Genomic DNA, 66,032 nt, shown 5'->3' on the forward strand with positions numbered 1-66,032 from the left:
TTATGCAATGGAAGATAGGTCTATTTCTAAAATTACTGTAGCGATAATAAAAGTGTGAATACCGGAGGGACATTAGACCAATGTGGGATGTAGAAAGCTATGTATTACTCTACCAAGACGAGTGGAGCCGCGGGCGTAATGTGAACTATCGCGATGCGGTATTACGAACGCAAGAGATTTTAAAATATACTTCAAGGAGACCTTCAAACGGTAATATCATTCACTACATAATAAAGGAACGGAAATTACGCGAAACACTTAAAACGTGTCATCTTTGAAACAATATTTTTATAGTTAAAACGAATTTTTGGTCCTCTATTTCGAGTCAATTACTATACACGTATAAAACTGTCTTATAAAAGAGTTTAAGTACAGTATCTGACTCTAAAAATGCCTCAAGCTTAACTCCTCCAGTGCTTTTTAATTGGTTATTTAACAACGCAAAGCCACTGGGGTAGCTCGGGTGGTAGGTGCATTTGCCTGCTTACCTGAAGCTGCGATTGGGCATACGTTCGATACCCTCTGGAGCTGATTACCTAAGTGAGTTTTTCCCGAACTTTTCCCCAATTGTAGGACGAATACCAGGTAATATTATGACGAATGCTCGGCCTCATTTCGCTAAACACATATTGTTATCACCAATTCCATCGTCGCTAAATAACCTAATCAGTCACATAGCTTCCTTAAACAACTAAATAAAATAATAAATACCGCCGTTATCAAGCATTTGTGACCAATTTAGGAATAAGCATTATATAACGAGGCCACATTCTTGAAAACAGCACGCATCTCTTATAATCCCATCCTTACAGTCAAATAATAAACTCAACATTTCGCACAAGATTTCACCATTTATGAATATTCATTTCTCTTAATTAATAGTTTTGGAAAGAAAATTAATTTAAACATGGACGTAATCCCTAACATGCAGCAGCGTAGAGTACCTTCATACTGCGGTAAAACGAAATTTTTAATGATCTAAAATACATGGACGTTTCAGTACAATTACAACGTGCATTTTTACTGTTCTGCATCACAGACGTTCTTTGTGTTCATCTTAAGTAGAAAGTATTAGAAATGCCAGGTGCAAGAGCGTACATCGCAGTATATAAGCCACTCATTGCGACACAGCTGGCAGAAGCATCTCTGTGCCTCATCTACTCACACACACGGCGACATGAAGCTTCTCGTAAGTACAAACGCTCTGATATTCAGGAGTGAACTTATTTAGTATTAAAAAGAAAATTCGTAAAACAATGTTCTAAATTACTTATAAAATAAAAGTAAACTTAAAATATGATAAGTGAATTCAAATGAAAATTTCAATATCCATTAATATTAAAATATTTCAGCTTGCATTTTAGGATTCCAACAACCGTGAAATAATTCTGGGTATGGAAGCTTATATTACGGAATTATGAAGCCGCGATAAAAGAGTGATTTCGTTTAACACAAAACTTTTTGGAGCATTATGATAAAATAGTTTTAAATATTTAGTCTTGTAAGCGATGTTAAAGAATATTTAAATTCCTTAAATAACATGTACTAATGTTACACTTAACAATAAACAGTTCAGATGTAAGAATTTATTGTGTTTGAAAGTAATTCGGAAATGGAAGATTATACAATCTAATACGAATTGATAATTTTCTATTTTATATTCTACAGTTGTTAAAATATACACCCTAATTTAGAAGTAAATTTTTAGGTGTTGAATATATGCTGAAACTTTACATCTCCAACGATTTGGAACTACACACAGGTTTCATGTTCAGGGCAAACTGTTACAACCTGAAGGGTTACTGTCTCTAATTTGCTCAAGTCACTTGCAGTATTCTAGCATAGGCTAGGTAACTCTCCAGGTCTACGAATTTGCCATGAAGTTTGAACCTGTATCTAGTTCCGAAACGTTGGAGATAAGTTCCAGAATACGGTGGAATACCTAAACGTCTGCTTCAGAACATAATCATCGTGAAAGCCTAACACCTCATACATTTTAATTGTCTCTAGAAATCTATTGTCCTCGTGGTAGCGGCGTCCTTAGTTCTGGCAGATGACCAGAAGGAGGACAAGAAGACAGAAAAGAGAGGACTCCACGACCTGGGGTACGGAGGCGGAGATTTCGGACACGGAGGTGGACTATCCTTGGGAGGTCACGAAGGTGGTCTGTCGCTGGGAGGTCATGAAGGAGGCCATGACAGTGGTCTGTCACTGGGAGGTCACGGAGGAGGTCTGTCATCTGGTGGTCATGGAGGTGGTCTGTCATCGGGTGGTCACGGAGGCCTGTCACTAGGAGGACACGGTGGGGACCTGTCACTGGGAGGCCATGAAGACATCAGCTTTGAAGGAGGTCACTCTTTCGGAGGTGGCAGTTTTGGAGGTAGTGAATCTCAACACGAATCTCACGTCAAAGCCACCATCATCACCAAGAAAGTTGAAGTTCCCGTCCCTCAACCTTACAAAGTCGAAGTTGAAAAGAAAGTTCCATACACTGTCAAAGTACCTTATACAGTAACTGTAAAGAAACCCTACCCTGTTCCCGTACCAAAACCCTACCCTGTGTATGTAGAGAAAAAAGTTCCTTACACTGTGGAGAAGAAAGTTCCTTACCCAGTGAAGGTTCCTGTGAAGGTCCCTTACCCTGTTCCTCATACAGTTCATGTACCGAAGCCCTACCCAGTTAAGGTTCTCGTACCCCAACCTTATGAAGTGAAGGTGCCAATTGTGGTGGAGAAGAAAGTGCCTGTGTTCATCAAGAGTCATAAAGGATATCATTAGGTTTCGTGGAAGAGACTGGGCGAGTGGGTTTTGTGAGAATACAGTTGTATAAAATTGTTAATATTTTTCTTGTTATTCATGTAAAGATATTAGATATAATAAATAATAAATATCAACTAATCAAATTGATTGGTATACAAGTCTACAATATTTTGTTCGAAATGTTCTGAAATACGCATGATAAAGTAAATTCATGGAGTTTAGATTACAAATTTAGTTGATCATGTTAATTTCTTAAGTTGTGTACTATTGACGACACTTTTAAGATTAGCGACCGTTAAGAACTGAATAATAAAGGGAGAATCGAAAGAAGGTTTTGAGTTATACCCAACTCCACCGAAAGTAAATTCAACAGAACTTCAGACTTAGCTGTAAAATTTTTTGTATGTTTTCATCATGTGGATATTTCTTTGATTTAGTAAAATCCTAACAAAAGTAAATGAAATTATTTTCTCAAATAAGTTGAAGTAAATATTAAATGCACATCAAACAACCTACAGAAAACCATTCAATAAAATAGTTATACACATGCATGTATTTATGTAGCGTCTGTGGCTGCAGCTAGCTCATTCGGCCGGGTTCCATCTTCGATCAGATACAATTTGTAGCAGACAAAAATTTTGCAGACAGTTTTTCTCGAGGTATTCTCGTTTCCCTCTTTCATTCCCCCCAACACTCTCCACTTCCCCCCCCTCATTTCATCGATCATCTATAATATTTAAAAAAAGGCTGTGGGGATGTCTGCGTATAGTATGTATTTCCTAAGCTGATCTATGTTCTAAGGCAGGGCCGGGAAACTGAAAGCTCTGTGAAGCAGCAGAGTACAGATCTTGCTCATGAAATATTACCACCAGCTCTCCAATACAAAACAGCAGTGCAGAGACGAAATATAAATTACAGATACCTATCGCTCATAGATATAAGAGCAACAATATTCACTCTGTCAACAATTAACAGACTTAAATAGGATTAAAATATACATATTTCCAATAATTATAACACTCGTGTTTGCAAAAATAAACTTACACAATCATTAGTACATTTAACTTTTAAAAAAAGTAGATAAGTAGTATGAATATCATAATGATGTTCAACTATATTCATGGACACACGATTTACTTTTTATATAAGTACCATCAGGCTTTCTCCTGGTGACATACAGTAATTCATCACTATGCAACAAAATAGAAAACACTACGAATATTTTACTCGTAAAAACTTTAAATTATGATTTATTTAACGACGCTCAAAACTGCAGAGGCTATATCAGCGTTGCTGGTGTGCCTGAATTTTGTCCCGCAGGAGTTCTCTTACATGTCAATAAATCTACTGACATGAATCTGTCGCAATTAAACACACTTAAATACCATCGACCTGGGCCGGGATCGAACCCGCAACCTCGAGCATAAAAGGCCAGCGCTATACCGACAACGCTACCGAGGCCGACTATTCGTGAACATCCGTGGTAATTGGTACTATCTTATTTAACGACGCTTTTCAACACCTGGTTATGTAGCATCAAAATTCAACTTTGGGTGACAATTCAACATTAATTTTACCGAAAGAAACCTATTGTACCTCGAGGGTTCTTTAACATGCCGCAAATCACATTATTTCCATCAAAAGTTCATTATTATTATTATTATTATTATTATTATTATTATTATTTTAGTTTTTCATTTTCATTAAGATAAGGTGACAACGCTAAAATTAATTCAATTTCTCTTTAGGTAAAATATATTTAATTTGTTTCGCACCTCCTAAGAATATGCGAAACATCGCCTCGCAGTAAATAGTGTCGTAATTTGAAAATTGTGATTCGTAAAGATATGCTCTTTCCTAGTAAAACACTGCTGTAAAATATTTTAATAAATAGGTACGAAAGCCTTTAAAACATTCACTATTTTATTACTTTAATTTCATACCTACAACTAGCAAAACAGCGTTGTAAATAATTTACGAAAATAGTATGTCATTTTCGACATACGACAGTATTTTACTGGGAGTGCGAAATGTACGTTTCATCCAAATATTTACAATTATGTACTAAATAGTATGGCAAATGTATGTTGGCATCCTAAAAATATGCTGTCTCCATATTTTTCATACTTATTGACTTCAATGTCACTTCTTTCATATTCCATCGGTTTCTCAGATCTTCACTTCGGAGATGGTCTCTCAGTGTGATGCCTGATGTTAATCGTGTAAATCTCTCTTCCGAGGAGTTAATTCTGCTTTTATCATTTTCGCGCAGTAACCAACATTCCATTAAAAATTCCATAAAACAGTGGCCATAAAATAGAGCTGGTTTCGTTATTATCTTATAGAATTTCAGTTGGATTTCCTTTCTCATTTGTTTTCTAAAATTCCTTCGTAATATCTCAGTCTGTTCTATTTGATCAAATTTTTCTGGACATTAATTTGATAATTAAATAATGAGATATGACTTCCTATACAAATAAAAGCAGTAATTTGTTGTATCACTTTATTGTTCAAGACAATTAAAAATATATGAAACATTTGGTACATTTGCGAGATTTCTAGTCTCTTTTCTTTTCAAGAAGTTTTTTTTTTCAATATCTGGCACGATGAATCTCTTCATGTTCAAAGTGCTACCGTAGTGCAGTCAAATGTATGAATTCATATCTGACAACGTGACAGAGCCAACACCGGATTGACGCTCACTAGAGTCTATACCGCTCACTGCTCTTATTTGCTCCAGTTACCCGACCGTGTTCAAAGGGCTTGGGGATTCGGAATGTGGGTTCGTGATCTTCAGTAATCGATGGAACCTTACCTGGAGGGCCCAAGAAGAATGTTCCGCCTGTCAGCGTCGGATTCACGAATGCCACCTGGGTCATCCTTCGGACAATCACCGCAAATAGGGAGTACAATGAGTCTAAATGGCGAAAGTGCAGGATGTATCCCGTATCCAGCCCTCGTGAAATCAATCAATGAATTAATCAGTCAATGTATTCCTCTATGGTTGCATGTGTATATGCTTAACCATGATTTTATCTATTGAACATTTCTAAAACACATTAATTATAATTTCTTTCGAACATAGTAAAGCAGCAATTTCATAGGTATTTGCCTAATATTATTCTTACAATTTTGTTCACTACGTTATTTGTTCTGATCCACTAAATACACATAACACATCCACGAGATCCGTCAGTTAACATTTAGCCTTCGCCGTACTTTTTGCTTGAAAGTAACATAGGCTATACTCTTTATAACTAACTTTCTAGAATAGTAGAGGTCCTGAATATAGTTTCATCCCGAAAAGTACTGAATTTGGGTATTGGTGTAGGCTTCCGCGTCCGGTGCCAATGGGTTGTTGGTGTCCGGGTTTCTACCGCGTCTTCTCGGATACCAAAAACGCAGTCAACTTTGGGTTCCAGCGTTGTTTAACTGCGGTACACATACGTCAATGATGTCAAAGCAAGCGCATTTTTCTGACCTTGACGTCGTGCGCGGGCAGAAAGCGCTAAGTATGGAAAGAGGAAGGGTTATGTATATGAATAAGCAACCTGTTGGATTAAGAAAACAGTGTTGCACAAACTTCAAACGGAACGTGAAATTTTATGTCGTTATTTTTATATGGCTCCTTTCTGTTTAACATTATCTACAGAAGTACTAACACTGATTTCTTAATATTGCGCATGTTTTAGATCTTAATAACATAATAGAGAGTTAAGAAGGAATAGTCACTTAAATTCCATAGTAGTATAATATTATACTGTATTAAGTGAGTGAAACACATCATTCATAAAGAAAGTGATATTCCAAAGAAAGAGATTGAGTATCACATGATAAGTTGGAATTTATATTGATGGTATCTTTAGCCTTACAAAAGTAATCAATAAACTAATCAAAACAATATTACAGTACAAAGCAAAGTTACCTAGGTACTGTATATGTTTTAAGTGTAACTAATATTACATAACAAAACTCTTATCGCATTATGCTTTTAAGGTGATATTTGTGAGCAACTTTCTATCATCAGAATATTAAATTATTTTCTCGAAATCTGCTGAAGGTATAGAGCTGACATTTTTACTACGCATGGACACGTATCTTTTGCTTATGATGTAACAGTAATTGCTTTGTTAATTCATTTCCTTACAAACAATTTCCATGCAATATTTTCAAAATTTTCAATACTATCTTCAGTAATACGTATTTACGGTATAGGAGATCTATTTCAAGAAAGATTACTAATATTTCTAAACAGAATATATCTGACTGCCACTTTACCGGAAGAATGGAAAAATAGTGTAATTATTCCCATATATAAAACAGGAGATAAACAGAATGTTGAAAACTATAGAGGGATTAGTATCCTCAACACATGTTATAAGATATTTAGTAGGATTTTAAATGAAAAATTAAAAAAACATGCTGAAACTTTCCTTCTGGAGTGTCAAAATGGCTTTAGAAAAGGCAGATCATGTGTAGATCCATTATTTAGTATCAAACTATTGTTGGAAAAAAGAAGAGAATTTAATTTAGAAACCCATATAGCTTTTATTGATTTTGTGAAAGCTTTTGATAAAGTCCGAAGAGACCTTTTATTCGACATATTACAAGAAAAAAATATTCCAAATTTGCTATTCCAAAATATAATAGAAATCTACACAGACAGCAAAATAAGTGTCAAAATAAATAACTGTATATCCGAAAGAAAATTAGTTAATAATGGAGTTCGACAAGGTTGTCCACTATCACCAACTTTATTTAATATTTATATAAATGAAATTATTTTAAAATGGAACCAAATCTACACATCAGGAATCAAAATAACCAGTGCTCTAACATTAAATACCTTACTCTATGCCGATGATCAAGTCATAATTTCCAATTCAGAGGATAATTTACAAAGAGGATTGTATACATTAAATAAAATATTAAAAGATTTTGGGATGGAAATTTCAGCACAAAAATCAAAAGTAATGGCATTTTTAGGACAAGACCCAGTGAGAAGTAAGATAATACACAATAACCAATGCCTCGAACAAGTGCAAAATTTCAATTATCTGGGTTGTGAAATATCTTATCAAAACGAAAACGATGTGAACAAGAAAATTACCAAATTTACACAAATTCTAGGAATAATAAACAATACATTAAAAGCTAAATTAGTACAAAAATCTACAAGAATAAAAATATATAATACACTAGCATTACCCACCCTTCTATACGGAAGCGAGATTTGGACATTAAAGAAAAAAGACATGGACAGAATCAAAGCAACGGAAATTAAATTTTTCAGGAGGACAGCAGGATATACTCTTTTAGACCGAAAAAGGAATGAAGAAATTTTAGAACAATTAGAAGTAGAGTCAGTAGAAGAAAAAATCAGCAGATACAAATTCAATTGGCTAGATCATGTAAGAAGAATGGAAAATTCAAGAATCCCAAAAATTATAATGCAATATAAACCTAGAGGACATCGTCGACCAGGAAGACCGTTAAGAAGACTGCTAGATGGGACCGAAACAGGTCTACAGAGGCCTAATTCGTGAAGGATGATGATGATGATGATGATGATGATGATGATAGATTTACGAAAACATTCTGTAAGGCTACTAAATAAATAGGCCTATACCTGAAAATTTCACTTTTCTATACGAAAAGTTGAGAAAATATCTCTTTTGAATAAAAAAAATCAAACTTGTGAAAAATGAGCACTAAAATTAAAACTTACATTCTTATAATGCACTTATACTTCTCAGGCAAATCCAAAAGTTAACATGGATATAGTTTTAATACGTTCTCTTCCCTTTATCTATTGAATCAGTGCTGGCCATCCCTGAATATAGCTCGACCAAGCGGCATATACCACCTGTTTCGTCTGTCTCTTTCCTTTCCGCTGTAAAGCGCTCAGGCTTTCCTTCGCTCTAAAACGCGCGCTTGCTCCTGTGGGCATCAATTGACATGCCTGACATACGTTATAGCCTGTTTCTAATTCAAATGGTTTATGGCAAAATTTAGTAGGCACATTCTCATATACATTCTCAACGCTTCTTTATCGAAGAGTGTCAGAAGAAATACTGCCCATTTTTTGTTCATGGCCCTTGCTTCACGGAAACTTATCTCTGACCATTCAGTTTCACGCATATCTCTTGCTTCTCTTGTCGTACATTTTTCACGCATGTCCCTTGCTTCGCGGACACTTGTGAACTTGTCTCTGATCGCTGATCGTTCATTTTACACTCATATCCCTTGCTTTGAGGACACATGTTTCTGATTGTTCATTTTTCATGCATGTCCCTTTCTTCGCGGACACTTTTCTCTGATCGTTCATTTTTCACACATGTTCGTTGTTTCGCGGACACTAAACTTGTTCATTTTTTTCAACATGTCCATTGGCTCGCGGACATTTGTCTCTGATAGTTCAATTTTCAAGATGTCCACTGTTTCGCAGATACTTGTGTATGACTATTCATTTTCTCCGGATGTTCATTGGTTCGCGGACTCTTGCCTCTGATCATTTTTCACCCGTGTCCATTGCTTCGCAGACAATTGTCCCTAGCCTTTTTTTACACGCATGTTCCTTGGTTTCTGGTCACTTGTCTCCAACCGTTCATTTTTCGTCCATGTCGCGGATACTTGTTCCTGACCGTTTATTTCTTGCCACTCTCAAAAAAGCTGAAAGTTAGAATTTAAAAAACAGTTATATTACCGATTGTTCTGTATGGTTGTAAAACTTAGACCCTTACTTTGAGAGAGGAACAGAGGTTAAGGATATTAGAGAATAAGGTGCTTATGAAATGATTTGGGGCTAAAAAGGATGAAGTGACAGAAGAATGGAGAAAGTTACACAACGCAGAACTGCGTTAGGAACATTAAATCCAGACGTTTGAGATGGGCAGGGCATGTAGCACGTATGGGCGAATCCAGAAGTGCATACACAGTGTTAGTTAGGAGGCCGGAGAGAAAAATAGCTTTAGATAGCCCGAGACGTACATGCGAGGATAGTATTAAAAAGGATTTGAGGGAGGTGAGATATGGTGGTAGAGACTGGATTAATCTTTCTCATGATAGGAACCGATGGCGGGCTTATGTGAGGGCGGCAATGAACCTTGGGCTTCTCTAAAAGTCATAAGAAAGAAAGTAATGTGCCTAGCTTCACGGACACTTGCCTATGAACGTTTATTTTTCACCCACACCCCTGTTTCGCGGACAGCTGAATCTTGCAGTTTATTTTTAGTCCACGTCCCTTGCTTCATGAACACTCTTCTTCCTGACCGTTTATTTTTGCCAATATCTCTTGCTTCGCGAACTCTTATCTCTGATCATATAATTTTCACCCATTTCTCTTCTCTCGCTTGCATCTCACCGTTTATTTCTCCTCCATGTCTCTTGCTTCGTGGACACTGTCTCTGACCGAACATTTTCGTCCATGCCCTAGCTTGCGAAAATTTATCTGTCTTCTTTGAAACAGGGAAGTTCTGTATGCACGAATCAAAGAACCTGAAAACCCAGTTTTAGCTTCGTTACGAAAAGATTAAAGATTTATTTCTAGGTTTACAGGATCTTTAAAACTAGCAGAAAGGAAAGGAAATTGATTATGTAACAGTAATATATGTAATGGTGTTATTTTCATTGAAATGCTTATAACTAATGTAACTTGGTTTTAAGCCAATGTTTCGCTTAACAAAATACCAAACATTTAAGTATGAACTATAAATTAAGCCTTCATTTTTAACTCATATTACGCAATTACTTTTGTATAGTGTGTCCATAAACAATGCAAATGATCAGCAGGAATAGAAATTAAACCAAGAGAATAGTCTACTCTGCACCATAAAACAATTTTTCTGCATATACACAATAGAAAGCATAGGAATGTTACACGGAAGTCTGCACAGTGCACTATATATACTGATCATTGAATCTTAGTAGGCAGACGCATCTCTGTGCCTCATCCAACAGTACACTCGGCAACATGAAGTTTCTCGTAAGTAAGCTCCTAAAACATCTAAGTCTTATAGCTAATATTTAAACCACTAGATGCAAAAAAGACAAATTCAATTCCAAAACATTCAGATCAGTTAACTCAAACATAGCCTACATATTTGAACCAATGCAATATATACGTATGTCTTCAAAATTCAATCTAAAAAGTTTTATATTTTATCCCTCACTTTGCAACGAAACTTCATTAGAAAGTAAGATACATTAAGTTAAGAGAGGTAAATATAAATTGTTTAATATATGTAAATGAGAACAGTCAAATTATTCGTTAATTTTTTCGAATCTATTTCACTTCTATACAATTTAATCGAATCATTGAATTACTCTGATGTTCCATGTGTTACATTAATGTCAATACAAACAAATATGTTTCATACAGATCTGCACCATCCTATTGATAGCGGCGTCCTTAGTTCTGGCTGAAGACCAGAAGAAGGACAAGAACACAGAAAAGAGAGGACTCCACGACCTGGGTTATGGTGGAGGAGACTTTGGACATGAAAGTGGTGTGTCTTTCGGAGGTCACGGTCTGTCACTGGGAGGTCACGGAGAAGGATTGTCTCTGGAAGGAGGTCATTCTTTCGGAGGAAGCAGTTTCGGTGGCAGTGAATCCCACCACCAAGCTCAAATCAAGTCTATCACCATTACCAAGGAAGTCAAAGTACCTGTTCCTCACCCTTATCCAGTTCACGTCGAAAAGAAAGTGCCAGTTCCTGTCAAAGTCTCTGTCCCCGTACACGTAGAGAAGCCGTATCCAGTCCCTGTGCCCAAATCCTATCCCGTGTACGTGGAGAAGAAAATTCCCTACCCCGTAGAGAAGACAGTTCCGTATCCTGTGAAAGTTCCTGTGAAGGTTCCCGTCCCTGTACCACACACCGTCTATGTTCCTAAGCCCTATCCAGTGAAGGTTCCCGTTTCTCAACCCTATCCAGTGAAGGTGCCGGTGGTGATAGAGAAGAAAGTACCAGTGTTCATCAAGGGACATGAAGGAGGTTTCAGCGGAGGTTTGAATGGTCACAGCTTTGGTCATGATCTCGCAGGTCAGGGAGGATTTGGTCATAGTATTCACCACTGATTTTTTCTGACAAAGTGAACATGCTCAGATGTTACAACGTATTTAACATATCTAGTCTTGTTTCCTCTCATTATTTTTGCTATTGTATTTGACATTCATCATTCCGACGGAGATTCCATAGACGTTTCTGTACATTAATTTCAACGTAAGTAGGTAGTGAAGTTTCTTATTGTTTCGTTTGAGATTTGAAGTAATGTTGAATAAATGCTGAATCTAAAATAATCATATTCTCATCATTTATGACACCCTTATAACTTCCTTCATAATCCACATCCTTATACTACGTGCTTATTTGTCCTCTCTGTGAATGGGGCAGCATCTGAGAAAGCCTAATCGATAAACTATTTTATATATTGAAAGGAAAGTGTCATTTTGACGTTGCGACATCCGTGTTACGTCATCGCACGTATAGCTATGAAGATACATGATAATGAAGCTAAAAGAGTTCGAAGTACAGACTTAGAGAGCACCTACTCTATGTGGGACAGCACAAGAAACGAAATATTGTAGCAGCACTAATTAATGAAGTAATATTTCCAATAAAATTGTGCAGTTATGAAACTAATATAACCTACATAGGGATTTAACACAAAATAAAACAATTTATTATATTATATACTGCACTTAATTTTATTCACTTTCTGAAACAAATTCTAACACAAAGACGTATTTATGTACTTATTTAAATATTATTTATTTATTTATTTACTTATTTACTTACTTACTTATTTACTTACTTACTTATTTATTTATTTATTTATTTATTTATTTATTTATTTATTTATTTATTTATTTATTTATTATGGTGAAGTTAAGGCCAAAAGACCTTCTCCACCACACCAAATACAAAAAAAAAACAATGGAGAGAGAAAAAGTAAATAAGAGAAAGGAATGCGAATACAAATACAAAAATACAAATGCAAAATAGAGGAGGAAAAAATACAAGTATAGAGATAAAATCACAGTAAGTATACATAAAACAATTTTAGACAAATAATTATAATATCGCACAGCGTGAGTGACCTATTTAAATCATATTTACCTACTTTTAGACATTTTACTAGAACTCGTTCTTTCCCATCAAATCCTTGAAAGTCCGCATGGCGTTTCAACTCGTAATGTCGTTTTATATTGTACTTTCTCATAAAGAGGTACTGTTTGCATACTAAGCATTGTATATAATTTGCTACAATCTTACATAACATGTTAAATGTTATGGTTTATTTAACGACGCTCGCAACTGCAGAGTTATATCAGCGTCGCCGGATGTGCCGCCATTTTGTCCCACAGGAGTTCTTTTACATGCCAGTAAATCTTCTGACATGAGCTTGTCGCATTTAAGCACACTTAAATGCCATCGATCTGGCCCGGGATCGAACCCGCAACCTTGGGCATAGAACAGCGCTATACCAACTCGCGAACCAGGTCTACTTTTCATAACATATTTTCACATTCCACATATATTAAAAATCTACGCAATGTAGGGAATTCAGCGCGGATTATGTCTATAGATTTAGATGCAGCCATTTCTTGGACTTCACGTTCTTACGCAAGAATTCTTACGTCTCCGCCGGCCAAAGCACTGTCAACGTATTGCGAATCTCACCGGACCGGTGGACATCAATGACGTCACGCCGCAACGAAATAGGAACAAAACAGCTGGAAGGTTCAATGGCCATCATGGCAGCTGTACAAGTTGTTGCAAGATTTTGCGAAATTTCCATAATGTCATCTCGTTCAAAGAAAAGAGAGCATAAACAATTTATTTCTTGAACCAGTAGAAATAAGTGGTCCGTTGACATGTTAGTTCATAAGCCATTAACATTTTTTTACGTTGTGCTCATTACAAACAATACAGCCATGTCACAACAGTGCACGATGTCATTCTTCTGTTAATTCCCGCCTTATACAAGAAGCAATCAGATGGCGGCTGATGGACACTGCCACCACTTCTGCAAGCTGATGGATTTTTTTTATTTTTATTGGGTTATTTTACGACGATGTATCAACATCTAGGTTATTTAGCGTATGAATGAAATGAAGGTGATAATGCCAGTGAAATGAGTCCGGGGTCCAGCACCGAAAGTTATCCAGCATTTGCTCATCGAGGGAAGACTCCAGAAAAAACCTCAACCAGGTAAGTTGCCCCGACCGGGATTCGAACCCGGGCCACCTGGTTTCGCGGCCAGACGCGCTGACCGTTACTCCACAGGTGTGGACAAGCTGGTGGAACCGGTGCGACACCGGTGGAGCATCAGTGACATCATCATTGAAATTCGGAATTCGGAACACCGTGATGCCATGAGATTGCTCAGCGCTGATTCAGAATAAGCTCTGTGCTAGCAGCTCGGGACAGGAGAGGCCCTGGACTCGAGCGCTCCTTCGAAGAGACTCTAGTTTGAGGTACAGGATTAATGAATGTTTTGAGATATAATTATGACCAATTAATTTGACATTGGGAGAAAATTCAGATCCCTTCGATACAAACATAAAATTCTATTGGCGAAACGAAAACACATATTATGCACTTTAAAAACTAAACAAAATCAAGTAGAAGTCACCAACCCAATATTGAAAAATTCACAAAAACATATTTAACTTAAATCAACTATCGCAAATGTATGATATCTGCACTATCCCAGCATGAAATATCAGAATAGCAAAAGATTATGATGATTATGATGATATGATGATGATTATGATGATGATGATGATGTTTAATACGGCGCTTCAGCGTCTATGGCTAACAGAAAAATAATACCAACGGCATTTTCCTAATGGAATCTCCAACTGTTATCCGTGTTCATCGTCTTTCATGTATAATACTGCACATGTAACACACATGAAATATGCTTGCATACATCCAGTACAGTGTGCAGTTGTTTTACTCATTAAAAAGCAAGCTCCGTTGTCAAACTGATAATATCATGTAGTGATTAAGGAAACCATTTTCGCACGTGAGCTTACAGTTGAAATTAATAGTTTTAATCTAATTCTGTTATCAGAAAAAATGTTCAATTTATAATTTCTGCATAAAATTATGTAATTCCCGTCTATATTTATTTACAAAAAGTGGACAACGAGCTGCATCCTTGTGTTATACTTCTTTATTCGAAATCTCCCTGATTCTACTATTTCCAATGTAATTTACTAATAATAAATATACAGAGTTATTAAAAACTCTGGCGCCATAGACAAGCTCTGTTAATAGTGAAGATAGTGCAAAGTGGAAACAGGTGAAAGTTGCTGGAAATAATGTACTTTTCGACATAGAATGCACCGTTGAGGCTGTACACTGATAAAAGCATCAATGAGAATGGAAAATTTCCTGTTGCCACATGTTCAGTACAATGACAGCCAGCTTTTCGCCGTGTGACACTGAATCACGTGCATAATACACATACTCACGAGCACATATATTATATATATATATATATATATATAATGTATCACTGATTTTGTGTATGTTAAGTTTCGCGGCTTTTTAACATCTCATAGTGGCAAAGAAACAGGAATTTTTAGAAATTTAATTCTTGTATGGACTTTTCCCTGAAATTCTATCCTACTGGTAATACTGATAATTATTGTCATTAATTCATAATTTAGTCAGCACAGGACGATGATTGTGATAATGTAAATATCCTATTTAATGACAAACTTCGCTATGTGGCAACTGAGCATTTGTCGGTTCTCGAGGTTCGTGCCAGTATACAGCCTCAACGGGGCATTCATTCATTCATTCATAGTGTTCTGCCCAAGGGCAGGTCTTTCACTGTAAACCCAGCATTCTCCAGTTTTACCTATTTTCTGTTTTTCTCTTTGTATGTGCATATGCTCCATATATCTTAATGTTGTCTATCGTTTGATATCTTCTTCCGCCACGAACTCTTCTCCCATTCATCATCCCTTCCAGTGCATCCTTCAGTATGCAGTTTCTTCTCGGCCACTGACCTAACCAATTTCTTTTTTTTTTTCTCCTCCTAATTAATTTGAACATAATTCTTTCTTCACCTACTCTTTCCAATGCAGCTTTATTTCTTATTCTGTCCATTTCACACGATCTATTCTTCTCCATGTCTACATTTCAAATGCTTCTAGTCGCTTCTCTTCAATTCGTCGTAATTTCCATATCTCTTTCTCCTTACAATGCTAAACTCCATACTAAGTACTTCACTAGTCTCTTCCTTAGTTCTCTTTTCCAGAGCCTGCACAAGATGTTCCCCTTACTATTAAAAGTTTCCTTTGCTATTGCTACCCTCTTCTCGACTTCCTGGCAGCAACTTATGTAACTGTTTACAGTACACCCCAGGTATTTGAAGTTGTCCACTTGTTCTACTGCCTCATTTAGAATTCGCAAGTTTACCTTCTTTTTTATCTTTCTATGATTATGGTCTTCGTCTTGTTTGCATTTAACTTCATTTCATACTGCTCACAGCTGTCATTTAGCTACACTAGCATGTCCCCGAGTGTCATCTCCTCTTCTGATAACAACGCCATATCATCAGCAAATTCTTATGTAGTTTATTCTTCTTCTTCCTCTTATCACTCCTCCCATGTTCTGAAAACAGTTCTTCACTAAATCCTTCAAGTATATGTTGAACAAATTAGGTGATAAAGGGCATCCTTGACGTACTGCTCTCCATATTTCACTTCCTTTAGACTTTTCTTCTCCTATCCTGATTTTAACTCGTTGTATCATTTAAACATTACTGAACAGCTTCGTCTCTTTCCAATCCACACCAATTTTCATTTGGATTCCTATCAGTTTATTCCAATCTACTCTATGAAACACCTTTTCTGGGTCCACAAATACTACATACACTTCTTTCCTCTTCTCTGGGTATCTTTCGCCGATTGTTCGTAGCAGTTCAATTGCATCTCTCGTACCTTTTTCCTTCTTGAAACCAAAATGCTCTTTATCCAAACTTCCTTCCATGTAAGAATATAAACGTCGATTCAGTAATCGCAGGAGAAACTTCACCGAGAGTGATATCAGGCTTATAGTCCTGAACTCCTTACATTTCTTGGCATTATTTTTCTTCGATATTGTAAGCAACACTGTCTGCGTAAAATATTCAGGCCATTCGTCTCTCTCACATATTTCGTTGCATAATGATAGAATAACGTTGAAAATTTAAGCATATTAGATTGTTGTTGTTGTTTAGTGAACTGTCCAAAGACAGGTTTGAACATCACAAATGACACCAATAACGCATCACCCATGAGGCAACTAAGGCAGAAGATAATAGGGTAGGATGGGCAGTTCTTTTCGTCCTCCATTCCATACATCGCTGACTAGTCAGACTTAGATGCATACAAACAACTGTTCTTCCTCTGGCACTAATCGTCAAGTGAGATGTACTGCCTGATAAAAGATGTACATATCAGCCAGAACCTCAATCAGAGGTAACATTGGATTGAAACATACATTTTTGGAATAACTCTCCCCTCTTTACATTTTTCGCTATCTGCACTAATAACGGAGTTTCTACATGGCATCGAACTTTTGAATTAGGCCTACCTCTGTTTAGTCAATTGTCCGAAGGCAGGGCTGAACCTCACAAATGATACCAATAAAGCACCTCTTATGGTGCACCTAAGGCAGGAAGTACTGGATAAGGTGGTCAGTTCCTTTCCCCTGAATTATCTTGTATATGATTTATACAGTACGTAATATAGTTTTATAGTTGAACGTATTAGCATCATAGTCTCAAGTTACATAGACTAGACGCTTGTCTTATCTCAGCATGCTTCCTAGAACACGACAAGTATATTTTTACATTCTAAAAGTAAAATATGGCATCAATAATGCACCTTATGCAATTATAATGCTTTGAAATTAATGTATTTAGAAGGAAAATAATTCAAACTGGGAGTTAGATTGAACTTATATCTATCAGCAGGATACCAAGAATAAGAATGTAAAGTGATCTATGCTAGTTATACTACAATTAATACGCAAATTTCATCAGTTCTGCATCACAGACGTTCTTTGTGCTCATCTTGTGTAGAAAGCATTAGATGTGCTAGGTGCAAGACCGTACATTACAGTATATAAACCCTTCACTGCATTCTAGCTGACAGACGCATCTCTGCACCTCAAGTACTCATACACACGGAGACATGAAGCTTCTCGTAAGTACAAATCCAATCGGCACATTATTCAAGTACCATATTGAGTATAAGAAGAAATGTCAATAATAGGCGTATTAAGTGTAATAAATTGCTGAAGAGATTAGAGTAAAATCATTTTGCAGCTAGAGATCGAATTTAAAATTACGAATTTCAACATCAATTTATATAAAAACAATACACTATTACGTTAGCCAGTATAGTATTTCAAAAACATTTGGGGAATAGATAGAGGACCTAAAAACAATAAAAATTGCATGTAAATAGGTAGTAATTTTGTTTTTTTTTTTTAATTAAAGATAGGTTTTAATTCAGACATATTTAATTATTACAACTTTAGTTTTATATTACAAAGTCCATGCGTAATTATCCTACAGATAGTGTCACCATGATTTCTAGAGACAGTAAAAATTATTGAATAAAATGGGCTAAAATCCTTGATTAAAAAGGATAAAAATTCGTGAGTGAAAACGAAAATTTCTTGAGTAAACCTGAAATTTTCACCCTGTTTTATCAAATTATTATGTTGCTTAAGATAATTGACAATTATAATTATATATTCAAAGTTTTTCGTTGACAATAATCTAACATACTTAACATTATTTAACATTCAAAGTTCTATGCAGACAACAGTTCTAAGTTTGTCATTGTAAGGTTTGTTCTTCTATTTGTTAGCACACACGAGAATTGTGAAAAAAAAAAGTTCACAGTCAACATTAGAAACTGGAACCCATTTAGCTTGGAGTGCTCCGTCCACAAAATCACTGTGATCTTCACGTAGCGACAGCAAACCTTCTCGAACTGAAAGTCCAGGACTATTTTTAACTATGTTCTTCAGTTCACTGTATGCATGTACTGCTACATCAGGTGATAGATTCTTTAAGGTTGGCATCTGATCTAAGAGAGGTTTCAAATTGCTTTCAGTTACATCAATGCTTAAAAAATTCTGTTAGTAAAACAGTTCTGATACCGGTTGAAGAAGTTTACTACACAAGAAACGACATATATCGATCGACGATCAATACTCTTATACTTCTCCGATAGCGTCTGCCACTTATCAAACAGTTTACGAACCATTTCAACTCACACCATCTAGCGCCAACATTCCAGACTTTGTGCATCTTTCAAACAGAACTTCTAAAATTTTCAAATTTAGACAATGTATTTATTAATTGCCGAAAAATTGCGTCTTTTTGCGAATAACGACAGAAAATATGCTAAATTCACAAGTCATAGGATTTTTGCGATTTTTCGCGAGTTGAAACGTGTAATTATGATATTTTTATGTGAACCATGTTTTAAACTATGTTTATTTGGTTCTTAGGTTTTTCGCGATTTCGCAAGTCACGAATTTTGACTCTCTTTAATGATTTCTAATACAAACTTCTAAGCTGCATCAAGGATTATCTTAATCCTTTCCTCATTCCAGCTATGTGTTGTATCTGCTCACAGCATTCTTCAAAATGCTGACGAAGAATTTCAATGTTCTCAATAAGTCTTGAATACAAAATTGCTTATCAATTTCTCCATAAGTAAAAATCCAATGAATTGAAGTCAGGAGAAGGAGCAGGCCACCGTATGTTGTTCATGCATGACTGGGCACCACCACATTTTTAGCTTTCCACTAGAACGATTGGAAGTCAGCGTTTCCCTAATAAATAGATAGGTCGCGGGGGACCATCATCCTGGATTGTTCGTTCGCCTGACTTCAGTTCATTGGACTTTTACTTATGAGGACATTTAAAAGTAATTGTGTGCTGAAAGTTTACTGAGAACATTGAAATTCTTCGCCGGCGTGTTGAAGAAAGGGTGTTATCAGATAAACCATACACATGGAATATGGTACAGGATATGACAGTCCATAATTATTCGGAGTTTAGATGGCTGTATTACAACTCATTATTTCCATTTTGAACACTCTCTGTAGACTTATAGTCTACATGGACTTGGTAAACGAAGATGTAAAAATGCCTTGTAAATAAGTACCTATATACTCGTATGTGTAAACGGTAACTAAAAATAAAATGATATTGACTAAATACTATTTAACTTTATGCATGTGTTTAGGTCCTCTATCCATTCCCCAAAGGTTTCCACCATATTAGTTACAACCCTACATTTCGGCAAGGATAGTAAGGCTTAATTTGGTTTTTATAATATGCTCACAGAAATAAAAGATAAATCAATTACAAAATAATGCTGCCATTTATTCGTCAGTAAACTTGGTAAGTTAATATAATGGAAATATGCAGCCATTCTGTACATCTCCTTTAAGATTCCCAAATATAGGTCTTACACAACTAAGGATGTTTTTGGATACTTGCGGTATTATTTCCCGATACATAAACGTAGTGTTTAAATTATTGAAATAATATGTACCAATTTCGTATACAAAACACGCGGTAGCGTCACAGCGAGGACATTACGTTCCAAGTCGATATTTCGTGCATTCAGTTCCCGAGGGTGGTCAGTAGAGATGAACAAAACTAACTGCCGTTCTCACTCGATGTGTTCGCTGCATTTGTCTTTCGAGTCTCGGCTCGTCATTCCAGCTGCGCTTCGAGTCTCTCTCGTCATTCTCGAAATAGCATTTGGTCGGCGTGGAAAGATTTCGTAACTTTGAATAACATACATCATTGAAATAAATGACATAAATGTTTAAATGAGACAAAAAGACAAAACAGAAGAGTATCTTGGTTATCAACATTTTCTGGTTTTATTATATAATATTACCTACGGTTAGGCCTATATAAACAGAAAAAAATTCTCAAATAAATTTGAATTTCTAAGAAACATAGAACATGACATTAATATCATTTTACTTGAGATTACATAATTGATCTTAAACATATGAAAAGAAAATTCCTATCCTTTTAATAAGGGCCTAGTAATTAAATAAAGACTGTGGAACGGATTATTATACACTTAAAGGTAGAGATATTTCAAGTAGGCTACTTGATTGTTTATACATATATAACAGTTGCCAAAGTAGATAAAAGTTCAGTCAGGTATAAACAAATGTGGTGATTAAAGGCTGCTTTACTTCGGGAGATGATCAATATCGCGTCGGGAAGACTCGAAAGTCTTTACGTCAAGGACGCTTTGCGGGCGCTGTTAGTCTCGCTTTCTTGATCGTTGTTCATCTCCAGTGATCATGAATTTTTTCCAGTATTCTAATCCTTCTGGCCGTGCTATGGTTGTAGGATTCACTCTGTCTGTAACAGTAAAGAGTATCCGGAGTATTTGTTTGGAGATAAAGGTGGTAACCATATAGGACTGGCATCTTTTCTGCTACTAATGTCTATTTTCTGAACACATGAGTTTTAACTTCCCAGTATTCTGAGAGTGTACGTGGTCAGTAAAAGATGTAACTGTAGTGTTACGTAACAAATATAATTACAGTCAGTTCTCTATATCAAATCTCATCTTTGGGAAAATAAATTTAAAATTGTAAAACCAAAAGTAACTTGAAAAAACAATATTTATACCCAAAAATTACTGCTTTTCATCATTTTTAATTGGGTGAATAATTGAACTTACGTTTTAATTATTAACAGAAGTGTATCGTGCTGCTGATGGTGTCATCCTTAGTTCTGGCAGATAGCCAGAAGGAGGACAAGAAAACTGAAAAAAGAGGACTATACCACTTGGGATATGGGGGCGGAGACTTCGGACACGGAGGTGGTCAATCGTCGGGTGGTCACGGAAGCGATCTGTCATCGGGTGGCCATGGAAGTCTATCACTAGCAGCTCACGGAGGAAGCCTGTCTTCTGGTGGTCATGGAGGTCTGTCATTTGGTGGCCACGGAGGTGGTCTGTCATCTGGCAGCCATGGAGGTCTATCACTAGGAGGTCACGGTGGAAGTCTCTCATCTGGTGGCCATGGAGAGCTGTCACTGGAAAGTCACGGAGGAGGTTTGTCATCTAGTGGTCATGGAAGTCTATCACTAGGAGGTCACGGAGGAAGTCTGTCATCTGGTGGTCAAGGAGGTCTGTCACTGGGAAGTCACGGAGGAAGTCTGTCATCTGGTGGCCACGGAAAAGGCTTGTCATCTGGTGGCCATGGAGGTCTATCACTAGGCCACGGAGGTAGTCTGTCATCCAGTGGCCAAGGAAAGGGCCTGTCATTTGTTGGCCATGGAGGTCTATCACTAGGAGGTCACGGAGGAAGTCTGTCATCTGGTGGTCAAGGAGGTCTGTCACTGGGAAGTCACGGAGGAAGTCTGTCATCTGGTGGCCACGGAAAAGGCCTGTCATCTGGTGGCCATGGAAGTCTATCACTAGGAGGTCACGGAGGAAGTCTGTCATCTGGTGGCCACGAAAAAGGCCTGTCATCTGGTGGCCATGGAAGTCTATCACTAGGAGGTCACGGAGGAAGTCTGTCATCTGGTGGCCACGGAAAAGGCTTGTCATCTGGTGGCCATGGAGGTCTATCACTAGGAGGTCACGGAGGAAGTCTGTCATCTGATGGTCAAGGAGGTCTGTCACTGGGAAGTCACGGAGGAAGTCTGTCATCCGGTGGCCACGGAAAAGGTCTGTCATCTGGTGACCATGGAAGTCTATCACTAGGAGGTCACGGAGGAAGTCTGTCATCTGGTGGTCAAGGAGGTCTGTCACTGGGAAGTCACGGAGGAAGTCTGTCATCTGGTGGCCATGGAAACCGTCTGTCATCTGGAGGTCATGGAGGTCTATCACTAGGTCACGGAGGAAGTCTGTCATCTGGTGTTCAAGGAGGTCTGTCACTGGGAAGTCACGGAGGAAGTCTGTTATCTGTTGGCCACGGACAAGGTCTGTCATCTGGTGGCCATGGAGGTCTATCACTAGGAGGTCACGGAGGAAGTCTGTCATCTGGTGGTCAAGAAGGTCTGTCACTGGGAAGTCACGGAGGAAGTCTGTCATCTGGTGGCCATGGAAATGGTCTGTCATCTGGTGGCCACGGAAAAGGTCTGTCAATTGGTGGTCATGGAGATTTGTCACTGGGAAGTCACAAAGGAGGTCTGTTATCAGGTGGGTATGGAGGTTTGTCACTGGGAAGTCAAGGAGGAAGTCTGTCGTCTGGTGGCCACGGAGGTGGTCTGTCATCTAGTGGCCATGGAAGTCTATCATCAGGTGGTTACGGAGGAAGTCTGTCATCTGGTGGTCATGGAGGTCTGTCCCTAGGAAGTCAATTATTTGGTCTGTCATCTGGTGGCCACGGAGGTGGTCTGTTATCTAGTGGCCATGGAAGTCTATCATCAGGAGTTTACGGAGGAAGTCTGTCATCTGGTGGTCATGGAGGTCTGTCGCTGGGAAGCCACGGAGGTGGTCTAGATGGTCTGTCATCTAGTGGCCATGGAAGTCTATCATCAGGAGGTTACGGAGGAAGTCTGTCATCTGGTGGTCATGGAGGTCTGTCACTCGGAAGTCACGGAGGTGGTCTGTCATCTGGTGGCCACGGAGGTAGTCTGTCACTTAGTGGCCATGGAGGTCTATCACTTGGAGGTCACGGTGGAAGTCTGTCATTTGATGGCCATGGAAGTATGTCACTGGGAGGTCACGGAAAGCTGTTGTCTGGTGGCAACGCAGATGGTCTGTCGTCTGGTGGCCATGGAGGTAGACTGTCATTTGGTGGCCACGGAGATCTATCACTAGGAGGTCACGGAGGAGGACTGTCAAATGATGGCCAAGGAGGTAGTTTGTCATCGGGAGGCCATGGAGTTCTGTCACCAGGTCACGGAGGAGTTCAGTTATTGGGTGGTCATGGAAGTGTGTCACTAGGAGGTTATGGAGATGTGTCGTCGGGTGGCCATGAAGGTTTATCACTCGGAAGTCACGGAGGAAGTCTGTCATCAGGTGGCCATGGAGGTTTGTCACTAGGCGTTCACGGAGGTAGTCTGTCGCTGGGTGGACACGGTGGGGGCCTGTCATTGGAAGGTCATCAACACAATCTTGGAGGTCACTCTTTCGGTAGCGGCAGTTTTGGAGGCGGCGGCGCACAACACGAGTCACATGTAAAAGCCACTATTATCACCAAGACAGTTGAAGTTCCCATCCCTCAACCTTATAAAGTAGAAGTCGAGAAGAAAGTTCCAGTTCCTGTTAAAGTTCCTTACACAGTACCAGTAAAGAAGCCCTATCCAGTATCGGTACCAAAACCCTATCCTGTTTATATAGAGAAGAAGATTCCTTACACTGTGGAGAAAAAAGTTCCTTATCCAGTGAAGGTTCCAGTGAAGGTTCCCTATCCCGTCCCTCATCCAGTACACGTTCCGAAGCCCTTCCCTGTTAAAGTACCTATACCACAACCTTATGAAGTGAAGGTTCCAGTTGTGGTGGAGAAGAAAGTCCCGGTGTTTATTAAAGGCCATGAAGGAAGCGGTGAAGGTCACGGTCAGGAAGGTTCTAGCCAGGGACATCAAGAAGAATATGACTTCGGTGGACATCATTAGATTTATTGAACATTTGTAATTATTATTATATGAGCATGTAGTTGTGTAACATTGTTATAATATATCCTATTTTTTTTTTCATTTAATATGTTATATAATAAAATATCAATAAATTCTTTTGTTTTTACATAAACCACAATATTTGTATTTATTTCATTCGTGAATTGACGATGTATTTAATATGTAAACATATATAAAAATTTAGGGAGTAATAATGGACAAATGGAAAGAACTAGACTTCGAACCTCATCTATCTGTATCGTTTTCAAAACATAACATAAATTAAACTATAGGAAGAACTGTTGAAGTGCGAACTAGCTTGCGGTTTTTATGCTATCATCGAGCGAGGCGCTCGTTCCTGTGTGCGGGTATCGTATAGTGGCGGTGATGTAATCAAACATGTACAGTTTCCTTAACAATTTATGGAATAAAACTACTAAAAATTTACTCATCAATTTTATGATAGCAGGTGCTGAACCTGGCCACTTTCGTTACCTACACATTTCTGGCACCTCTTTAAGAAACAATCCATCTCTCGCTGTAATTCTCCTTGAGAACAGCTGGCCAATCTCCTAATGGAATTTCAGTTTCAGTTCTTTCATGGTTTCTGGGTATGTCTCGTATATGTTATCTTATATTTACCCCAGGAACAAAAGTCGCAGCAGATTAAATCGTGGGTTAGAGAGTGTCACAATTCCCTGCTAATTCTGTCCTGATCGGACATTCCCTTAATTTATGTCAATGGAACATTGGCTCTATAAACTGTGAAAGACCTCTTGGAAAAGGAAAAAAATCGCGCTTCCTGTCAGGAACTTTTATAAGGCATGTGAGGGCAAAATCGTATTCACGTATGTGTGGACTTTAACTGTTGTCTAATAAACAATTATTATCGTTCTTTTGATTCTTTCGCAACTCAAAACGCTTCATACACCCGTTTCTTACAGTATAGAGTCACATTATGAAATATATTACTAAGTGATTCAGAGTTTTAATAACATTTAGTGAATTCACATAATATTATGCTTGGAGGTGCATGCAAGCCTCGCCCAAAATAAAAAAAAATTGTAAAGTTGGGTATATTTCTCCGTTATACATAACTTATTAGACAGAACCCACTCACCGAATGACCCATTTGAAGTTAGGCTTATATGACTTTAATTTTAACAAATAGACATAACTGAACATAAAAAAATTCTTCCTGCTTGTAAATTTCGCCGATTGAATTTTTAAATAAAATTTTCCAAGCGATGATCAAAGTCACCTAATGTTACTTCGCTGTGAATTACACATTGTGTGTTTTGTTTCTTATCCTAAACCAGTGATGCCAACCTGTCAACCACTCATTATGGTGCCAACACTTGGAAATTATGGTATTTTATGGTACGACAAAAATAAAATTAAATAAAAACAGATATTGAATCTATGCGAGAATTTATTTCTCTTATTTGTAAGAACAAATATTTTACAACCTTCTTAATGTAAAAGCAACAGCTATTATTTTATAATAACATACTTTCCTAATAAAATTAAATGTTGATGAGATGGCTGCATATTCGATTTCAGGTGGATGCGTATAAAAGAAATATAATATGTTCCCGTCGAATCATTACACAGTTTACAAGAGGTCTTGAATATAGGTTCCAACTAGGGCTTGAAGTCACGTTGATTTCCCAAACAAATTCTATAATAAAATTATGTTTTCGATATTTCGGACGTTCATATTTTGTAGTATTTTCACGCTGTAACAATTTCTTTTTTGGTGTTATGGGCCGATTATTATCTTCTTAACTAGATTCCATAGCAGCGATTAAAATTGCACTATTCACTGTGAACAACTGATACGATGTATGCACAGTATTTTGATTAAATTATTGCAACCGCTGAAAATTAATTAACCTCAATAGTGAAAAATAACTCTATCATTGATGCTCAGCGAGTTCTCGGCTTTGTTTCATTCAAATTTACAGCCAAAACTTGAACTACATTAATATTAATGAAAATCATCTGGCAAATGCTACATTGCATTAAACTGAACAGTATACCTAACCTCACTTTCAGTATTAGAGTTTACGATATTATTGGAGTCATGAGGTATGAACGAAAGGGTAAGCAATGTCAACAAAAAATATGTCATCATATTCCTGAGATTCAAATCTAGCTCTAATATTGGAACTATTGAAGATTGTGCTGTCATAAACAGATATAGGAAATCGTGCAACAATATCTCTAACTTTCAAGGACTGATCACAGACAATTTGAATATTAAGGAAAAAAATCATTTTACTTCCATCAATACAATCCAATACAATAGAAGTGATTCTCACGTGGGAGGTCTGGGCCCTCTGGTGGGTCAAAGGTCAGTTAATGGGGGCCGCGAACAAAATATTAATAACAATCCTTGAACCATTAAGCAACATGGTTATAATTAGTTTCGTGATAATGGGAGTATAGAGCATTAGGCAGTTTTAGGGTGTTCAACATAAGCATGCGCCCGCAAATTAGAGATTGGATATATCCTCCTCCAGTGACCTAGGCAACAAGTTGACAGACGACATGTCGAACCAATAGGTCTGTCTCACGTTCGGGCAACTCAAAAACTTCAGTCATCCATTCGATAGCGTTATACGAATAGGATCGATATCTCATGTTCGAGAAACCGAGCGTACGAGGAAGAGAAAAAATAGGAAAGATGGAAGAATGCTGAGTTTGCAATGAAAAACATTTCCTTTGGGCAGAAAACTCTGAATGAATACATGAGGTAATTATCACAACCTCAAATGACACGATAATTTCAAAACACAGTTTCACGATGTGTATACAAGTAATGAATGAAACTACATTATATTCATAATCATATCTGAATGTAGTTGAAACGGAGCTTCCAGGCTAAGATGCCTACTGGTGCATGTGTTCCCAGACGTTTCGTCTACTACTGCGTCAGACACCTTCAGTGGTTAGGTATCCTAGATCGAAGTCTTCTGCTAGGGGTACCTGTAGCAACTGATAACCTGACTGGTTGCTTGTCCTTATCAGTTGCTACAGGTACTAGTAGCAGAAAACATCGACCTAAGATACCTAACCACTGAAGATGTCTGCCGCAGTAGTAGACGAAACGTCTGGGAACATCTGCACCAGTAGACCACAGCATCTTAGCCTGGAAGCTCCGTTTCAACTAGACACCGGCCGTGAATGCCTACATGCCAAGATTATATCTGAATGTAGTTAGATGAATATAAAAATCGTGATTTCTGAGGTTTGTATTTCATGAAGTTACGTAACTTCGAAACTATGCTCTTCAATAATTGTCGGCTTGAGGCTGTGATGTAACAGACAACGCGTCAGATCTCCACTGAAAAGATATTATCCTATAATTCATTGTTGTTGTTGTTGTTGTCTTGTGAAAAGTCTAATGTAACAATTCAATTAGTTTGATTTATGTATTTCCACCTACTTATCTAATTATATATATATATATAGAGAGAGAGAGAGAGAGAGAAAGTAAATGCACATTGGAGCTTTTTTCTCTCTATGATGCCGGGAGGGGAACATCCCTATGCACCGCGACCTGAGGTCTATTATGCGACCCTGGGACGAGTTGTAGCCCAACGACCGCACCTACGCCGAACCGACATAACCCCCAACACCCTAACGACCAGTCCCGCCATCCTTCTAAATCTGTGTACCATTCCACCTCAACAGTCCTCACCATTCCCCCCTCAAACGGTCTGAGTTGTAAGCCAACCCTCCCGTTTGGCCAATGGTCTGAGCTGTAGACCACCCATTTCGTCGGGAGGGCATGGGTTCCGCTGCTGGGTCACCAACTACCATGCTTTGGCATATCCATGGAGGCCGGCCGAGAGAGTCTGGAGTTTCGGAGGGCCGCCGCAAGAGCTATCTGAAAACCAAGGAAGACAACCGGAATGATAAGGAAAGGATAATGAGGAGGGGAAAGGAAGTGGCGAGAATGAATGAGGTTCCATACGCCTGATAAAGTTACCTAATATTCATCCATAGGATTGAGGGAAAACCCACGAAAAAATCTCACCCAGGCAACTCGTCCCAAGCGGGGAATCGAACCCCGTCCCGCTGGATTCGGGAGCGAACACGCTATCACATGGCCACAGCGGTGGATACATTGGAGTTAAGCCATTTTGCAAAGAAAAAGCGTATTTAAGATATTTATTAACATGGGATATAAGACGTGTTGAGACTAAAACGTTTGTTATAAGATGGGGAATCTATCAACTTTTTTATGAAAACAAAAAATGTAAAATTATTAATTTTATATTTGCGTCACTTTGGAAATACGCTCTTCAACTGTATTCTAAAATAGGTACAACAACGAAAATAAATAAGGGTGAAACAAGCAGTGTAGCGGCGTACTATTTCATTATTTGCCGACAATTTTACAGATTCTGTGAAGGCGCAATTTTGGAAACGTGATTGATTAGTTCTTAATTGTTGAGTTTCATCCAATCCATAACATGATCTGAAACCATAACATATCATTTCATACTCCTATTTCAGTTTAATACTGGATGAGTATCAAATATAAACAATTTTAACAACTGAAACTCAAATATTTTTCATCGGTGGTGCTGGTTTTCCTATCTCAAATTGCTCATTTACAACCCCTCTATAACCACATAAATTTCTTCGGTTGAATTCTGAAACACAATCTCTGTAAAGCCCAATAAAATGAGCTTCATGCTTACGATTTAATGGAATATTGTTTTCGTCATCAAATTTAATTAATTGTAATAAACGTTAACAACCCATCACTTTATCATTCATAGAGTAATTTAATTTACTAACATTTTCGACAAAAATTGGTTATCATCAGGTTGATGTATGTCTAATTACTTAGAACACAAAACTCATTTGCATATGGCGTATCATGTTACAAATTTGGGATCATAGTTTACACAAATTTAAAATCTAGAAAACACACTTAATAAAAGAATACATATTAAAATGGATAAGAGATAAGTAAATGCCAATATATATGGTATATTGTTTTATCATATACCTAAAGAATATTAATCACACTGTATCCATGTTTTTACAGTCTAATAATTAAAACCTATTTCATAAACTGAAACACATTAAAATGAGTATTACTGAATGGAGAACTGTCTATAAAAAATTATTATGTCGAGATGCTTAAAGGCTGTTAATTACGACGAAACCTTTAGTGAATTAAATTACCTTATGAATAGTAAATGAAAATATTATGGAACAAGTTACAGAATTGAATTACTTAGGATGCAATATATCGTATCAAAAAGAGTGTGATCAAGTGAAGAAAATGGAAGTATTTAATTATCTTAATGGCACTATAAAAAGATGTTTGAAAAATAAAGCAAGAAAAGAAACAATGTTAAAGTTTTATAAAGTAATGTCAGTGCCAAAAACTATTGCATGGGAGCGAAACTTGGCTCACGACAGAGAAAAATAAAAGCAAACTTGAAGCAGATGAAATTAAATTTCTAAGAGCAGTTGCTGGCTGTAAGAAAACAGATCATAAAAGAAGTGAAGATATAAGAAAGGAATTATAATCTGAACGATAAAACTAAAGAGTATAAAGCCAAGTGCATAAGCCATATACAAAGAATGAACATAAAGTGACTACCATTTAATTTTAAGAATTATAAACCGATAGGGAAAAGAAATATAGGAAGAACCAAAAAACGGTGGCATGAACAGGATATGTAGATTGCTACAGACAATAACGTCTAACGCGTCAAGGAAGAAGAAGAAGAAGAAGAAGAAGAAGAAGACGAAGAAGAAGAATAAAGTGACAGGTTGTTAAACTTTATTAAGATTGATAAGTTTGATTACGGAAACAATAATATATTAAATCATAAGCATACACATTAGTTAACTGAAAATTAAAACTGACTTTCAAAAATGAGCTTCAGTTTAAAGTTTGGAAAACATGTGAGTCTTAGGTAGGCCCAATTGTGACGAATCGAATTCGGAAGAATAGAGACTACAGCCCTTACAAGGAATATAGCAAAATTAACAAAAAGAAATAAAATTCAAATCTACAGTAATAGCCTGAATGCACGCAATGACACATGAGCCTAATGGGCTACGGGACTCGCAAGTAGCTCTCTTCAAACGTCTTCTACTCGTAACTCTACTTTTGGCTCGTGCAGAATGTTTCCCATTTGGTACCACAGTGTTAAGACGGAGTAGGATAGAATGTGCACTGGCATTCTATTTATAGGGATAATAAAATCCACTGTGAAATTTGATATCGAATTATTAAAGATGACAATTCCGGACGTTACTAAAATTTTGTTTCAGAAAGGGAGAGTGGCAAAGTAAAACAAAGCAATGAAGTTATTTATGTGACAGGACGCAATGACCAATTTTATTTTGTTAACTGCCTCCCATTGGAGGTAGCCGAGAAGGATTCAGTATACTTTCCTACATGAATTTTACAATATTAAACGTTTTCATAAATTTTGTTGACAGAAAATTAAAACAAACATAGGTATATGAATTATAAAGTGAAAAAAAAAATAAACAGAGTGAATATGATGACTCAAAATTTAGCAAGTGCGTTTCAAAACTTAAGTTATGATGTCAGTAGTAAGTGTCTGTGGTAGGTCAAAAGTCTTCCTGAAGCTTTCAAAGAATTTGGGGATCACACCAGGAGCTCCGATAAGAAGACCAATCAACTCAATGTTTTTAAGCTGGTATTTGCTTTGAAGTAATCAACTGTTGGCAGATGACCTGTAACCTATGACCTCCTGAGTCCTGAGAGTATAGTATAGCCTGCTATACCATAATTCATACTACATTATTATAAGATGTATGTGCAGAGACTCGAAGTATAGTAGGCCTATGAAATATACTTGCATTTGTGTTCTCATGTCATTGGCTTTTATTTGAAGTGTAGAAATATATTGAACTTAAAAATAAAACAACAAATATTTCAGGGCTCAGAAGGATAAACAAACAATTCCCTATGAGAATCTAGCTTTCAGGTAAAGCTCCCTGTGAAGTAGACTTCAACAATTTCAAGAGAGAAAAATGTTCCGTGGCCGGGTATCGATCCCGGGACTTTTGCCTGAACGCACCAAACTTTTAAATCAATTCCCTAGTTGCACTTTTATAAAATATTAGAAATGTATTATTCTGTGAAAAATTTTGATTACATTATATCAAATTGTGAAACCATTGCATTATCTCCACAGATTCTAAAAGTTCAATTTTAGCTATAAAAATTGTATTTTCTTTTTACCCAAAGTAATCAAAAAGTAAACACTTTCTAATAAGAAATGCAATATCAAAATAATTTGGATTCCACAATATCCAGATGTGAAACCCCTATATTTTCTCTATGGATTTCAAAAGTGCAACTTAACAATTAAATACGAATTTTATTTCAACAAAATGTAATCGAAATATAAATACTTTCCATTAAGAAATACAATATCAAAATTATTTGCAAAGGATCACTTCAAGAAGTATAAGGACAAGCAGTAGCGGATGAAACCAACTAAGAAGCAACATACCTATCACACATTAACACAAATATCACCTACGAATGACAAAGTTGAAAATTGCCTTTCTTTAGTACAGCAATTATTTTAGTATATTTTGTCGGTGAAATTTTGTATACACTTTATATATATTGATACTAGTTTTTTTCTATAATCATACTCACATCTAAGAAGGTGGTGGCAATCTGAAACCGTGTCTCAGGTCTTTAGTATTTAACATGTGTTTCCATACGCCCCAGTTTTAGTTACATGCAATATATAAGTTTGGAAGGAACAGACTCAAAAATTGTATATCAGCTTCACGGTCCCAAGTTTCATTTCTCCAGTATTAAACCTGAAACTAAGGGACGATTGCTACAAGTCAGTAATATAATTTGAAGAACAAATGGACTTTGTAATTAGATCTACCTCTACATCCTACTAGTCAAATAACGAATTCAACTTTTTTTTCGCAACAGCACAATTTTGTTTATCAGGAATAATTTTTGTAGCCTAACAGCTTGTGAAATAACAGTATTTCAAATTCCAATAATAAATTCAACTATATTAGCTAGTAATAATATAACAATGGAGTAAGGTAAGTACAAGTGAATATGCAAGTTTCAATGTAATTAAAACGTGAATTATATCAGTTCTGCATCACAGTCGCACCTTGTATAGGCTACATGTTGTGTAGAAAGCATTGAGGAAATGCCAGGTGCAAGAGCGTACATCGCAGTATATAAGCCGTTCATTGCAACACAGCTGGCAGAAGCGTCTCTGTGCCTCAACTATACATACACACGGCGATATGATGCTTCTCGTAAGTACAAAGCTCTGAGATTTAAAATTTTTCTAATTAGAGTTATAAGAGAAAATACAAGAACATGAATTTCCGTAACTACTGTAGAGAAAAAGTAAAATTAAATTAAGTAGATTAAAATCAATTATACAGATATTTTGATGTAATCTATTAAGACTCTTTAATTTTCTTCATAAATTTTTGCAACATATTCATTACATGGATCTTTAAATAAATAAGTATGATAAAACTGAAATATTCAAGAAATACAATTTTATGCAACTACTTTAAAATATATTTGGGATATATAATTTTCAGCCACTAAAGAAGTAGTCCATTTTTACAACCTGTAGGACTACTACATATTATTTGTGACTACGGTTTTAAAATTAATGTCCGTAGAACTTTCTAGAACACAGAAGAAGAGAATTTACTTTCAATTAATCTTCCATATCATATTACACATTAGATAAATTATTAAATGTTCTTATTAACAGAAGTCTACTGTCCTGATGGTGGTGGCGTCCATAGTTCTGGCAGATGATCAGAAGAAGGACAAGGTAACGGAAAAAAGAGGACTCCACGATCTAGGATACGGGGGCGGAGACTTCGGACACGGAGGTGGCCTCTCCCTTGGAAACCACGGAGGTGGTATCTCATTGTCATCAGGTGGTCACGGCGGTGATTTGTCATCAGGTGGTCACGGAGGTGGTCTGTCATTAGGAGGTCACAGCAGTGGTCTCTCACTGGGAGGTCATGGAGGAGGTCTGTCATCGGGTGGTCACGGAAGTTTATCTCTAGGAGGTCATGGAGGTCTGTCATCGGGTGGTCACGGAGGTTTATCTCTAGGAGGTCATGGAGGAGGTCTGTCATTGGCTGGTCACGGAAGTTCATCACTAGGAGGACATGGAGGAGGTCTATCACTAGGAGAACACGGGGTAGGTCTGTCTCTGGGAGGCCACTCTTTCGGGAGCGATAGTTTTGGAGGTGGTGAAACTCACCACGAATCTCATGTCAAAGCCACCATCATCACTAAGAAAGTTGAAGTTCCCGTTCCTCAACCTTACAAAGTCGAAGTTGAAAAGAAAGTTCCGTATACTGTCAAAGTCCCTTACACAGTGACTGTAAAGAAACCCTACCCAGTTTCAGTACCAAAACCCTATCCTGTGTATGTAGAGAAAAAGATTCCTTACACTGTGGAGAAAAAAGTACCTTATCCAGTGAAGGTTCCCGTGAAGGTCCCATATCCTGTCCCTCATACAATTCATGTACCAAAGCCCTACCCAGTTAAGGTTCTCGTACCCCAACCTTATGAAGTGAAGGTTCCGGTTGTGGTGGAGAAGAAAGTTCCTGTGTTTATCAAGGGTCATGAAGGTAAAAGCCACGGTCTTGGAGGTTCTGGAGGTCACGCCGAAATCGATTTCGGTGGTCATCATTAATTTTTCTGAAACGTTTCTCAAATTGTTACATTATTAAGAATATTTTTTGAGTGAAATTGTTACTGTTTTTCCTGTTGTTCTTGTAAATATTTATATCTACAAAAATGTGAATAAATTTAATGCTAATACATGTTCAAAATATGTTGTTTAAATCTTGTGATAGGAACTCATCAACTAATTACCGTAACTTAATATGTAAGTCAGTTTGTTGAGTTATGTAGCCTATTTGTTACGATAATTTTTAGATCCAGCGAATGTGAAGTTACTTTCCTATTCCTTTATTTTGGAACCGCACTCAGCTAATTCAAAACTAAAATTGAAACAAAGAATATATAAAAATTTAACTATAAACGACAAAGGTTATTTAGAATTAATTTTAAAATATACATATATATATATATATATATATATATATATATATATATATACAACAGTCCAATTTGTTACCACTGTAAATTTTAAATACCCAAACAACTGTAAAAGATGTGTTAAGTGTCAGAAATTTGAGTACTCTATATCAGCGGTTCCCAAACTTTTTCAGCCACAGAGCCCTTTTTGAAGCAAAATTTCCTCGTGGAGCCCCAAAAAAGTTTAGTTTTTAGTTTTATCTGTCTACATTTTATGAAGCATATTGCACACTGATACATATATGGAAGTATGAATAATAAGATGTAATATATATATATATATATATATATATATATATATATATATATATATATATCTGTGGCTTGGTTCTAAAAGGCCAATGTCAATTTTTTGCACTTTTGAGTTATATACACTTTCGAGCTTATCTCGGTTTGTTCTTCCATATACTAAAAGGGCCAATGTCTGCTGCAGTTAATATGGAAGGTACAGAGCATTCACAAGCCAATGTCATAGGTTCACTGTACAAAATAAGCAAACTTCAAACCCATTTATCTTAAAACTAACATTTTTGACATTGGCTCTTTTAGAACCAAGCCACAGATATATATATATATATATATAATATTATATATATTAATAAAGGAAATAATAGTAAAAGAGTCCTGGAGATTATTTAAATCTACAAAATGATATAACAAATAGTTCAGATATTTAAAAAAATGTTACAATGTTACATGTACACCCCAAGTTAATGTGAAGAATGTGCCTGTTTCTTGCAGCAGAGTTTGTCAATGTCTGGTGTCATAGAAGGCTGTTGAAGACATCGTTTTCTGCGACCAAACAAGCTCGATATTTTGTTTTGGTAGCCTTGTACCTCGAAAAGGCCATTTGAAGGAGGTACATAGTACCAAAGGGAGTAATAGAAATTTAGCTTTTGAACTTAATATGAAAAGATCCTTCCCTAACTTAGCCCAAAATTCGGGCAATGGTTTGCTTTTAAATAGTGCCTGACAGTGGCTGTCCGAAAATATGTCTATAAAGGTCTCGTATCTGCCACAGTGAGGGCTGCTGGTTTTGACTTCACTGGAAATGGATCTACAATCCACTCATATTTCTTCAAAATCGATTCTTGAGTGTCCCTTGGAAAGTGTGAATTTATTCATATTTTGAAGCAAATTGTCAATGTGTTCTCTTATTATCGCTCTGAATTAGACATTCATTGTTATGTTATTTTCTTCTATAAAGTTCGAAGCCAATGAGAAACGTCAGATCCTTATTGTCGACGCTTTCTATATACAACGCTATCTTTTACTTCAGCGCGACAATTTTGTCATTAGCATCGAATATAGTCTTCCATTTACCTTGTATGTATGTACTGAATTCATTTTTGAAAAAAATGTCTGCCAAGTAACATAATTTGTAAACCATTTCTGATCATTCAATAATCTGCTAGCAAACTGTTTTGTTCATTCAAAAGTGAAGAAACTTCCGTTCGAAGTTCATATAAACAGGGAAACGCTTTACCGCGCGACAACTGTTCACACTTCTGTGTGGCGTGTCGGCGTAGTACACAATGACTACTTGTGCAGTTTTTTTTTTTTTTTTTAACTTTCTTGATCTTTGTAAAAGCGCCAGCAACAGGACCTAACATGGCCTTTGCGCCATCTGTGCACACGTCAATGCAATTGTCCCACGATATCTAGTTTTCAATCAAGAAGAAAAAAATTCAGTATTGCTTGTAGAGAATGTCAATAGTTTGCAGAACAAAATATTTCATGAAAGAACCTGAAAATTAGTACTGCACAAATGTCATTAACACAGCTAATCTGGCAACGCCCGAGGATTCGTCATTCATTCATTCATTCATTTATTTTATTCCATAGATCTTACATGAGCAATGAAGCTTTAAGATGTGGAACATGTCAACATTTTACAATATTACAATTACAATTTTTACAAATTTTTATAGTTTTACAATTTAGTAATTTTCTACAATTTTTACAATTTTGTACAATTTTTTTACATTTTGGCGAGATGTAGTGAGATGAGATGAGGTCCGAGGATTCGCCAAAATATTACCCGGCATTTGCCTTTTCGGTGGGGGAAACCTCGGAAAAACCCAACCAGGTAATCAAATCAAAGGGGTTGATGTCAAGGACTCGCCATAGACCATCCGGCTTCAGTCCCACGGCTGGGGAAAACCTCCGAAGAAACCAAAGTCCAAAGGGGGATCCAACTCAAGCCCGAACGCAGCTCCGGATCAGCAGCCCAGCGAGTCTGCCGACTGAGATACATCGATGGCTCTACTAAAAGTATACAATACATAGCCAATCAGATTATTAAATTTACTAACGCAAACGATCATTCATAAGTTGAGCTATATTATAATACAAAACAATTTAATTAAATTTAAGGCATAAACAATTCAACCAGTTGTGATATACAGAAATTGATAATACATATCATGCAAACTACTTCAAATTACAAACACAAACAATTTATCAGTAGAGCTATATAGATTACTATTCAATTTAAAGCATATACAATTCATCGGCCAAAACTATACAAATATATACAATACAAAGTAGCATACTTTCATTAAGCTATACAAATTTGTGCAATTAATATCAAGTAGATTAATTCAATTTATAATCATAAACAATTCATCAGTTGAGCTATACATATTACCATTCAATTTACAGTAGGTCTATATACAATTCATCAGTAGAGCTACACAGACTAGTAATCATTTTAAGAACATATACAATTCATCAGCCAAACTATACAAACATATACAATCAAATTAGTTCAATTTACAAACTTATTTTCGTTAAGCTATACAATTCATATGAATTAGATTAATTCAATTGATAAGTTTAAACAATTCATCAGTTGACCTATACAGTATACTATTCAATTTACAGTACATAAAATTCATCAGTTATGCTAAACAAAAATACAATACATAGTAAACAGATTAAGTCAATATAGAAACATATTTTAGTTGAGCTATATAAAATTGTACATGTCATTTAAGTAGAATAATTCAATTCACAAGCATAAACAATTCATCAATTGTGTAGAAGGTATGAGTATGTAGAAATTTGGTTAATTCTTTTCTGAACCTTTTCTCGTTGTTCTTCAAATCTTTAAGATAATTAGGCAGTGCAATGAAGACTGTTATACATGAATAGCGAACTCCTTTTTTAAAACAGCTTAGACTAACAGAGGGTAGATGAAGATCTGATTTATGTCTTGTATTAAAATGATGAATGTCTTGATTAGTACTGAATTTATCTTGGTTCTTAATATATAGCATCATTAGGGAAAGAATGTATTCACAAGGTAAAGTCAAGATTTCTAAGTTTCGGAAAATATTTTTACATGAGGTCCTTTTATGCACACCGGCCATTATTCTTATAGCTTTCTTTTGTAAAACAAAAACGTGTTTAGCTTCAGACGAGTTACCCCAGAATATTAATCCATATTTCATTACAGAGTGAAAATATGCAAAGTATGACATTTTAAGTAAGTTTATATCACCAATAGTAGATAAGGATCTTAATGCATAACAGGCAGAGCTCAATTTACGAGTAATACATTCTATATGCGTTTTCCAGTTCAAGTGATAATCCAATTCTAAACCAAGAAACTTTGTGCTTATAGATTCTTTGAGATGAGTTCCATTTAATCGAATACTGTAGGAAACCTGAGCACTATTGTGTGTACTAAATTTGACTGCACTGGTTTTATCAACATTAAGTGCTAGTTTATTTGCATGGAACCATTCATTCATTAGATTCAGCACTGTATTAGAAGTGTTTATAAAATGATCGTATTGTTTGCTTGAAATAATTACACTTGTATCATCTGCAAATAAAATTACATGGGATGAATTTTTTATGGTCAAAGCTAAATCATTAATATAAACTAGAAACAACAATGGACCTAAAATTGATCCCTGCGGAACACCATGTTTAATATTTCTAAATTCTGAATAAGTAACGTCATGACTATTTGGTACATTTATTTCTACTTTTTGTTTTCTATTTGGTAAGTACGATGTAAACCAACCCAACATCTCATCTTTAATACCATAAAACTTCAATTTTTTTACTAATATACTATGGTCTACACAATCAAATGCTTTAGCCAAGTCACAAAAAATCCCACCTATATGTAGTTTCGAATTTAATGAATTTAGTATTTCATCCACCAAACTAAAAGCAGCATTCTCTGTCGATTTTTGTTTTCTAAATCCAAACTGTTCTAAGACTAATATATTGTTGGACTCCAGGTAATGATATAATCTATTATACATAACTTTCTCAAACACTTTTGAAAATGTTGTTAATAATGATATGGGTCTGTAATTAGCAATAGTACATTATCTCCCTTTTTGTATATTGGTTTTACTATTGAATATTTGAGTCTTTCTGGAAAAATACCACATTGCATTGATAAATTGCATAGATAGCTTAACGCAGGGGATAATATTTCAGAACAAGCTTTCAGAATTTTACTTGGAATTTCATCATATCCAGAGGAATATTTTGTTTTTAGTTATTTTATCACATGCATGATTTCTGCTGCGGTAGTGGGAATAAATTTGAGACCTAAAAACTCAGTGTTAAACGCATCAGTTAGGTAATCAAGTGCAGCATCTTCTGCACAATCTTGAATGTTTAAGTCCTGAATAATATTTATATAGAAGTCGTTAAAATGATTTGCAATTGATTTTGGGTTATCTATTTTACTATCATTGATTTTAATGCAAGTAATATTTTCACTCTTTGAATATCGATTAGTTTCATTTTTAATAATATCCCAAATAGTTTTAATCTTATTATCTGAATTTTGTATTTTTTCATTCAGATACATTTTCTTTGCATCTTTTATAACTTTTGTCAAAGTTTTACAGTAAGTCTTGTAGTAATTAAGAACATGAGGATCATCACTATTCCTACTCATTAAATATAGATTCCTTTTTCTAGCACATGATATTTTAATTCCCTGAGTTATCCACATGTTTTTACTTTTACATTTTTTCACCACCTTGACTGGAAAACATTCATTGAAATAAATCGTAAATGTAGTGAAAAATGCATTAAATTTAGTATTAATATCAATGGTATCGGTACTATATACATTTTCCCAAGATTCATTTTGTAGACATGTATTTAAATGCTGAAGAGATTCAGCATTTTGTAATCCTTTTTTTTTTATTTTTAGATTAACACTTTGGAATTTTTCACTCATATTGAAAACACTTAGAATTTGTGCATCGTGATCAGACAGGCCATTGACTAATGGTACTGTTGAATAGGAATTCAATCTACTTTTATCTATAAATATATTATCAATGGCAGTACTACTTCCAGCTTGTGTTCTGGTTGGAAAACTTACTGTGTGACTAAGATTATAAGTTTCAAGAAGTGAGTTTAATTTTCTTTTACGTGAGCTTTCTGATAGATAATCTATGTTTATGTCACCACAGATTACAAATTCGGTATGTGGTTTATAAAGTCTTTTCAATAATGAATCTAAGTTAGTTGTAAATTTCTTATAATCTCCCATTGGCGCCCTATAAACACATAAGATAATTAAATTTGATATCTCATGACCAATTTGTATTCCACAGATTTCAATATCTTGTTCAAGGCAAAAATCAGATACATCAATTTTACTAAATAATAGATCCTCTCTGATAAAAATACAGGCACCCCCTTTTTGGAAGACATGTCTACAGAAATGAGAACCTAATACATATCCATGTAAAGACAGTTGTAGTATTTCCTGTTTCTTCATATGATGTTCAGTTATACATAATATCTGAGGTTTATGCTTTTGAGTTGCTAAAGAAGTGATCAATTCATCAGTTTTTTTGTTTTAATCCCCTAATATTTTGATGAAAAATAGTGAAGTTACTGTGTTCATTACTAGAAACATCAGAGCATTTACAATTTAGTTGAACTTGTTTCAAACACCTTACTGGTGGGAGGTTTAACCTAAAAAAGGAGAAACCCTAGCATTAACTAACACAGGAATATTACAACTCTGCTTTTTAACATGGCTGCCTCTGATGCTATTAGCAATAAGAACCTAAAGGTGCTCCTTGTCTCTACCATTCAGATGCAGGCCATGTGACGTATATTCATACCTTCTTATAGGGCTTACATCTATCAAACCAATGTGTGATGCCCCAGGTCTCATCAGAGCCCGCTCAAGCCGCATATTCACACTCCGCACCCTCCTGTGAAGATACGGCTTGTCGTACCTGCTGAAAAGACTGAGGAATCCCACATTGGTATGGCTGCTCATCTCAATTATGTTGTTGACATCTTTCTCAATAGAATAGTTACAATCGTTATCAATACTATTACCTGGCCCACCCACTATAACTACATGATCCCCCTTAGAAAAATCTGAACTCAATTTCATCATATCCTCAACAACATTCTTGAGAGGAGCATTAGGCTTACATACACTAGATACTTCAAACTCATCGCCCAGTTTCGACTTCAAAAGTGAGGAAATACCTCTTGCATGGCTGCTTTCTAAAATCAATACTTTACTCCTACAATCATTAACCTTATCTGTTTTCTGACTTACCTTTACTAGTGTCGATACTGGGTCTGAGTTCTCCTGATCAACATTCATTGCTTGAAGAGCACTGAATTTGTTGGTCAGTTTGATTGATGCAGCATCATCCGCAGAGAAACGTCTACTCCTAGATTTGGAATTCTTCGGTTTCATCCAAGTGTGAGATCTCCCTTTATTCGAAACACTAATGCTATCCTTCAAAGCTCTCAATTTATTAATTTCACACTTTGCCTCATCTAATTCCAATTCTAGGGCTCTGATTCTCTCCAGTTGATCGCGCATCTTTCTATCATATATACAATCACTACATTCCCAACTACCTTTGTCAACAAAATTATCAGGATCTATATCTATACATTTCCAATGAAAACAGAAATTACAATTATTACATACCAATTTTTTCACTACAATCCTTCTAAAACTATGACAGTTTCCAGACAGAGCAGCCATAGCACACATTATGTATATACTGTACCTTATTTACAAATTCAATTTCACTCACTTTTCAATTTAATGTACTTACGTATATTAGTTTTAGGTTATTTCTACTCTTTAGTATCACCACACTATAATATTTCAATAGGCCAACACTACACTTTATCACTTCACTATACCACACTTTTCGACGTTGAAAGTACACGACACGTCACTGCACTTATATTTCGGTCTAGATGAAACTTCACTATTTGTTTTAAATGATTTCTACTTTGAAGTATCACCACACTACAATATTTCAATGGACCAACACTACACTTTATCACTTCACTATACCGGTACAACACTTGTCGACGTTAATCTACACGATACGTCACTTCACTGCACTTATATTTCAGTCTTGATGCAACTTCACTATTTATGTTATTTAACACACGCAATTTCTTAACCAACAATAGTATTTATATTGAAATGTGCTATTAATAATTTAGCCTAGTCCTTGTTAAAATATGTAAACACGTTCTATATTAAGTGTTACAATTAAGCCTACTTATGTATCAATTAAATAGCGAAAATGTCGTTTAACTGATACGGGAAATTATGATATTTTACATCTTTTCATAGATTCTGGATTCGATTATGCACAGTGTTATTTGAAGCAGTAATTAGGAGAGGGAGAGACCGATTTATTAGCGAAGTGATATCTCCATATTTCTATTACATGTATTCGCGGGGATGTTCTGGCGACTTCGTTAGAATTAGCTTCCCACACGGGTGTTTCGTCACTTGTCAGCATCGGACAGATTTAGGGCCACCTTGAGCGGGGTTTTCGTATAGAGACTCGATGAAGCATAAAATTCTAAAGCCGAAGTCGGACTAGACCCGTGGGAAAGATACTGCCAAGCTTGGGTTTTCCAAAGAACGGGTATTCTTGTGAGATATACAAACTAATTTGAGGTTATGGGAAATCCAAAGTTTAAATTTAGAGATGACATATTTCGCGCCCAATAAGAAGAGATCTTGGTCCAGCTTATGAGGTCACTTTGGACCAATAGGGAATAGATTTTAGGCCAGTTAGTGACGTAGTTTTTAACCAATAGGATAGTTAGTTTTAGCGTAGGATAGGTTTTTATAAATAAGGGTGACGGGGAGCGGAGAGCATCATCAAAACGACTACTATTCCGCCGCGGAGCGGAGATCATAAAAACAAGTTCGCATCGTGTCGGCGGCCCTACATACAGGGCACAATAACTACTTCGTTTGGTGTCGACGACTACTATTCCGCTTCGGAGCGGAGATCATCAAAACAACTTTACTTCGTGTCGGCGGCCCTACATACAGGGCAGAATAACTACTTCGTTTGGTGTCGACAGGACTACTATTTCGCTTCGTGTCGTAGTGTACGGGACAGAGTATTGAATTTATAGTATCGGATAGAGCTTATTCAGAGCTGCAACTGAGTCGATACAGAATTGCGACCAACGATTGAATTATAAGTCAGCCGGAAATACATACTCTAGGGTTTACCAAGTGGATACGACAATAAACTTATAGTTTTGAAGTTTACGCTGCCTTTTATTTAAGTAGCCGGCTTGGTATTATTCCCGACATCAACCTACACCACAACCGTACCTCGGCTACCCTGAGTGAATCTCACGCAACATCGAGACGATTCCACCCACAAATGGCGCTTTCCAACGTGGGGCTTCAATAACGACATACACCCACAAATGGCGCCCAACGTGGGGCTCGAAGGAAGACAGCTGTTCCAGTGACCGGCCCCGGGTGCGAACACAGCACCAAACCACGAGGAGGACCGGACGGAGCAGTTCAGCCCTGCATAGCCGAGGAACGACGCTGGAAGGCGGGAAGAGAACCAAGCCATCGCGACATCACGACAACACTAGAGAAGACAACACGGGGACCACCAGAGAAGGCGACTCGGAGAGGCTGTGGCAAGTATGAATAGAAGACGTATAAATGTGTATATATGTATATGATATTTTGGGGGAATAATTATAAAGTGTATATGTTTCAATTTCTGGTGTGATATTTTGGGTGTATATATATATGTATTTTTTTTGTGTGTGATATTTTGGGGGAAAGAGTGAAATAAATGTATTGCGTAACTTGTTGGAAGTGAGTCGAGTGCAAAGACAGGCCTAGTTAGATTATTATTGGGAAAGCAAGCGTCGGATAGATGACAGAGTAGCATATAGATGATACTACGTAGCCATAGGAGTAAGGTAGTTAGGAAAATACGAGAAAGACGAGGAAATAGAAACAAGGGAACCATGGAGCAAAGGAAGGACGAGGAAATTATGGAAATTAGGGAGGAGGTCGAGAATAACGCAGGACAAGAAATAGAGAGAGAGCGAACGGTGGAAAAGCAACAGAGTAGAGACCGCGGCAAAGGGGAAATGACGCTAGAGCAGTTGTGGGAGCAGATGAGACACTTCATGGAAAATAATTCAAGGGAAAGTAGAGAACAAATAAAACAAATGGAAACTAAATTAGAGAATAACTCAAGGGAAAGTAGAGAGCAGATTCTGAGGGAAAGTAAAGAACAAATAAAACAAATGGAAACTAAATTAGAGAATAACTCAAGGGAAAGTAGAGAGCAGATTCTGAGGGAAAGTAAAGAACAAATAAAACAAATGGAAACTAAATTAGAAAATGACTCAAGGGAAAGTAGAGAGCAGATTCTGAGGGAAAGTAGAGAACAAATAAAACAAATGGAAAATAGATTGGGGGAAAGTTCGAGAGAGATTAGAGATCATATTGCAAAATTAGCGGAAAGAGGAAACAAGATGGAGGACAAAATAGAGAAGCTAGAGGGGAAATTAACCGAGAATGGGATCGGAATGGAGAACCAATTGAAGATAGCTATGGATAGGATGTCAGAAAGTATGAAGGATTTAGAAGTTAGAGTTAGAGATAGCGCTACCAGAGAGAATAGCGATTTAAAATCAGCTGTGGAGGAAACGATAGTGGAAAAGGTTCGGGAAATTCAGAATTCGGTGGAAGAGAAAATAGGTGAGATGGATCAGGAAGTGGACGGTCTCAAGCGAGCCATAAAGAATAAAGAAAGGGCGGATAACGAATGTTTGGAAGAATTAAGAAGTAAACTAAACTCAATAAACGACGTACTAAATGGGGGTAGTCCCGCAAATTTAAGCGGACATAGCAGCTCGGACCGTGCAGTTTCTAGACAAGAGGGCACAAGTGAGAGCCCGGCATCAGGTAGCAACATAAATGTAAGACATGTTAACAATAGTGTTGGTGAGGAATGTCAGACCTCACGGGATGACGTGCGTAGTGAGTTAATAAATGTAAACGACAAGGCATATTTAGGCCGTCCCCAGTACCCCACTCACATTTTGAATGAGATTGGTTACCCTATTTTTGATGAGGTTGAATTTTCAAACCCACATAACTACATAAGTGAGCTAGAAACGTACTTTAGAGTAAGAGGGGTGCCGGATGACTTAAAAATGACTGTCGTACGAAAGAGCCTAAAGAGCCGACCACTCAACTGGGCGCTAGTGGCCCTAGGGGATAATGTCACTTATGAGGAATTCAGAGAAAAATTTTCGGAGAGATACTGGGGACAAAGACAACAACAAAGAATTAGGAAGGAAATTAATCAGAGCAGGTTCGACGCGGGAAGAGGCGTCTCTATGATAGACTATTTTCTTGAAATTGTTAAGAAAGGGAAAAGCCTCAATCCACCAATACCGGATTCAGAGCTGATCCAAACTGTGATTTCGCAGTATCCCGAGAACATCAGATATAATCTGATTGTAGCAGGGCCCCGAGACTTCGGGGAAACAATAGATCTATTGACTGCGCTGGACGGTTCGGACGCCACGCACTATGAATGTAGTGGACAGGCAGATTATGAACATGGTAAAGGAAAGGGTTCAAGCCCCACCGACCAGAAAGCGGGGAAGGGGGCAAGTACGGCCTTTTCATCCCCAAGGACAGGAGCCCAAAATCAGAGTAACTGGGGTGGTGACAGGAGCCCCAACAATGCACATAGTCGGTACCATAATGGCCATAACGGAGGGAAAAGTCCCAACAGGGAGAGAAGGATTGACCCGCCCTTTGGGGGTCCTTACAATAATAGTAGGAATAACCAGAGTAGTCATAACAGGATGAGAAACGATAGAGGAGGTGTTGGTCCCGTGCGTAGGGTTAACCACATAAGATGGTACACGGGAAGACAAGAAAATGGAAATAATAGGCTTAGAACCCAACCACACTGGCTTAGGAACAGAAATTACAGACAGGGATTCTGGCAGCCTAATTTTAGCAGGGGACCGCAAAATCGAGGTGATTGGAGGAGACAGGAGCAGGAGAGAGATAGGCGAGGCGTCCTACAAGAAATGGCCTCACAAGGGTGCAATAGGCCCCCTACACAGTGTAACGTGGGACAAAGCAGGAATAGAGACATGAACGGACGTCAGCAAAGTCCGGTCAGAATGAATATGGGCCGGGAGCCTATAAATTATAGAAATAGAGACGAGGTAGCAGTGGAACCGACTGCATCGCACTCGGGAAACTGCTAGACAGAAGTCTCAAGGGTTCGGAGATTTCTGTAGCTAAGTGCAGTAAGCCACTGTCAAAAGAATCCACCAACGCGGTAAGCGTGAAGAGACAGAGCGAGATTACTAACCCAGAGTTAGAAAATAATGGGACTTATGTATTGCCTTATATAGATGCTAAAATATTTGGGACAAAGTGTTGTGTGTTGTTGGACTCGGGCTCCACAAATAATGTATGCAGCTTGGAATTTTTTCAAAAGGTTAGGGATTCAGGGATAAAACTGCAAACGTTACCCATATGTTCACTGTACTGTGCGGGCGCCCTAAGCAAGAAGAAGGAAAAGGTAAAATATCAAGTGTGGTTCGAGTTAGAGTGCGGAGACGTGAAATTAAATGCTATTTTTCTTGTTATACAAAGGTTGACTACCGACATCATTATTGGAGTAGAATGCTTCTATGAATGGCACGCGCTATTAGATTTCAGGGAAAACAGACTAGGGGTTACGGCAGGTAACGGCAGTGTAGGCCATGTCCCATTCAGTAGGGATTGCGCTAGATCGGAGTTAGATGAAAGAACCGCGGAAGAGATAGGATTACAGGAAGAGTTATTTTTTGTAGAGCACCTCAAAATTTGTAAGAATGTAATTATAGAGGTTAATCCGTGGGAAGGTAACGAGGTAACTAGGGGAGTGTGTCAAGTAGACTGCGGAGAATGCGAGTTGTGTATCGGCGAATTAGTCCAGGCGAGACGAATAGGACGTAATCTCATTAGCGGTAGGGCCAGATATTGTAATGAGATTTCGCTTGGCGATCTTAGGCAGGTAGTCGCGTCTAACAATAGGAAGACAGATACTTTCGAAATAGTAAGAGATAAAGTTAACCAGGCACACGGCCTGAGTGAGAGTGAAAGAAAACGCTTAATGGATGTTGTAGGTAGCCATTTAAATGTCTTTTCAGACGCGCCGGGTCTGTGTAGAGTGTATACACACAAAATTAAGGTGGTAGGAATGGAGGAATTTCGGCATAAATGTAGACCCATCCCCCTATCTTTAAGGGATCAGGCAGACGAAGTCATAAATGATATGTTAAAAGACGGAGTTATAGAAGTATCGGACTCGCCTTACGTAAATGCATTGTGCTGGGTTAGGAAGCCCAATGGAAGCTTAAGAGTAACGATCGATGCCCGACACGTTAACTCGTTTTCAGTTAAAGATAATTTCAGGACGGAGTCAGTGGACACTTTGTTAGGCCGTATCAGTGACTGTTCTATATTCACTAGTTTGGACTTGACCAGTTCGTATTGGCAGATTCCGCTGGACGAGGACTCGAGAAAATTCACAGCGTTCCTACATAACGGGAAAGTTTATCAGTATACCCGATGCCCATTCGGCATCGCGAGTTCTGGATCTGCGCTACTAAGGGCACTTGACATAATTTTTGGTGATTCAACGAAAGGTTTTCTGGCACAGTACATTGACGATTTTCTTATATATGGCAATAATGTGGATAGGCATATTAGGGATATTGATTTTGTACTTACTAAATTGAGAGAGGCTGGTATGACAGTCAAGCTGGGGAAAACAGCATTTTTTAAAGTTGAGACAGTTTTCCTGGGTTACGTAATTTCGTCTGACGGAATTAGACCGGACCAAGAGAGAATTCAGAGCATTTCGAGGATCCCGCCGCCGCGGAACCGGAAACAGGTTCGTAGATATCTAGGTATCCTATAATACCAGAATCGGTTTCTCGTCAATTATGCTAAGCATGTAGCCCCACTCAGAGCATTATTGAAGAAGGATACACCCTTCAGGTGGGGGTCGGCAGAGCAGGAAGCATTCGATCGAACGAAACTGCTTTTTGCCGACTCAATTCTGTTGGAAAGGCCTAACGACAGCCTACCTTTTCAGATTTATACGGATGCGTCTTCATATGGATATGGAGCAATTCTATGTCAGACAGATGAAGATAATAAGCGACATGTGATTGCCACAGCTTCTAGGGGACTGTCGCGTACCGAAAGCAACGCATCAATCACGGAACTAGAGATTTCTGCTGTGTACTTCGCACTACAGAAGTTCCGTCAGTATATCTTTAATAGGCAGATAATCATATTTACTGACCATGTAAGCCTAGCGTTTCTGAGTAGATGCAAATTGACGAACTCTAGAATATCTAGATATGTGCACGAGATTTTGGCTCATGATGTGACGATCAGACATATTCCGGGGGCAGACAATATCTTTGGTGATTGTCTCTCTCGTTTGAATTCCAAATCGGGGCTACCGGAAACTATCACCGCCCCCGCGTACGAAATTGCCGTGATGAAAATTGATTCCACGAGGAATGGAGCTCTGACGGGAAAATTTCGGAAAATTGCAGATTTGCAGCAGGAGGATTCCACGATAAGGGCCTTAATGGACAAAGCTAGAGAAATCTCACAGGTGAAAGATGAAGTGTATGGATTGCGCTCTGGTATCTTGTATAAATTGCATGGTAGGGATATCCAGAAGTGGAAGATATACATACCTGCGAGTATGGAGAATGAACTTATAAATAACTTTCACCTATCTATGTGTCACTCTGGGAGTGATAGGATCATTTTAACTATGTCAGAATCATTTTATATTAAGCAACTGTCAAAGAAGGTTAGAAGGGTAATATCTCGTTGCGAGGTCTGCCAGAGGGCGAAACCTCTAAATGTAAGGTATGACAATGTACCACAGGTCGTTATTAGGGGTAAAAAGAATGAACTTGTAGCAGTGGACGAACACGGTCCAATGCCCACATCGTCCTTCGGACACAGGTACATATTTGTTACGTACGATGTCTTCACAAAATTTGTAAAGATTTACCCTTTAAGAAATATCTCTAGTAAATTGTGTGCTGACAAGCTGGTTAGAGATTACATACCGACTTACGGTCCGGTAACGGCGGTGCTCAGTGACAATGTGTCGGTACATAAATCGAAAGTGTTTTGCAAAAGGCTGGAAGATGCGGGCGTGAAACTATACAATTGCTCCGCATACTTTCCCAGCGGTAATCCCTGCGAAAGAGCGCTTAGGGATATATCATTGTACCTCCGTATTCTGTGTCACCGAAACCATAAGGACTGGTTTAGGCAATGTGAGGTGATTGAGAGAGTCATGAACCACTCTATCAATCCAACGACCGGAATAGCTCCGATCAAACTTATGTTAGGGATCGATCCCGATCCCATGATAAAGAGTTTGCCGCAGGCAATACAGGAGGGTGAGCCTCCTAGTGCGGAACTACTGTGTAAACTAGCTTTCGACCGAATCAGGAAAAAGGCTGAGTATAGACTCGGTAAAGTTAAAAGATATCGCCACAAATGGGAGCCCACATCCGGCGATTTGGTATTGCTAAGGGACGTGAAGTTATCTTCCGCCCTTAGAGGACGTTACTCACGCATGGAGCTACTGTACAAAGGGCCCTACGAAATTAAAAGTAGATATGGAGACCATACTTTCGAATTGGTAGAAAGGGGAAAAAGTAAACCTGTTGGTAGGTACCACAAGCAACTCTTGCGGCCTTTCAAACAGGAGAGGCTAGGAGGCAGGAATGAGAAAGAGTAGGATGGTTAGTCTCACGCGTACAGCTAGGTGAACCTGTACAGGGCGGCTGGTACAACCAAGCACGCAGAGTGTGTAATTGATCAATTAATGAATAAATGTAAATATGTGAAAGAATGGTATTGTACATATGTAAATGTGGATATAAATTGTACATTGTTGTGCTTATTGTGTGAGAGTTGTGTACATAGAAAGGCTTGTGAAGATATATGTAATATTTATTGTAATTGCTTGTAGTGATATTATAATCAGATTGTATTGTAATTAATGTGTTACCGGCTGATCGCGTGGGGGAACTATGAGGCTAGTTATAGGCAGAAAGCGGGGACATCTCATAACATTGGAAACTCTTTCGGGAATTTCCAATGGTTATGTAGATGGGCATTTGAAGCAGTAATTAGGAGAGGGAGAGACCGATTTATTAGCGAAGTGATATCTCCATATTTCTATTACATGTATTCGCGGGGATGTTCTGGCGACTTCGTTAGAATTAGCTTCCCACACGGGTGTTTCGTCACTTGTCAGCATCGGACAGATTTAGGGCCACCTTGAGCGGGGTTTTCGTATAGAGACTCGATGAAGCATAAAATTCTAAAGCCGAAGTCGGACTAGACCCGTGGGAAAGATACTGCCAAGCTTGGGTTTTCCAAAGAACGGGTATTCTTGTGAGATATACAAACTAATTTGAGGTTATGGGAAATCCAAAGTTTAAATTTAGAGATGACATATTTCGCGCCCAATAAGAAGAGATCTTGGTCCAGCTTATGAGGTCACTTTGGACCAATAGGGAATAGATTTTAGGCCAGTTAGTGACGTAGTTTTTAACCAATAGGATAGTTAGTTTTAGCGTAGGATAGGTTTTTATAAATAAGGGTGACGGGGAGCGGAGAGCATCATCAAAACGACTACTATTCCGCCGCGGAGCGGAGATCATAAAAACAAGTTCGCATCGTGTCGGCGGCCCTACATACAGGGCACAATAACTACTTCGTTTGGTGTCGACGACTACTATTCCGCTTCGGAGCGGAGATCATCAAAACAACTTTACTTCGTGTCGGCGGCCCTACATACAGGGCAGAATAACTACTTCGTTTGGTGTCGACAGGACTACTATTTCGCTTCGTGTCGTAGTGTACGGGACAGAGTATTGAATTTATAGTATCGGATAGAGCTTATTCAGAGCTGCAACTGAGTCGATACAGAATTGCGACCAACGATTGAATTATAAGTCAGCCGGAAATACATACTCTAGGGTTTACCAAGTGGATACGACAATAAACTTATAGTTTTGAAGTTTACGCTGCCTTTTATTTAAGTAGCCGGCTTGGTATTATTCCCGACATCAACCTACACCACAACCGTACCTCGGCTACCCTGAGTGAATCTCACGCAACATCGAGACGCACCCACCCTCAAATGGCGCCCAACGTGTGGTCACAATAACCACTCACCCTCAAATGGCGTCCAACGTGGGAACTCAACGACGACACCACCCTCATATTTGATAAGGGCACACTGGAAATCAAGTTTGCAGTTTTTTCGTCCACCATGCACTTCACTGTCTGTACCTTCACTAATAGGCCTAGCGGTTTCATAAGAGTTTCAGCAAGGATGAGATTTAGCAGCAAGAGCCTGGTCATGATTAACCAAGTATGATGTTTTCAGTGCTTTCTCGTTGTTTGTTTTTACACGAGATAAAATTTTGTCTGAACTGCATGGAGTTCGTCGCTTTTTCTTTCGAAGTATTCTGCAGTTTTAGTTGTAAATTTGTGAATTGAGAAATGCCGTCTAAACTTGGCAGGGAACTTAGAACTACAGGGATAAACTTTGTTCCATATTACAAACTGTAAATGTACATCAGCAAACTCAGTGAATCCCATGTCCAAATATGAATCACAATATTTTCTTTTGTTACTTTCTTTCAATACCGCTACACTAGGCATCGTAGACTCTAAGGTAGGATCATGTTCAGCATATTCCGAACTCAATTCTGAGGAATTCGCACTATCTTCTTTGAAAGTAAGGTTACAGCTGTTGTTATCTCCCTTTGACTGAGCACTGGTTGATGGCTAATGACTCTTAGGTCTTAGGGAGCCCGTCTTGAGCCACACTTCCAGTTCAACGAAAGTTAGCTAACACATCTGCTATCGAATTAACATGTAGGTACCGGTATACAGTAAATATATTTTTCAGGCAACGTAACAGTCAGTAGATTGTAGATTTCATGTACCACAAATAACAAACGCTGCCTGCCCGACAAATAAAAAATAAAAGAAATTTCTAGAATCATCCAGTACTTGGCAAGAAGAAAGATCGAGATAGTTCCAGTGACGAGTAGATCTATTATCGCTGCTTCCATGTAGCAAAAAGAACACAAACTACTTTCTCAGAAAGTACTTTTCGCTTGATGGAAGTAGTTTCCGATTTTTCCCGCTAGAGACTAGATGGAAGCAGCAATTTTTGTAATCTTCGTAACTGCCGCGGACGGAGCCCCTGAAAATCATTCGCTGAGCCCTAGGGCTCCGCGGAGCACACTCTGGGAACCGCTGCTCTATATATACTTCAAAACGTCGTCGCCAGGGCAACAGATATATAGCCTAACTTACACAAAACTACCGACCAAAAACACCTAATATAATTTTCTTACTACTTGGAAGAAATATTTTTTGCGACTGTCCTATTTTACGTGGATCACAACTGCCTGAGCATTTTCAAACACCTGGATATATGATACTATATGAATAACGTAAGTTCCTGTTCTTTGTGATGTCAGACACTTCACAGTAAATGCAACGTAGGAAAAGAATGGAGATGCAAATTATGTTGTTGCCATTGCAGGCGATAGAAGAGGAGTAGGGAAAGCCGAGTTATAAATTTATTTATAAGAATCAGTAATATTTGTCTGACGTCTGAAAACGTTGGATTCAGGTAACTCACAGTCCATTTTCAGCGAAAGCAAACGTTAACAGAGAAAAACGCCCTATTTTCCTGTTTATTGAGAATCTAAGCCTCCGGCATTAATTTTGCAGGACAACATTTAATAAGCGAAATATTTTACACATAAAATTATTCAATGGACATAATTTACAACACAGTGATCAACACTTCGCTAATGAATTACATAGTAATGAAGTTAGCAAATAACTAAAGTTGATAGCCTCATAGATGTCGCTTTATGATGCAGAAATATATTATGAATTGCGCCTCCTACCAAGTTAATGGATTCACATATTCCTTCTTACTATGACTAACATTGCCAATCTCTCTTATGTTCCTAGTCGACTGTCGTCCTCCATTCAAACCAAGTACGCTGTGTGAGAACTTTAACTTCAATTATCCACACATTTAATCACATCCTCTGCCACATTTATTCTTCTTTTCAGCAACAATAGACCATCAGTGTTCGTTAAAATTGCAGCGGCACCCAATGCCAGAGAGAAATTGTAGGTATAAACTACCGCATCTAGTCGTGATAGAAAGCCATATCCTTACAATATTTCACACGATTTTACGTAATGAATAATGGGCCCACCGGATAAAAGGAATTAATGGATTGGAACTTCCAACAAAAAGAGAAAATAATTTAAAATTGCCAGTTTAATTAGCGTATCACTAGCCGAACGACTAAGTCGCAATTGGAAGTTGGTAACCCTGGCTCAAAGTTCGGTAGGTTACAGTGGATTTTTTTTTTAATTTTATTGGGTTATTTTACGACGCTTTATCAACATCTAGCTTATTTAGCGTCTGGATGAAATCAAGGTGATAATGCCGGTGAAATGAGTCCGGAGTCCAGCACCGAAAGTTACCCAGCATTTGCTCGTATTGGGTTGAGGGAAAATCCCGGAAAAACCTCAACTAGGTAACTTGCCCCGACCGGGATTCGAACTCTCGCCACATGGTTTTGCGGCCAGTCAGTTACTCCACAGGTGTGGACTATTGTTTTATCATATACCTATGGAATATAAATCACTTTGTACCCATGTCTTTACAGTCTCATGATTAAAACCTATTTCATAAACTGAAACACATTAAAATGAGTATTACTGATGGTAGAGCAGTCTATAAGAAATTATTCCGTCGAGATGCTTAATGGCTGTTAATTACGACGAAAAAAGTTAGTGAATTAAATTACCTCATGTATAATACATGAAAATAATATTGTGGAGCAAGTTACAGAATTGAAATACTTAGGATGCAATATATCGTATCAATAAGAGTCAGATCAAATAAAGAAAATGGAAATATTTAACTATCTTAATGGCACTATAAAAATATGTTTGAAAAATAAAGCAAGAAAAGACATAATATCAATGTTTTATAAAGTAATGTCAGTGCCAGTATGGGAGCGAAACTTGGATCACGACGGAGAAAATAAAAGCAAAGTTGAAGCAAATTAAATTATATTTCTAAGCGCAGTTGCTGGCTATAAGAAAATAGATCATAAAAGAAGTGGAAATATAAAAGGAATTATATAATCTGAACGACAAAACTAAACAGTATAAAACCAAGTGGATAGGCCATGTACAAAAAATGAACATAGAGAGAGACTACCATTTAATTTTAAGAATTATAATCCGGTAGGCAAAAGAAATATGGGTAGATCCAAAAAACGTGGCATGAACAAGATTTGTAGATTGCTAGAGGTAATAATGTCTAACGGGTGTAGGAAGAAGAAGAAAAAGAAGAAGAAGAAGAAGAAGATGGAGGAGGAGGAGGAGGAGGAGGAGAAAAAAGAAGACGAAGTGACCTTTATTAAAGTTAATAATTTTGATGACGGAAACAATATTATATTAAATCATAAGCATTCACATAACTTACCTGAAAATAAAAATTAATTTTAAAAATAAGCGTCACTTTAAAATCTGGAAATCATGCGGGTCTTAGGTAGGCCTAATTGTGACGAATCGAATTCGGAAGAATAGAGACTACAAACCTTGCAAGGAACATAGCAAAATTAACAAAAATAAATGTAATTCAAATCGAGTAGCTTGAGTGCACTTATAGTACACATGAGCGTAATGGACTGAAGTGACTCGCAAGTAGCTCTCTTCAAGCGTATTCTACTCGTATCTCTAGTAATGTTTCGTGCAGAATGTTGCATATTTTGTACCACAGTTGTCAAGACGGGGTAGGATAGAATGTGCAATGGAATTCTATTTATAGGGACAATAAAATTCATTGTGAAATTTAATATCAAATTATTAAAGATGACAATTCCGGACGTTACTAAAATTTTGTTCGGGAAAGGGAGAGAGGCAAAGTAAAACAAAACAATGATGTTATTTATGTGATAGGGAGCATTGAGCAATCATTTTTATGACCTCCTGTGTCCTAAGAGTATAGTATACTTCATACTACATTATTATGATATAAGATGTGCAGAGACTCGAAGTATAGTATATAATATACCTGCATTTGTGCCCTAAATGTAACCTGCACAATTTTTTTAGCATTTTCCCTCATGTCAGTGACTTTTGTTTCAAGTGTAGAATTATATTGAACTTTAAAAATAAAACTACAGATGTTTCAGGGCTCAGAAGGATAAACAATCGACTCCCTATGCAAACCTAGCTTCCAGGTACAGGTCCCCGTGAAGCAGACGTGAACAATTTGAAAGGAGAAATTGTTACGGGGCTGGGTATCGATCCCGGGACCTTTGGCTGAACGCACCAAATTGTTCAATAAATTCTCTAGTTGCACTTTTATAAAATATTAGAACTGCATTATTACGTGATATATTTTGATTCCATCGCATCAAATTGTGAAACCATTATATTATCTCTACATATTCTAAAAGTGAATTTTTCACTATCACAAAATGTATTTTCTTTTTACCCAAAGTATTCAAAATGCAAACACTTTCTAATAAGAAACGCGATATGAAAATAATTTGGATTCTACCTTATCAAGATGTGAATTCCCTATATTTTCACTATGGATTTCAAAAGTGCAACTTAGCAATGAAATACCTATTTTATTTCCATACAACGTAATCGAAATTCAAATACTTTCTAATAAGAAATACAATATCAAAATCATTTGCAAGGAATCACTTCAAGAAATAGGTGACGAAGCCAGCAAAGAAGTAACATAAATATCATCCATAAACATGAATATTACGAATGACATAGTAAAAAAATTGCCTGTTTTTACAACAGTAATATTTTGGTACATTTTGTTGGTGAAATATTTGCATATACTTTATATATCTTGATATCACTTTTTTCTATAATCCTATTAACATCTAAGAAGATGGTGGCAAACTGTAACAGTGTCTCAGGACTTTACTATTTAAGATGAGTTTCCATCGTCCCCAGTTTTAGTTACAATTTGCATACATGAGTACAATATATATATTTGGAAAGAAACGGACTCAAAACAGTATATCAACATCACGGTCCCAAGTTTCATTTCTCCAGTATTAAACCTGAAACGGACTCATTCTACAAGACAGTAATATAATCCGAAGAACAAATGGAATATGTAATTAAATCTACCTCTACATCGTACTAGTCAAATAACGAATTCAACCTTCTCTTTTCGCAACGACACAATTCTGTTATCATGAATAATACTTCTAGCTGAACAGCTTGTGAAAGAACAATATTTCAAATTCTAATAATAAATTGAACTATATTAGATTTTAATAGCATAAGAATGGAGTAAGGTAAGTACAAGTGAATATGCAAATTTCAATGTAATCAAAAAGTAAATTATACCAGTTCTGCATCACAGACGCACCTTGTATAGACTACATATTGTGTAGAAAGCATTGAAGAAATGGTAGGTGCAAGAGCGTACGTCGCAGTATATAAGCCGTTCATTGCAACACAGCTGGCAGAAGCATCTCTGAGCCTTAACAATACGTACACTGGCGAAATGAAGCTTCTTGTAAGTACAAAGCTTTGAGATTTACAATTTTTCTAATGAGATTTCAAAAAGAAAATACAAGAACTTGAATTTCCGCAACTACTATAGAGAAAAATTAAAATTAAGTTCAGTAGATTAAAATTAATTACACAGACGTTTTGATGTAATCTATTAAGACTCTTTCATTTTCTTCATTTAATTTTTCAACATATTCTTTATGTGGATATTTCAATAAGTATGATAAAACTAAAATATTCAAGAACTACAATTTTCTGCAACTTCTTTAACATTCTTACAACTAGGACTTATAGAAATATATTTGCGATATATAATTTTCAGCTACTGAAGTAGTCCTTTTTAACAACCTGTAGGACTACTACGTATTATTTGTGACTACAGTTTTAAAATTAATGTCTATAGAAAATAGAAGAACACAGAAGAAGAGTATTTACTTTCAATTAACCTTCTATATCATATTACACATTAGATAAATTATTAAATGTTTTTATTAACAGAAGTCTATTGCCCTGATGATAGCGGCGTCCATAGTTCTGGCAGATGTTCAGAAGAAGGACAAGGTAACGGAAAAAAGAGGACTCCACGATCTAGCATACGGGGGCGGAGACTTCGGACACGGAGGTGGGCTCTCCCTTGGAAACCACGGAGGTGGTATCTCATTGTCATCAGGTGGTCACGGCGGTGATTTTTCATCAGGTGGTCACGGAGGTGGTCTGTCATTAGGAGGTCACAGCAGTGGTCTCTCACTGGGAGTTCATGGAGGAGGTCTGTCATCGGGTGGTCACGGAAGTTCATCTCTAGGAGGTCATGGAGGTCTGTCATCGGGTGGTCACGGAAGTTTATCTCTAGGAGGTCATGGAGGAGGTCTGTCATTGGCTGGTCACGGAAGTTCATCACTAGGAGGACATGGAGGAGGTCTATCACTAGGAGAACACGGTGTAGGTCTGTCTCTGGGAGGCCACTCTTTCGGGAGCGATAGTTTTGGAGGTGGTGAAATTCACCACGAATCTCATGTCAAAGCCACCATCATCACTAAGAAAGTTGAAATTTCCGTTCCTCAACCTTACAAGGTCGAGGTTGAAAAGAAAGTTCCAGTCCCTGTCAAAGTTCCTTACACAGTGACTGTGAAGAAACCCTTCCCAGTTTCCGTACCAAAACCCTATCCTGTGTATGTAGAGAAGAAGATTCCTTACACTGTGGAGAAAAAAGTACCTTATCCAGTGAAGATTCCCGTGAAGGTCCCTTATCCTGTTCCTCATACAGTTCATGTACCAAAGCCCTACCCAGTTAAGGTTCTCGTACCCCAACCTTATGAAGTGAAGGTTCCTGTTGTGGTGGAGAAGAAAGTTCCTGTGTTTATCAAGGGTCATGAAGGTAAAAGCCACGGTCTTGGAGGTTCTGGAGGTCACGACGAAATCGATTTCGGTCGTCATCATTAATTTTTCTGAAAAGTATCTGGAATTGTTACATTATTAAGAATATTTTGTTGAGTGAAATTGTTACTGTTTTTCCTGTTGTTCTTGTAAACATTTATATCTACAAAAATGTGAATAAATTGAATGTTAATACAAGTTAAAAATATGTTGTTGAAATCTTGTGATAGGAACTCATCAACTAATTATCGTAACTTAATATGTATGTCAGTTTGTTTAGTTACGTAGCCTGTTTGTTACGATAATTTTTAGATCTAACGAATATGAAGTTACTGTCCTATTCCTTTAGTTTGGAACCCCACTCAGCTAATTCAAAACTAAAATTAAGACAAAGAATATATTAATTTAACTATAAACAACAAGGGTTATTTTGAATTAATTTAAAAATATTTACATCAATCCAATTTGTTATCATTGTGAATTTTAACTATCCAAACAGCTATAAAAGGTGTGTTATGTGTCAGAAATTATGGTAGTGAACGTAAACCCTACACTTCAACACGTCGTCGCCAGTGCAACTGATCTATAAGTTACACAAAACTACCGACCAAAATACCTAATATAATTTTCTTATTACTTGGAAGAAATATTTATGTGTTTGTCCTATTTTACGTGGATCACAACTGCCTAAGAATTTTCAATCACCAAGATATACGATTCTATACGATTAACATAAGTTCCTGTTCTTTAGGATTTCAAACTGTTCACAGTAAACGGAACGTAGGAAAAGGATGGAGATACAAAATATATTGTTGCCATTGAAGGCGATAGAAGAGGAGGAGGGAAAGCAGGGTTATAAATGTATTACAAGAATCAGTAATATTTGTCTGACGTCTGGAATCGTTGGACCCAGGTAGATCACTGGCCATTTTCAGCGAAAGCAAAATTTAACACCCTATTTTTCTCTCTATTGAGAATCTAAGCCTCCTGCAATAATTTTCCAGGACAACATTTAATAAGCGAAATATTTTGCGCATACAATTATTCAATGGACATAATTTACAACACAGTGATCAACACTTCGCTAATGAATTACATAGTAATGAAGTTAGCAAATAACTGAAGTTGATAGGCTCATAGATGTCGCTTTATGGTGCAGAAAGATATTATGAATTGCGCCTCCTACCAAGTTAATGAATTCACATATTCCTTCTTACCACGACCAACATTACCAATCTCTCCTATGTCCCTAGTCGGCTGTCGTCCTACACTCAAACCAAATACAATGTGTGAGAACATTAACTCCAATTATCCACACATTTAATCACATTCTCTGCCACATTTATTCTTCTTTTCAGCAGAAATAGACCATCAGTGTTGGTTAAAATTGCAGCGGCACCCAATGCCAGAGGGAAATTGTAGGCATAAACTACCGCATCTAGTCGTGATAGAAAGCCATAACCTTACAATATTTCACATGATTTTAATAATGAATAATGGACCCACCGGATAAAAGGGACTTAATGGATTGCAACATCCAACAAAAAGAGAAAATTATTTAAAACTATCAGTTTAATTAGCATATCACTAGCCGATCGACTAAGTCGCACTTGCAAGTTTGTAACACTGGCTCAAATATTGGTAGGTTACAGTGGACTTATTATTTTTATTTTATTGGTTTATTGTATCAACATCTAGGTTATTTAGCGTCTGGAATGAAGGTGATAATGCCGGTGAAATGTGTCCGGGGTCCAGCACCGGAAGTTACCCAGCACTTGCCCGTATTGGGTTGAGGGAAAACCCCGGAAAAAACCTCAACCAGATAACTTGCCCCGACCGGGATTCGAACCCGGGCCACCTGGTTCCGCGGCCAGACGCGCTGACCGTTACTCCACAGGTTTGGACTATTGTTTATCATATACCTATAGAATATTAATCACACTGTACTCATTTTTACAGTCTCTTAATTAAAACCTCTTTCATAAACAGAAACACATTAAAATGAGTATTACTGAATGTAGAGCAGTCTATAAGAAATTATTACGTCGAGATGCTTAAAGGCTGTTAATTACGACGAAAAAGTTAGTGAATTAAATTACCTTATGAATAATAAATGAAAATAATATTGTGGAGGAAGTTACCGAATTGAAATACTTAGGATGCAATATATCGTATCAAAAAGAGTCTGATCAAATGAAGAACATGGAAGTATCTAATTATTTTAAAAGCTCTATAAAACGATTTTTGAATAATGAAGCAAGAAAAGACACAATTAAAGTTTTATAAACTATTATATGAGAGCGAAACTTGGATCATGACAGAGAAAAATAAAACCAAACTTGTAGCAAATGAAATGAAATTTCTAAGATTAGTTGCTGGCTATAAGAAAATACGAGTAGATCATAAAAGAACTGAAAATATAAAAAGTAATTATATATATATATATATATATATCTGAATGACAAAACTAAAGAGTATAAAACCAAGTGGATAAGCCCAGAATGAACATAGAGAGACTACCATTTAATTTTAAGAATTGTGAACCGATTGGGAAAATAAATAGAGTAAGACTCAAAAAGACGGTGGCATGAACAAGATTTGTAGATTGCTACAGGCAATAATGTCTAACGCGTGTAGGAAGAAGAAGACGAAGAAGAGAAGGAGAAGAAGAAGAAAAGCAGAAAAGGAAGAAGTGACCTTTATTAAAATTAAATCATAAACATTCACATAACTCACCTGAAAATAAAAATGAATTTCAAAAATGAGCTTCACTTCAAAGTCTGGAAATCATGCGGGTCTTAGGCAGGCCTAATTGTGACGAATCGAATTCGGAAGAATAGAGACTACAAACCTTACAAGGAACATAGCAAAATTAACAAAAATAGATTTAATTTAAATCGAGTAGCTTGAGTGCACTCATAGTACACTTGAGCGTAATGGACTGAAGGGACTCGCAAGTAGCTCTATTCTACTCGTATCTCTACTAATGGTTTGTGCAGAATGTTGCCTATTTGGTACCTCAGTTATCAGGACGGGGTGGGATAGAATGTGCAATGGAATTCTATTTATAGGGACAATAAAATTCATTGTGAAATTTGGTATCGAATTATTAAAGATGACAATTCCGGGCGTTATTAAAATTTTGTTTCAGAGAGGGAGAGAGGCAAAGTAAAACAAAACAATGAAGTTATTTATGTGACAGGACGCAATGAGCAACGATTTTTATACCCTCCTGTGTCCTGAGAGTATAGTATACTGTACCATACCTCATACTACATTATTATGATATAAGATATATGTGCAGAGTCCCGAAGTGTAGTATATAATATATCTGCATTTGTGCCCTAAATTTAACCTGCACAATTTTTTCAGCATTTTCCCTCATGTCAGTGAATTTTGTTTCAAGTGTAGAATTATATTGAAATTTAAAAATGAAACAACAGATGTTTCAGGACTAAGAAGGATAAACAATCAATTCCCTATGCCAAGCTAGCTTTCAGGTAAAGTTCCCTGTGAAGCAGACGCGAACAATTTCAGAGGTGAAATAGTTATGGAGCTGGGTATCGATCCCGGGGTCTTTCGGCTGAACGCACCAAATTGTTCAATAAATTCTATAGTTACACTTTTATAAAATATTAGAAATGTATTGTTCTGTGATATATTTTGATTCCGTCACATCAAATTGTGAAACCATTACATTATCAATACAGATTCTATATGTGCAATTTTAGCTATGAAAAATGTATTTTTTTTTACCCAAAGTAATCAAAAAGCAAACAGTTTCTAATAAGCAATGCAACATCAAAATAATTTGGATTCCACCTTATCAAGTTGTGAAACATCTATATTTTCTCTAGCAATGAAATACATATTTTTATTTCCACACAACGTAATCGACATCCAAACACTTTCTAATATCAAAATAATTTGCAAAGAATCACTTCAAGAAATAAATGGATAAGAAGTAGCGGATGAAGCCAACAAAGAAGTAATATACCTATCATTCATAAACACAAATATTACAAACGTCATATTTCAAAATTTCCTGTCTTTATAACAGCAATATTTTGGTATATTTTGTCGGTGAAATTTTTGTATACAATTTATATATCTTGATATTATTTTTTCTATATTCCTACTCACATCTAAAAAGGTGGTTGCAATAAGAAATAATGTCTCAGGTCTTTAGCATTTAAAATTTGTATAAATCGGTCCCAGTTTTAGTTACAATACACATACATGAGTGCCAAGTTTGGAAGTAAGAGACTCAAAACGGTTTATTAACTTCAAGGTCCAAAGTTTCATTTTTCCAGTATTAAACCTGAAACGAAGGGACTCATGCTACAGGTCAGTAATATAATTTGAAGAACAAATGGACTGTGTAATTAGATCTACCTCTACATCCTACTAATCAAATAACGAATTCAACTTCTTTTTCGCAACCGCACAATTTTTGTTATCACGAATAATTCTTCTAGCAGAACAGCTTGTGAAAGAACAGTATTTTAAATTCTAATAATAAATTCAACTATATTAGCTAGTAATAATAGCATAAGAAAGGAGCAAGGTAACTATAAGTGAATATGCAAGCTTCCATGGAATTAAAACGTGAATTATATCAGTTCTGCATCACAGACGCACCTTGTGGAGGCTACATCTTGTGTAGAAAGCATTGAAGAAATATCAGGTGCAAGAGTGTACATCGCAGTATATAAGCCGTTCATTGCAACACAGCTGGCAGAAGCATTTCTGTGCCTTAACAATACATACACACGGCGATATGAAGCTTCTCGTAAGTAAAAAGATCTGAGATTTACAATTTCTCTAACGAGTATTAAAAGAGAAAATCCAAGAACATCAATTTCCGTAACTACTATAGAGGCTGTTACAAACAATTGCCCCTGGAACACCCTTATCTCCGCAGCCAGTCATGACACGGTGGGGAACGTGGTTGGATTCTGTTAATTATTATGCAGAACATTACAGCAAAATAATGGAGGTAATTGATGCATTGGATAGCACAGACAGTTCCGCTGTTGCAGCTGTAAAATCATTGCCTTCTGAACAGCTATTGGAAGATATTCTGTTCATTGATTCTAATTTTAAAATCGTGTCCAAAAGCATCATCCTGTTAGAATCGCCTAAACTACAACTCTCAGAAGCCCTTAATATAGTGGATAAAGTATCACAAATCTTTATCCAAAATAACAATTCACTAATTTCAGAAAAAGTGAAATGTAAGTTGAGAAACATTATTGCTAAAAATTCTGCCTATTCACAACTTCGTATTATAAATGATGTACTATCAGGTCACGACAAGACGTCTGAAGTTGGTGTACTAAAAAGTAGTGACTCTCCGTTCTTCAAATATGCACGTATTACATCGTGTGATGTTGAACGTACATTTCCCAATATAAAAACTGTTTAAGTGACCATCGGAGGAGATTACTTTGTAGTCGCTCAAAATGTACGTAACTCTTCACTGCAATGCACATATTCAAGGATGATGCATCTTACATTAAATTTTAAAAGATAATATATCTCACTATAAAATAATTGTGTATTTACATGTTTAGACATTTCCTACTTCAAAGATCATTCATTATTTTCTTGAATGCAGGATACAGGTTTTATTGTAACCGCAGTATACTGCTCAGTGCTTACATCAGAGGTATACTCCATCCGTTGTACGTCCCCTTCTTATACAGTCCATACCGCGTGCTCAGTAAACCTTACGATTCCCATGGCAATTCCACGAAGTCTACTGATTACTATGCTTCGAGAGCGGTTGCAAAGTATGTTAAGTTGAGCCATATCCGACTATAGTTTGTACTCTATTCGGTGTACGTCGAAGGTTGGGGAGGTAAAGGGAAACGTTCAGTCTCGAGTACAATTACGTCAAAGAAGTAAGACTGAAATTTACTTTACATTAATGTGCTGCACAAAGTTGTTTATAAGATATATTTTTCATATATTCTACATTTAATATCAAACACCCGAAAATAACGTTTCATTCTCTCAAAACTATTTAGTATAAACTGAAAAATTGAAATAAAATAATGCTCCCTTAATACTGATTCCCTTATAATTTGTGAGTTACACATATTGATATAGTGTAGAAGGCAAAAAAAAATTCTCCTGTTATTACTTAAACATTGTATCGAGAAATGCTTCTCTCTATGCCACATGATGACTGGTGTATTATATCGGAAATAAGGAATGTCGCAGATATTTTTCTCCAAAATATTTTACAGTTTTGTTATCGATCTTGTAATAGCAGAAATTTCATTAAATCTTTGAAGTACTTCGTCTACTAGTCGTAGTTTCCCGGACATTCATAAAGGCCTCTTTACGACTCCAGCAGTGTTATTGTTTTAGACATATATGAAAAATAAATGAAGAGTACACGGGGAAAACAATCAAAGTCACATTTCTCATTAGGGTGATATCATCTAATTCAGTATTCATTTATTCATTCATAGTGTTCTGGCCAAAGGTAGATCTTTCATTGCAATTTCAGCCTTTTCCAATATTTTCTGTTTTCTGTCTTTCTCTTCGTGTCCGCTTAGGATCTCTTGGAATAGTTCCAAGATGTATGATTTATATAAAGAAACGTGTGGTGAATAAAACGTTAAACCAGTAAAGGAGCCTCTCTGCTATAACATATTTATCACTGAGTACAATATCGATTTTCATGTTCCAAAAAGTCACAGATGTGACTTATGTGAAAATATAAAAGTAGCTGAAAATACTGAAGAATTTAAAGTAGAATATGATAGGTATGAGACAATGAAGAATGCAATGCGAGCAGAAAGGAGAAAAAGATAAAGTGACAAGCTTGTTCTACTATTCGATTTACAAAATGTAATTATGTGCCCCCGTGCAAACATCAGTTACTTTTTTTATTTAAGGAAGTTAAATATATATATATATATATATATATATATATATATATATATATATATATATATATATAATTTAACTGCTTACTATCCAATTACCAAACAAGTACACTGCGCAATATGGCCAGAGATGATAGCAGGCCGTTCTGGAAATGGCATTGCAAGTGGCATGTTTAAAATGTTGAATGTACGAATGAAAAAAAATATATCACCAAGTTGATTACCCGGTCCGATTTATTTGTGCCACAGAATCGAAACACAATTGTGTCAAATGCAATCCTGCATTTCTTAAGGGACAACTGAAGTGTATCATCTGTCACTATGAAATATTACTCTATGCCAAGGCACTCCTGCATACAAGAGGTGGATAATGCACATAGGAGCACAGAAAAAACCATGAACATCACAGATTTTTACTTCCCAATAGGTCTCATAAGACTGTTGAAACGGGTGAACTGTCGTAACTCTTATCGGGTAATACAAATGAGACTTGAAGATTTCGAGAATTTTTCAGAAACTGTGTAACTCTTATCGGGTAATACAAATGAGACTAGAAGATTTCGAGAATTTTTCAGAAACTGTAAAGCTGTTAAATTACAAGACTGTTCCATTCTCCCAAGTGGCTAGTGTGAAGTTAAAAAAAAAAACATATCATGAAATCAAATACAAATTATTAACTCATGAGACAGTTGAACAAGAAAAAGTTGCTGAAAGCCCGGGGTTAAAATCTCGGTGCCGGAGACAATTTTTCTCCGTTACACTTTTTTTTCATCATATGATAATATCAAATTTAATGAGACGCAGAGAAGAAGTGTTGAAGTTGTTCCATAGGATTAAGAAGTGTTTTGAATATCAAACCAAAAATCCAAAAGAAGAAGGTTTAACTATCGGATTTAAAAAAGAACGTCAAAGCAGATATTCCATTCATTCCTCTGCAAGACATAAGTTACTACTCAGCCAGCAATAAATAAAATACGTTTTTTATGAGATAGTGTCACAATTCAATGTTATTTTATAGTTGATGCCGTAATGTTGTCTTTTCAACATCGATTTAGAGTGTTTATTTTTTTTTGTTTATTATATCTATAATCTTTAGTTGTAACTAATACTTTTTTTAATAGTGAATAAAAAGCTATTTTGATTAATATGATATGTACTATGATGAAGTATTCATATTCTTGTATTGTTACGA

At 36.9% G+C, this 66,032-nt stretch overlaps 3 protein-coding genes across 3 annotated transcripts; all 3 read left to right on the forward strand.

The window, feature by feature from the left end:
- Window positions 1-1,128: 1,128 nt before the first annotated feature.
- Window positions 1,129-2,855, forward strand: LOC138697882 (uncharacterized). Its single transcript, XM_069823467.1, has 2 exons — window positions 1,129-1,189; window positions 2,011-2,855. Exons 1-2 carry the CDS (start codon window positions 1,178-1,180, stop codon window positions 2,776-2,778), a joined length of 780 nt encoding a protein of 259 aa, XP_069679568.1. The 5' UTR covers window positions 1,129-1,177; the 3' UTR covers window positions 2,779-2,855.
- Window positions 2,856-10,700: 7,845 nt separating this feature from the next.
- On the forward strand, window positions 10,701-24,511 carry LOC138698926 (spidroin-1-like). The gene is made up of 4 exons (XM_069825123.1): window positions 10,701-10,744; window positions 11,141-11,833; window positions 17,921-17,971; window positions 21,526-24,511. The coding sequence occupies exons 1-4, from the start codon at window positions 10,733-10,735 to the stop codon at window positions 24,394-24,396; spliced, it is 3,627 nt and encodes a 1,208-aa protein (XP_069681224.1). The 5' UTR covers window positions 10,701-10,732; the 3' UTR covers window positions 24,397-24,511.
- An 8,154-nt stretch (window positions 24,512-32,665) lies between these two features.
- LOC138697872 (uncharacterized) lies at window positions 32,666-34,255 on the forward strand. Its single transcript, XM_069823456.1, has 2 exons — window positions 32,666-32,715; window positions 33,192-34,255. Exons 1-2 carry the CDS (start codon window positions 32,704-32,706, stop codon window positions 34,131-34,133), a joined length of 954 nt encoding a protein of 317 aa, XP_069679557.1. The 5' UTR covers window positions 32,666-32,703; the 3' UTR covers window positions 34,134-34,255.
- The last annotated feature ends 31,777 nt before the right edge of the window (window positions 34,256-66,032 follow it).

This window comes from Periplaneta americana, chromosome 4 (assembly GCF_040183065.1).
Source record: "Periplaneta americana isolate PAMFEO1 chromosome 4, P.americana_PAMFEO1_priV1, whole genome shotgun sequence".
Classification (NCBI taxonomy): domain Eukaryota; kingdom Metazoa; phylum Arthropoda; class Insecta; order Blattodea; family Blattidae; genus Periplaneta; species Periplaneta americana.

Bases quoted from the DNA above. Each gene is read 5' to 3' on its own strand.
- LOC138698926 (XM_069825123.1), top strand. The intron at 11,834-17,920 runs TGATTTTTTCTG...TCTAGCTGACAG, and splicing joins TTGGTCATAGTATTCACCAC to ACGCATCTCTGCACCTCAAG. The intron at 17,972-21,525 runs GTAAGTACAAAT...AATTATTAACAG, and splicing joins ACGGAGACATGAAGCTTCTC to AAGTGTATCGTGCTGCTGAT.